Source organism: Armigeres subalbatus, chromosome 3 (genome assembly GCF_024139115.2).
Source record: "Armigeres subalbatus isolate Guangzhou_Male chromosome 3, GZ_Asu_2, whole genome shotgun sequence".
NCBI lineage: Eukaryota > Metazoa > Arthropoda > Insecta > Diptera > Culicidae > Armigeres > Armigeres subalbatus.
Window position 1 is genome coordinate 171,425,428 of NC_085141.1, and position 62,563 is coordinate 171,487,990.

The window sequence follows — 62,563 nt, forward strand, 5'->3', positions numbered from 1 at the left end:
TCGCATTATGCACGACGATTTCCGGCTGTAGTCGATCTTGGGTCGATGCACCAGAACCTGGAATCAGATCTACCCCGATTGATGCATATTTTGAATCAATACTACGACGTTCATCTGAAATATGGTGATTATTTTATTTTGAATACATTTTCGACCGGTGTGTAGTTTTAGGAAATCTGTTCCAGTGGATTTAAGAAAAGGCTACTAACGTTTTCAGACGTTGGGCTCACTGGAAAGCCCCTCTAGCCGTCCCAATCATCCAATCGATAATTCGCTCTTCCTATTGCTTAGTCAAACGGTTGGTCGTCCTGAATGTTTCAATTCGAGTGTCCCGGCTAGCGTTTTCTAAGAGTACTCCCGGATTCTGTACATCGCTGCGGCTCGAGAATCGTGTATTCTATCCTGACCAGATCCAAGCCAGCACAATTTGATTTCGATTTATGTTTATGATTTATGTTCTTGCGATCGCGATTCATTTTGAAGTCTGCGCATAATTAGGAACATAAACGAAAATCAGGTGCTTAATTGTGAGCATTATAAAATCGAATTTCCACACAAAATAATACATACCCGTGTTATTTTTGATGTGAGTACGACAGAAACAATGTATCTTACTGATTATGGTGAATATTGCAATTGTTAAAATTTGAAGAAAACATTCCGAACACCAAATTTACGTTATGGTTTACGGAGTCGACATTTTGACGTTTTCAGCGTTGTTGATCAAGTTTTTTTGTTTATTACTGCATTTAAAACCACATATTATTGATACTATAATGAACTTGATATGTTATTCAATAATTATAAGAAAAAATTACAATGTGCGATATTTATGATAAACATGAACAAAATGAAAACAAAATATTAAAGTGCGCACAATGGATTATTTTAGGTAACTCATTTTGCACTCACTGCATCAAAAAAGAAAAGATATTTTAGTTACTAAAATATCTTTAAACAAACCGCCACTGTGGTTCTGTTCTATGATAAGTCTGTCTCATTGAAATTAAACTGAAATTAAACTTAAAAGTGACATTTCAATAATTATCAATAACCCTGCTCGCAGAGCAAGATTACTTGACAGATATCGAATCATTTTGAACGATGTTATTGGAATTGCTGGGTAGCACCAGCATTCTATGATGTTATTTGTAATTTTGAACTGTCACTTTTAAGTTTAATTCTCCAAATGAGACAGAGCCTAATTAAACTGAAATTAAACTTAAAAGTGACATCTCAATAATTACCTAATAACTGCCGCAGAGCAAGATTACTTTGACAGATATCGAATCATTTTGCATCGATGTCCTATTGGAATTGCTGGAGCACCAGCCATTCTTATAACGGGTGATTTATTTTCGAACTGTCACTTTTAAGTTTAATTCTCCAAATGAGACAGACCCTGTAGGGTAAGACGGTATAATACGCCCCACCTGGCCAAAACGCCCCCTTTGATTTCTAGAAAACTATAACTAATTAGGGTCAAAATCAGTTTATCTATAAGATTTGTAAACCCACCATACTATGTGAATGTGGAAGTATTTTTGTATTACGAAATGAAAATAATAGCAAAGTACAACAAGTTCAGTTTTGATGTAATCTTTGTGTTTGCTCAACATTCTGGAGCGACTCTGGCATACTGTCCGCAAAACTTGCACTGGAACACCTCAGGTGGGCAAAAAAATAACTTTTCTCAGCGGTTAATAAGATATAAATTGCTTCCATCTTCAAAATGTAACGATTTTCGAAAACATGTTTCACTGGCCAAAACGCCCCAGTGTAGGCAGGAGAATGCCTCACAACTGGACACATGCGCAGCGAGGTGCAGCAGTTGGTTCCAAATTGTATGGAAAATATTGAAATGTAATTCACACTCGCTTAAATGGACTTATGTTGGTTTTTAATGTCAAGCGCATAAGGATTTGTAGCCTTTTTATTATGGGATTGATGAAATACTAATGAAGGACGGTGTCTGTGACCATTATTAACGAAAAAATGTCCATCCATTCTGAACTCGCCTTTCAAAAGATATAATATCCAGGCGTCTGCTATGAAAATTTCAAAATCTTTCATCTAGGGAATCGAAAGTTATATCAGTCACAAATTTAATGATTTTTGCGTTCGATATCTCACTAATATGCAACCGGAATTTCCTCCTGATTACATCCAAATAAATTATCATCAAATATGCAATTTGCAACCTCAATCAACTATAACCTAAAACATATTCTTTGAATAATAGAAAAAATAGCAAAGGAGTTAGAGACAACATTGTACAAATATCGATGGCAAAAATATAATACAACCAAAATACAGTATTCAAATTACAGAATTATTGCACTTCAATCTCCTAATCATACCAAAGTGTGAATATTGTCTACATATACAAGTAACTACACTATGTATGATGATTCTGCTTTATTAAATATGATAATAGTTGGTAACATAGAATATCGCACTGACAATGTTCTTTTATGGTATCTGGTGTTAGATTAGTAATCAATATTTAAACAAAGTGTATCATTTGTTGTCAGTTATATACATCATCCAGTTCGATTCAGAGTAGATGAAAACGAGTTCCATTCGGAAAAAATGGGAAAGGCTAGATCACCGAGGAAAACCGCCTTTTCCGAGAACGGTAGACGGAAAAGCATATATGCACCACTTTGGAACGTCTCAACAATTTAACTGATTTGCTGAAAACGATGCATTTACTTCATAAAATAATGCATTTACTAATAAATTAATTTACATAGTTATGAAAACTTATATGTGAATATGTACATTTTGTAGATAATGAATTGAAAATGTATTGAGGTAACCACTTTCCTTCGGTAGAACTCGAACCCAGACCCTACAGTACGCTAGACTAGTGCTTGAACACCAAGCTACGAAGGACCTCCATCGGCCTTCGCAACCTAGAAGCTACTGAATGAGCTCGAGATTCCTAAATTAAAATCACTCGCAATCCATTTGTCAAACCACGCTTCCATATGTGTATAGTATACGTCCACATTAGAGGAGCGTGAGTATTTAGTCTGTTGACTTGTAAGGTCGTCTTCAGTGTCTCACTTGAGTGAGTCATATCAGAGATATAAGACGACCATACAGTTGAGGTCGAACATATGTAATATGATTTGGTGGAATTAAATGGAATTGTACTAAAATCGTCTCATGACAGTGAAATATTTCTTAAATAGTTTCAGTTTTTGAAATTCTCATTTTCTTACCTGGCTTCATGGAAATGCGATTTTCCATCTTCTAGTCGGATACTAGTATTCCTATGTCAGTTAATTTATGTAGTAAATGATAATTTTAAAAATGTATCGTAGTTCAGTAAGTGCTTTCAGTAATTGTGAGATCTTCCAAGTGGTGCATATATGCTTTTTCACCGTCTTTCTGAAAAGGCGGTTTTCCTCGTGATTCAGCCTTTCCCATTTTTTTCAAATGAAACTGCTTTTCGTACCACTGTTGAATCGAACTGGATGATGGTTGTATAACCACAACAAATGATGCACATTGTTGTTTAAATGTTGGTTACTAATCTACTAACTACCCAGTACTAATGAAAGACAACTTTGTTTCTTGTCTTACCCTATATGTAGATTAACATGCAAGAGGTTTCGAAGGAACTGGTCTACGGTGGCGCTATCTAATCATTTCATAGCGGCAGATTTTGCTTTTTCATTAATCCATTAGGAGCTGCGCACAATTAGGTACGGTCACGGTAATTGGAAATGTTTATAGAACACTAATAGTTTATTCAGATTAGGTTATTTATTAAAATAATTATAGAGTCAAACATAAGTAAGAAATTTAAATGTATGGAGACTGGTATCAAGTTAATATTTATCATTATCTTCTTCTTCTTCTTCTTCCTTTTCTTCTTCCATTGCTCTACATTTCAACTGGAACTTAGCCTGCTTTTCAACTTAGTATTCTATTAGCATTGCCTCAGTTATTAATTGAAAGCTTTTCTATGCCCGCCATTGCATGACTATGAATAATACAATTCTTCACCACTAGCTTTTATTCAAGGTATCTGGAAATTATAGAATGGTTGCTTGAAATAAGCTGATTATTTTAATAAGTATATAAACTATCATAGTTCATAATATTCTGAATTTTATCATCATGTTAATTCATCGTACAAGAACCAACAAAGATGAATGAATAAATTAACTTGCATATCGTTAGCAATGCAATGTGCACGCCGCCCACACAAAATTTTCACTCTCAAACGATTGAAAGTTGGCGCGCATTTATTTACTCTCAGCGTCTCACTCCATTGTATGGTGCACAAGGCAAAGCGCACAATATGTTCACCCAATGATGTTATCGATCATTTAGTAATCTGTATTCGATCATTTAGTAGTTTGTCAATAACTCATTACAGAGGCTTACTTTCAAAATGTGTTGTTTGACGCAAAGGTTTATCTAGAACTTACACATTGTTGTTCGCAGTTCACTAATAACGGAGCTATAACGCTAGCAGCATTAACTTAACTAAATGATTGAAAATTTGTTATCATTTAGTCTACGTTAGTGCAACTGGCGTCTTACTCCTCAATAGTGAAATTCGGACATCAACCTGTTAGGTAGAGTTGTAGAAAAATCTTCACACTAAAGGTCCACCATACAACACATTTTGAAACTTTTTTGTTACATGGTGTTCGATCCTACTGGTATGATGGTTCACTTGACGCTCGCCGTGACAGATTTTCTCGACACCAAAAACTACGCGGTAGCCGGCTGTGCTAATTACGTCCGTACGACGAGAGTATCACTCGTTCACCCTCGAATATTTGTCCGATCAGCAGCCAAGTTCTTCTTTATTCGGCATTCCTCGTTTGTTAGTATCCGCCTAGCCATTGCGGATAACTTCAGGCTTGCTTTCGAATTGGTAGCTACCATCACACATGCCCTGCTGTTGGTGCTATCGTTCGTTCATTTAAATTGAACGTTACCGTGATTCGAATAAAAAAAACTTCTTCCTGAACCACAAATCTGGTACAATGTACCGTTATTTTCGGTAACAATATTAACAATATAACAAACGATTATACGGTACAAGAATCTACTTTCATGGTAATCCCCTACATCACGGTTAAAAATCTGGTTCGCTACAACCACGGACTTGGATCCATAATGTAGGAAATTACCTTTGTTCCAGCTACTTATATCAAACATGGGTTCAATGTAACTTGTTGCGAGGATAAGTGCCTGAAAAATGAGTGACATTTTTTTTGCGTATAGACACACACATACTAGAGGTGGGCAAAAAAGCTTATTGCAGTGAGCGGATCTGATCCGTTCAGCTCTTTGAAAAAAGTCTGCTTCTTAGATCAGCTCTTCAGTTCTTCAAAACCAATTCAGGCCCAAATTTTTCTAAGCGGTATTACGCAGTAAATTTGTTATGTTCCATTTGTTCTGGTGATTTACAATGGAGAATTGACAAAACAAGTTGAAACATATTTTTCCTGGATGTACTAGGATGTACTCCAAACTGTCCTTGAGTACGGAACTTGCGATCTACAGTTACCTCGCATTTTTTCGTCACTCTAAGATAGGATATGTGTTCAACCATGTCCATAACATATTCCTCAAGATCAAAAGATATCCTGGGTCATCCAAACTGTCTGAGTACAGAACTTATGATCTATAGCCACGAAACTACATTTTTCCCTGCCAGCTTGGATGTATACAACCATGTCCACAACATACTCCAGAAGACCATGAGACATGGTAAGATGGTTTTGGGATATCCCGGGTCATCCAAACCGTTCCGGAGTTCAGAACTTACGATCTACAGCCATCACTCTAACCTTTTTTGTCGCTTCCAGCTTGGATATGTATTCAACTATGTCCATAATATATTTATGAAGATCAAGAGACATGGTTAGATGGTTTTGGGATATCATTCCAAACTATCCTTGAAGTCAGAACATGCGATCTACAGCCACGAAACTAGGAGCAATACGTAACTGAACGAAGCATACTTTGGCACCGAAAGACATCTCAAATTATCGAAAGACATCTCAAATCATCGAAAGACAAAGCATCTACCGAAGATACTTTTGAACAAGTTTTTTCAAAACCGTCGGTACCTATCAGTTCCATCAACCGAATCGGTGAAGAAATATCGCACACGTGCACCTGCCGTGGACACTAGTGAAGCATTTCGAAAATACTTCCATGAGTTGCAGCAAGATAAAATTAATGTGGAGCAAGAAAAGTTGAAGAGAAAAGCCGACATTCACTTTCGTCGTTGATTAAATGAAATAAACAATATATTTTGATATTTTGCAACTGCGCATAATTAGGAACAAAATGCGCACAATTAGGCACCAAACATAGGTTAAAAAAATGCGATTTTTTTTATTTGATTTTGATGATTTTTTCAATTGGAACATGTTCTTTTATTATCTTTTTCTTCTTATTGGCATTACATTCCCACACTGGAACAGAGCCGCCTCGCAACTTAGTGTTCATTAAGCACTTCCACAGCTATTAACTGCGAGGTTTCTAAGCCAGGTTACCATTTTTGTATTCGTATATCATGAGGCTAGTACGATGATACTTTTATGCCCAGGGAAGTCGAGACAATTTCCAATCCGAAAATTGCCTAGACCGGCACCGGGAATCGAACCCAGCCACCCTCAGCATGGTCTTGCTTTGTAGCCGCGCGTCTTACCGCACGGCTAAGGAGGGCCCCAATCTTTTATTATAATAAACATGAATTAAACATTCTACTGAATAACATGTGTAAATCACAGTTTAATTCATCTGATATGACGATTTAATTTTGAAAATGGCTTAACTGCGCAAAATATGGTACACTCACGGTATTACTTGTTATTGTGCCCGTTGAGATATTCGTATCTTGTGTTGCAGCACATTGGATACATTATCTCCAGGGAGCCGAGATCGTTTCCCACCCGAATACATGCTAAGGCAGACCGAGAATCAAATTTGACGTCTTCGGATTGACAATCCTACTCCTCTGCTCTATCAGTGATAAACTATACCTATACTGCCGTGAATCGCATAGTTGTCCCATATGAATAGGAAACCCAGCAAAGATGGGACAAATATGGGTTTTCATTTATAGAAGATATTGCCGTGAATCGCATGCGTTGTCCCATATGAATAGGAAACCCAGCAAAGATGGGACAAATATGCGTTTCACGGCAGTATTATAGGTAAATAGGAAAATTACTTGAAGTTTTATAATATCCTCCTCTGATCGCAAGGTTAACTGGAGACAAATATTGAGAAGCAAATTCCTGGTAACAAGCATTTTCTGAGGAAACAAAGGTATACTGCCGTGAATCGCATATCTGTCCCATCTTTGCTGGGTTTCCTATTCATATGGGACAAATATGCGATTCACGGCAGTATATGTATTCGACAAAATAAGCATTCCTCTTCAATATAAAGATAATATTATTAGTTTTGAAGGAAAACATCAACATTCTCTACGGAATCAATAAAGAAATGTTTTTTTTTACAATGTACGCATAGCTCGAATCACCTATAATTTTGGTGTGCTTTAAAATATTATAATACACGTGTTATATCTTTTACTGACATATAACTACGTACTGGGAGAATGTTCCATTAATCATGTTCAAATCGAAACTTTCATATAGAATCATAGGATAACAAACTCACCTGAGTAGATTCTTCACCGAACACATTGTCAAAATAATACACCTTGGGAGGTTCACTAGAATTGGCATTCGGCTTGTAAACGGTCACGCAACGATTACACTTGTCCGGCTTGATGATATTCTGGCTACCGGATTCGGTTTCATTTTTGTCCATAGGACGAACTCGAACCACTACCCGTACATTTTCGATCTCACCTTCCGCCTTGGATTCCTCCTAAAATCAAAACAGAAGAGCTAGACATTTAGCACTGTATATAACTTTTTCATACGTACCGGCATTTTTCGCTGAACTTGACTAGAATTTGGATGGGTTATGCCGAAAAAATCACTTTTTTAAAACCAGACTAATCCTGAAGAACGTAGAAAATTGAAAATTCGATCCGTTTTCATTTTTTTTCCAAAGAAGCTTGTTTGTTTTGACAACCAGCTGAGTTGACAAAAAGTGAGCGGTCGATGTTAGCCTCGTACACGAACAGATAAATTAACTCAAATTTTGTGTTCAATATACGCACTGATGAGAAAACAGCACACTCCAAATAATCTAAACGTTGTTTCCACCTGAATTTTCAGGTACATTTTACGTGCACACGTAGCTGCAAATGCTTCAGAAAATTCAGGTGAAACTTACGTGTCCGGTGAATCTCTATCCAAAACTCAGAACTTACCTGATTTTCACGTAGAATGAGAATTCTATCAAAAAATCAGGTAAAAGTTACGTGAAATTCAGGTGGAAAAAATCTACGTACTTTTTCAGGTGGAAACAACGTGCAGATTTTTTTGGGTGCAGAGTAAATTTGGGTAGTTTTCCCACAGTAACAGTAACTTTAATAACAACAAGGGGTAAATCACTCGGCACAATGTGCCCGCGGCACAGTACGGCACACTTTCGGCACATTTGGGCACCCTTTCTAGTTTTGACAGTTAAGTTGTCAGTGTCAAGCAAGGATGTCATGCTTTTGAGATGAAACAAGAATGGCATAAATAAACAAACACAAAACCACTCTGCTGAGGGTGTCCATACGTGATTCCGTGAAGTTAACTAGTACCCACTTTAGTACCTATATAGGTCATCCTGGACATTCTGGAATACGACATTTTACCTTGCATTTTACTGTCTTCCAAGTCGAAAGAACAAAGCAGAAAGACGGCCATGTCATACATGTGCTTGCGGAACCTGACAAACTTTTTGGAGCTGTTCCTTCTGCTGCCAGGCACCGACGTGAACAAACCAAACATCGAACACAACACACCGCTTCACAAGCTGGCTCGCAGACGTTGTGAATATGTTGACCATGGTCCAATGCACCGAATGAACACAATGACGTTTGAGACGGGCGCTGTTTACTAAAAATGAACACTTGCATGAACTCGATGAATGAAAAAGTATTCATTCTTAGTAAACAGCGCACCGCTCAAACGTCAATGATGAACTCGGTGCATTGGACCATACAGTGCCGGAATTTGATAAATCTCGCGTGATTTTTGAAAACGTCGTATGTCCAAATGAGAGACTCTTTCATTACGCTCTCTTTCACTAATATCTAAGCTAGTTTTGCATTTATTGCAATATTTCCACCTCAACACGCAAAGCAATTTTCTTCAGATCTCTGTTAAAATATCCAATGTAAATGTTAGTATGGCTTCGTAATAATCGAAAGAGAAAGTAAACAAAGAGAGCCTCTCTTTTGGACTTACGACGTTTTCAAAAATCACGCGAGAAATGACCCAAAGAGCAATCCAACAATTTTACCTTAGCATGAAGACTGTTCTCCAAGGAAGAACTCGATGGGCCAAACTGCTGTTCGCTGGGGAATCTCCGGTCGATAGGGATGTCGGCAGGAGCTTTTGGACTGAGCACTAGCAGTGGGCTCGTTTATGCGGAAAACACACGTGTGCCAAAACAATAGGATAGTGCGCCCGTACACGGCTGCTGGATAAGTGAACACCCTGTGGGTAACTGGTCACCTGACATTGTACTTCCCGAAGAAAGCAACGCCCTGCGACCAGGAGCAGCAGCATCGCGGAGCAGACAGCTTACCAAAATTGGCTTCGTTCCTTATTTCCGTTCATTTTTCCTTAAAAGAACAGGTCAAGAAAGTGTACGAAAACTACATCAATAAATTGGTCCTAAAGTATGTCAAATCGATCACAAGCTACGTCAGCGGCCTGGTCTTCCAATAGAATTTTTCATGCGCTAATAATTATAAAGGCGGTACCAAATAACAATAATGCGCCAATCCAATACATAGTATGCAGCGGCTGATTACTATGGAAGCGAAACCAATATTGACGACCGACAGGATACGATGATGAGTGTATCAGAAGGCGATTCTCAACAGTTCCGATGGCATCATGAAACAAAGTAAATAATCTACTCTACATCGTGTATACCTATTAGATATCTAACCATGTAGTTGAATACGAAACAAAGAGGATCCGTTTTCCTAATAAACTACAATTACAATTACATATTCGAAGAATTAAAACTTAGCTTAGCTTAGCTTTGACTTAAATAATCGAAGAATTAAACCTTCATTTTAACTGAAAAACACCGCTAACATTTCATTCACAAATAACATAACGCCAAAATTGACCATTAGTAATCCTTACCTCCCCATGTTAAATTTTATTTGTATGCAAGGTTTCAAAACTGCAGCCGCAGACATACTGGCAAAACGCACGCAAACGTATCCATTGTGTTTGACCCATTAAAGCGTTATTTTCTTCTTATTCTATGGCTTTACATTCCCACTGGAACTTGGCCTGATTTTCAACTTAGTATTATTTTAGCATTTCCTCAGTTATTAATTGATAACTTTTCTATGCCCGCCACTACATGAGTATGTATCTTGTGTGGCAAATACAATGCCCAGGGAGTCGAGAATGTTTCCCACCAGAAAATATCCTAGACCGGACCAATAATCGAACTCGCCATCTCCGGATTTGCAATCCTACGCCTTTGCTTGCAAGGCTAACTGGAAATGTAATTTGTGAATTACCCTAAGGGTTGATGTCCACGTAGCGTTTTTTCAAGCTGCGTGCACGCTGCGATCACGCAAGGTATCCAGCACCAAATGTAGTAATGAACACGTGAAACGTGTGCACGAATACATTTGATGCTGGGTACCTTGCGTGGACGCGGCGTGCCCGCAGCTTGAAAAAACGTTACATGGGCATCGGCCCTAAGGAGAACAAATTTCCTAATGCTTATTAAAATGTTTGCCCGTCAGGAAGCATTCCATATTGGAGTTGCATTAGGTTTTTCATGGCTACGTTCTTACTCATTCGGTTTCTGATGGAGGCGACAATCAGGGCCGATGTCCACGTAGCGGTTTTTTAAGTTGCGTTAACGCTGCGTCCACGCAAGGTACCCAGCATCAAATGGAATAACAACAATCAATATGAAACTGGTGGTTTTTTTGTGGTTCCAGTTTCGCATGCTATGAACGATCTTCGGTACCCAGCATATAAAAGCGTCGCTTTAGTACGTAATCTATTGATGCCCCCTATAGATTTTTTTAGCACTGCTGCCATAGCAACATTTTCGTATAGGTTGTTTTTCTTCAAACAAAAACAAACTACGAAAATTTAAGTTGGTTGAAGCATACACGCGAGTGATAAATCGAGGCCGTTAGAAAACGATTCTTAGGTGACTATTAATATCATTCGTGCGTAAGGGAAATTGTTAACAATTTCAATTGTTACTCCTAATCAGGAAAAAACCATCAATCACCATAGATGCAAGAATTCCCCAAGACTCCCTGCCGTCGTAATCGTTGCCAAATGCCTTTGGAAAAAACATCTGCTCTGATATAAAATCTAAAATTGTTTGGAAACCAAAACCATCGAAAGTGGCAGTGACTATATAAATATTTTTCGAATTAAATATAATGGAAATAACATAAATTTTTTTTTTTCGGAAGAAGATTCGCGACCTGTAGGAACACTGGCGCATTATGAAATCATCTTCAGTCTCGATTGGCAACAATCATACACGCCCGTTACAAATCACTCATAGACTGAGTGAAATTGTATTGCCGCCTTTTTTTTCTCACGGAAATCTCACTCATTTTTCGTAAAAAGTGGAACTACTTAACTGCTGCTACTCGCATATCAGTCCCATTTCGGGTTTCGTCACTTTTGAGTTAATACCGTGAATAGCATTTAATTTTATCATACTTCCACATAACATGATAAAAAATGAGACTTTGTACGGGAGAAATGTGCAAAAATACCAAACCAACCTTGTCCCGCATACCAGTCCCTTTTAAGAATTTACATAAGTGGATTGGTCAAAATTCAATTATTTTTCCATTGATTTCAATCGTTTTGCATTAACTCATCTCATTAAATGAGGAAAGACTCTGATAAATTTCAACCAGATCGCAGAATGTTTGAATGTATTACATTATTTAAAGTTTTGCATGGGAAATACGTTTTGAGACTTCATCGGCTATTATCTCAGTACCGTGGACCCCGATAATTTGAACGGTACCTCATTCAAATTAACGGCGTTCATCTTTAATTTGAACTTCTGGTTACTCTATTTGCATCAGAAATACCTGACTGTACTGGTTTCCGGACGCTCTCTCTGCTGGTTTGTTTTGATCCTGCGTTCCGTTTCACGATGTTTCATTTTTCTTCTCTCGATTCCACGTGCTAAATGACGTTTGAACCATTTTTAATTTGAACGATGTTCAAACCAACGGGGTTCAAATTAAAAGTGTTCAGATTAAAAGCGGTCATATTACCGGGGGTCCACGGTATGCGAAAAACCAATATGGGACTGAAATGAAAGTACCGGCAGTTAAATAGTTCCACTTTTTACGAAAATTGAGTAACATTTCCGTGGGAAAAAAAGAGACGGCAATACAATTTCACTCAGTCTCTGAGTGATTTGAAACGGGTGTGTAGGTAGAAGGATGTCTTTCACCAGCCCGAGATTTCCGGAATTGAAAAATATGAATAGGAGATGTAGATACCAGACTATTTATTATATATGTAAATTTATTTTTAGATCACATTGATCAAAAGTCTTCAGAGGCATTAGATTTCGTTTTAAATTGTTCGTATTTGTGTTTGTAATGTACCAGATTGAATAATGTAGTCTTCCCAATAAATGTGTTTAAAAAAATAGTGTAAAAAGCAATACGTAAATAAATAAAAAAGGTTGTAAACTATTTCACCGAAAAACATATCGCGGCTTTATTTTTTCGCGGTGCGGTATGGACATGGGCGGTTCCGTACATTCCTGAGCAAAATAAGCTAAAAAAGCGCTTGAACCGGACTCTCGTAGAGAAGGAAAGGGCTATACAGTGATCGTTCGCTAATTGGGGCACGACCTCACCCCAACTATCGAATGCCGTTCGTTAATTGGGGCGTTTTGACAAGTGTCAATGTTGTTTACTTTTTGCATTGAACAAAGGAAATTTTTACGCGCCAGAAAATATCGATCCCGCCACACACGGACACAAGACGTCAACGCGTTTTTGACATCACATTCTGACGTTCAGCTGCTTTTTAATTGGGTTTCGCCCCAATTATCGAACCCCCAACTAAAAAGCGCCCCAACTAGAAAAAACCCAATTAGCGAACGTTCACTGTACTGGAAGATTTTACCGTCGACAAGATAATATGAGGTCAAGCTCTGCTGATGGCAATCTATTTAACGAAAAGGAGTCCGTCTGCCTTGCTCTAATCGTAGAAAGCGTCATGCAAACGACGGTGGGAATTAAGAAATCGAGATGTAACGAACATTCGTATTATCCGTTGCGATGTAGTTGTCCATCTACTGAAGAGCTGAGACGGAAACCCGATGTTAAAGCTTGGGAGAAGATCTTCGTCGTATACATTCATAATGGGTTTCGTGCCTGGGTTTCGGCGAACAAGACGACCGACACAGCACGAGATATCGACTTCGTGGAGACTGAGCGTCCGGTTCGGAAGCAAAACACTTCAATGAGCACTCGCTTTGTATATCAGAATTGTAAACGTGGATCTGAAAACAAATAAATATATTATAGTTGAGGAAAACCAAAATTATTCTATGCCTTGACTCTAAATCCTTGACCATCCGCAAACATTAGGAAAATAATAAACAGTCAGAATGATAACCTTGACAACAGTAAAGAAAATTAGAACAGTTCAAAATTGTATTGAAGCGTTGCTTTGTTTCACTGGGTACCGATATCTTAGTACACCCGATTCTTTTTTTACACGGGGGATGCGTGCCGTGTGAAAAAAATCCGTGTAAAAATAATCCGTGTTATTTTGAGAAACCGTGTAAAAATAATCCGTGTCATTTCGAGAATCCGTGCAAAAAAAATCCGTGCTATTTCGAGAAACCGTGTAAAAAGCCGTGCAAAAAATATCCGTGAATAAAAAGTGACCGAGTCTTTGTTAATATGGGGGATGCGTTCCGTGTAAAAATAAATCCGTGTAAAAAAATCCGTGTTATTTCGAGAATCCGTGTAAAACAAATCCGTGCTATTTCGAGAAACCGTGCAAAAAAAATCCGTGTTATTTCAAGAATCCGTGTAAAAAAGCCGTGTAAAAAAAATCCGTGTGAAAATAATCCGTGTAAAAAAAGAATCGGGTGTACATGGAACCATAAAATGAGTACTAATTTGCTCTGACCCCAACATCTTGATTATTATATCTATGGGAGTAATGCACACGAATACGTGTACACGACTACATTTGATGCTGGGTACCTTGCGTGGACGCGGCGATAACGCAGCTTGAAAAACCGCTACGTGGACATCGGCCCTAATGGTAATAGTTATAGTGGTATGCAAAGGCGTAGCCACGGGGGTGGTTTTGGGTATAACCCCCCCCCCAGAGACAAAATTTTTGGAAGACATTTTTTTTTCGAAAAAAAAATGTTCAGAAACCCCCCCCCCCCCCCTCAGACCAATTTTCTGGCTACGCCTCTGGTGGTATGTATTCAATGGTCTTATCAAGTCATTCAATCGTTCATCCCACAATATAATACATTGAATAGCTTTACTCACTAAATAAAAAAGCATGTTTTTGTCAGGGATCACATATCTCATTTTCAATTATTTAACATGAAGGTAGTAAAAAGGTCGGAATTTGAACAGGATGTATAAGACATGGAGGATTTGCATTTGTCTTTCACCTTCCGCGGTCACCTAGTGCTAGTACCCTAGTCTGTGACTGACCTTCATTTTCTCTAAAGGCAGTTTTATGTGGTTTTATTCTCACATTCTTATTTTTATGCTGTTACTGTTAAAAACAACGACTACGTCAATTGTTCCTCACCGGATCCTCTTTGTCGTCGGATCCTACGCTTATCTGCCACATTGATATTTCCTTCTGAAGGTGTTCAAATGGTTGCTTTTGGTCAGAAACGATAATCAAAAGTGTTAGTTTCGGTTGTTGATGCTTATTGGCGCATTTAGACAAACGGTTCCGCATAAGTCGACAAGGTTTACTCGGCGATGGATCGTTCCAGAACACCTCCCAAAAGAGTAGGCATGGAATTCCGGTTGGACGTGGGGAATAATAGACGCTGGCACAGGATAATGCGCCACCACAGGATGGATGTGCATCGTGGTAGATATAATGTCCCGTAGGTATAATGCATTCATACGGAGTGGCAGCAACATATTGCCTGCTTATTCTGGATTCTTCTGATGAATGGGGACTGGTTATTAAACTGTACGGCGGATTCAATGGAACTTACTTGTGGGAATAGTACTATGCCGGTAGTTGCTGTGATGAAACCGAGGATAAAACCACCCGGTTTCGATGGCCGCGATGATCCACTTGCAAATTTCCGTTGTGTGTGGTGCGTGTGATTCCTAGGGTAGCGAAAAATTGAATATATTTCATTTGTGTTATTTCACTGACCTCTACGGAGCTGAATGCGGTTTTATACGGAATAAATATGTTATTTAACAGGTAAGATTAATAATTCCTTTCAAAGGTTCGAAGCTTTTCGAAGGAGTTCCTCTGTTTTTGTTATTTATTTACATTATTTCTCCCCGTGATGCCAACATTATGAAAACCAGTGCCGCCAAACTTTTTTTTTCTCGGCACACTTTCGGCATAATTGGGCACAATTAGCCATTTTGAAAGTGTGCCGAGTGGTTTACCCCTTGTTATTAATAGTATTGCCCGTTGCAACAATTTTTAGACTCTGGCGCAATTTCGTTTTGCTTTGAATTTTCAGCGTGCACACTTATACATTCAAACTATCTTTGTAATTGTTTTTTGTTGTTGTTATTTATCGGACACATGTGTTTTTGCTTACTCAAACAATCAGCAAATAGTGGTAATTCACTTGTTCGTGTGACACGGGGAAAATATTCACGCAAATAATTTTCGCGCAGGGGTCTAATAAGGCGCAATCTGCGCAATAGTGTTACAATAAATTGTTCTGTTATTCTACTGTATTTTGACGTAAACTACGTCTAAGGGGAAGACTCAGATACAGGGTGTAAAACCGAAATTTCCAAATTCGAGACCGTCACGAAATTAGGATAGATTTCAAACGCTAATAGCGTCTTTATCTTTCGATGGATTTTCGACATTTGCTTATCAATCGATTCAGAAACTCTCCAGCAATTTTCCAATTCTATTGATACTACAGTGATCGTTCGCTAATTGGGGCACGACCTCACCCCAACTAGCGAATGCCGTTCGCTAATTGGGGCGGTTTGACAAGCGTCAATATTGTTTACTTTTTGCATTGAACAAAAGAAAATTTTACGCGCCAGAAAATATCGATCCCGCCAAACACGGAAACAAAACGTCAACGCGTTTTTGACATCGAATTCTGACGTTTAGCTGCTTTTTAATTGGGTTTCGCCCCAATTAGCGAACCCCCAACTAAAAATTGCCCCAACTAGAAAAACCCCAATTAGCGAACGTTCACTGTATTGATTATCAACGTTAAACGATTGAAAATGTTATTTCTTTCCAAACCGGGTGAAAAATTCAATTCCGTTCATAAATCCCCAACACGGACATCAGATTGCAGTAATGTACGGGCCTTTTGATCCACTGCTTCGTTTTCCCTGTGTATAAAAAGCCCCGTGTTTCGCGTGCGCGCGTCATTTTCATACTGGATGTCACGGAGAGTGGACCAGGGCGTCCAGAAGCGGTCCAGTGACAACGGCTGTCTCAGCGGTGGTGGTGCGGATGAAATTTTTTTCGGTCGGTGGTGGTGGTGGCGGTCGTGGAAGTGTAGGGATTGAGACGGGTATTGATAATATAAATATAAACAGAATAAGACACGACAGGAAGCAGCAGCACATCATTTTCATCCGTGTCCCATCTTCGGCGGATCTGGCAATCGACGGCGTTCGTTGAGCCGAATCATCGGATGGCGGTCGCGCAGCCCAGTGGCTGCTGTTAATAAGGCACATAAGTGGCAATTGATCGGTTCTTTTCAGGACCATCATTATATTTGGGAGGAAGGTTGAGTTGAAATAATTTTCCTAAAGTGCAACCGTTAGGAACTGGAAAATTCTTCGGTGAAATTCTCTACACTGTAAACTCGACAATACCCATTAAAGAGTTGAAAAGACCCATTTTTTCATGATATATGGAGCTGTCAAAATAATGGGTACTTTGAAATTTTTGATAATGTGTACTTTTACCTCATTTGGGAGTTAAAAGATTTTACCCATTAATGGGTGAAAATCTACTTAATTTTTTTGTGTCAACCAAATCGAGAGGAAAAGCAGAGAAGCTGAACGTGCTGTACGAGGTTTCGTGTGGATTGAATGTAAGTTTTATTTTCGCTCAATTTAGTTTTTTTGCGTTATTAAAGGGAATTAAATTATTTGGTATTGCAGCTAACGGCGTTTCAATTTGTTTTGTTAAATTATGGTCGTCGGGGAACAAAAACAAATCATCACCAGACAGGATGGGATTCCGCCTCTATACTTCTGTACCGCCGTATACAAATGTTGGGGCCACACAGGATTTGTTTCGCGATGAATGATGAAGCCCGTATCCACCGCATACCTGTAAACCGCTGGATCTGGTGATGAAAAAGGAGCCTCTTTGGCGGATTTTTTGGAATCGTCTTCTAGTCAGATCATATTTATACTGTTGGGAAAGTGAAAGTGAGATCCCAATCCATCAGTGCAAAAACGATACACACATGTTATAGTTCATGTATATCATTATGCCGTTCATAAATACTTTTAATAAAAAAATACGGTTATATTCCCCATAAATAATTTCTTTTCCTATTCGATTGCTGGACTATTTAATTCTTGTAGCTGTTTCTGAAAACAATAAGGGGTGAATTTTACCCATTGTCCAGGAACGCTGTTGCTCATTAGTGGGTAAAAATCACTCGTTAGTTTGACGTACAAACGGTTTACTCATTAATGAGTAAACGACGTTTACTCTTTTAATGAGTTGAACTATTTAACTTCATAATGAGTATTTTTTTACCCATTAAAGAGTACTTTGGTGGCACAGTGTAGCGTAATTCGGAGTTATATGATTTTAGTGATTGAGAATGTTGATATTAGACGAACTTTCTTCATAGAACAAAGCATAATTGTTTGGCATCGGTAGCGGAATCATAGCATTAGTGCCGGTCCGAGCATAGGCTGTCATCGGAAGATTGCTACAGCAATTAATTCACTAATGTGGCGTTTGCAACGATTTGGATGTTGTCGGCACAACATGAAATTTTCCCGCGAGACTTTAATTTTGTATTTTTTCTGTTGATGATTGAAAAAGAAATCGGTTCCGAGATGAACTTTATTCAAAGCGCAACGCTAACGTCGGTAGTTGAATCCCAAGCAAGTATCGGAAGGAGACCATGCAAACAATTGATTCGCATTATGACTGAAGAAAATTGTATGGCGTCAGTATTGATGTTTGCTACAGATTTTTTGACGTAAACTACGTCTAAGGGGAAGACTCAGATACAGGGTTTAAAACGGAAATTTCCAAATTCGAGACTGTCACAAAAATTAGGATAGATTTCAATCGCTAATAGCGTCTTTATCTTCCATGGATTTTCGACATTTGCTTATCAATCGATTCGGAAACCCTTAAGCAATTTGCCAATTCTATTGATACTATTGATTATCATTGAATGCTTAATTTTTTTTCTACAACAAATATGATTTTGAAAAAGTATCACCGGCGCGTGCTTACTCGCAATCTACATGCTGATACATTTAAAGTTACATCAAACAACTGAAAACCGAAATACGCCACTCCAAAATATGACGAGGTGACAATGTTAGAAAGAGACAAAAGATAGGAAAAATAACACGGTGTGTAGTGCCTCCCCGAGTCACCTTAAGTGAAGATCCTTTAATTACGTAACGCAAAAATTGGGCTTTTTCAAACTCCCCCTCCCCCCTATGTCACACTTTTTGTATGAAGCGTCACACTTCGCCCAACCCCTCCCTCCCCCCTCTAAGCGTTAGGTAATTTTTGGACGCTCCCAAGCGCCATTTTCATTGATGGTAGCCAATCGTTAGTACTTCATATCAAATATCATATCGTATCATAGCATACCAAAGAATATTGTGGCCGAATTTCATAAAATTTGTTCAATAAAAACCCCCCTGACGGTTACACAATATTTGCATTCATACCGGACAACAAAGAGGCGGGACTAATGAGCCATCTTTATTGATTATAAGAAAACTGCTCTCCCACGCGCGCGAGGCATTTCATTTGAAATGTCGTGGGGAGCGGTTCCAGCATCGGCAGAGTTGCCGAGCGAATTCCAGCTCGTGTCGTGGATCATGTGGTCGTCGTCGACATATTTGAAATTAATCGGTTCTTCTCAAGGCCACCATTCTACACAAAGGAAGATTGAGGCGAGGCGAATTTTATTTCAAGTGAAAATAAACCGCTTGGCGACGACATAAAGTTGCCTGCCGTCCGTAGCAGAATCAAAACTCATGGACGATTCAAATCAAGCCCAACTCAGCACCTAAAAACTCATGGATGAGTTGAATCATCGTATGTTTTCTGTATGTATGTAGAATCACGAGCGCGCGTCAAACGGAGAAGCTGCAAAAATGTATTCGCATGGATGACTATCTACTAAAATTATAAGTCTTTCTCTGAATCGTGCTCTCGTGATTCTACTACCGACGGAAAACAATCTGCCATCACCAAGCAATTAAGTTTTACTTTGATCAAAATTCATCTCGCCTCAAGTTGTGACTTAAGAGCTACTTTCATTGATGGTAGCCAATCGTTAGTAGGGGAAATTACGGCTTTGGCAGGTTTTGTTCTATTATTGTCAGAGGGTTTTCTGTAACTAATTATGCTCAAATTTGGCCTAAACATTCTTTGCATATCAAAGAATATTGTGGCCAAATTTTATGAAAAAACCCCTGACAATAATAGAACAAAACCTGCCAAAGCCGTTATTCCCCCTACTTCATACAAGAAAATTTAGTCTGAGCGCTGCTAATGATAATGACGACGATCGCGCGACCCACACCATCGCCGGGAATAAAATTTCCGGTAGATGCAGGAGCTCCGCCGATGCCGAAGGTGGTACCACGGCCTGCTCTCCGCGACATCTCGAACGAAATGGCTCGCGCGCGCGAATGAGCTGCTTCTTTGTAATCAATAAAGCAATTCATGTACTGTGAGTTTTGGTGCTCCATGTGGCGCCCACCGAAGGATGTCTTTTCTTGCCTGGACATTCAGCAGTTCAACTATTTTCCTGCCGTTGGTGTATGTTTACTGGTCAGTAGAACACCGTCAGAGCAGTGTTCAACATCACTTTCAACGGACCAACGGACTTTGAAGGACCACTATTATCAGAGATATCATCTAGGTGATTACATTCACCGACACGCGATGAACATCACTTCAAATGGCTTCATGCCAACAGAAACAAACGGCCCTTTTTCAGGGCCACCAAATATTTTGGAAGTAGAAAGATTGTGTTGTGATATGTACTTGATCTTCTGATATCCAATTTTATGTTGTTTGAGTGAAGTTCACAAGATCTGTGTAAAACCATGAATTCAAAATGTTGCGCGCATGATTTCGCACAGAATTTATGAACCGCACTCGTCAATTCATCTCAGAATCTTGAGAAAAATTTCACTTTTCACCGACACCAGCCAAACCAATGAAGACCCCACCATAGTGTAGAAATTTTCAGCCATGGTCTGCGAATAAATTTATTGCAACGTCTCTCTCCGACAAACTGTGCAGAATTGAATATGATTGCGTCGAAAAGGAAAGTTCGCAATATTCTGACTTTGGATTTGTTTTTATTACTGATTGGAAAGGCGTATTATTGAAAACAAATTGGACTATTGAAAATAATTGGTTATTATCATTGCACTAAAAGGTTTTTCGTAGTTTACGTCGGGTGGTCGTGTCTTGCACACAACCCTTCTGATTTTTTATTCGGGTACCCACAACTAAACCCCCGATTTGAGTGAAAAGTACATTATACCAGGAACTTTTTTCATCTGTTTTTCGTGTATATTTTAGGTTAGCCCTTTTCTTTCGGAGAGAAAATCAAGGCAAAATTTTCAAAACGATTGTTCTGCTTTTGTAAATAAAGATTCAAACGACGATTTGAAGAATCTGATAGCTCTTCCACGCAAACCAAAACCATCGACAGGTAACGGAAACCTTTATCTACCTATTGATGTTGTTGGTTTGCGTGGGAGAGCTATCAGATTCGTCAAATCGTCGTTTGAATCTTTGCTTACAAAAGCAGATAAGTCGTTTTGAGAATTTTGTCTTGATTTTCTCTCCGAAAGAAAAGAGCTAACATCGCCCGACAGAAAATAGAATTGGACTCGACATTGGTGGGCTCTACTGTTGTTTGTTGTTTGTGTGTTTGTCAAAATCGTGATTTGTGAAGCCTGCTTCTATAAACATTTATGGAGGCGGTGAAATTCTTCAGTGAAATTATTTTCTTAATGATTTTCAATGATAAATATACAATCGACTTGAAGTTTTAAGTAATAAGATTTAGCGGCTCTACGGAATCTAAGTTGCCGACGGTATACCACAGAAATGTTAAACGCGTTGGGAGTGATTGTTTCTGGACGTTTGGTAAGAATATGCAGTTTTCTCCCAGAGCATTGATGTCTAAAATTTATTTGAATTTTCTCATTTGTAGGTCCAAACTGACTTCCAGCAGATATCGGACGCACAATACCTGATCAACATCCCAGAGGCAGACAACGTAAATCATGTAGTGGTTTTCCTCACGGGCACTACTCCGTTCGCCGAAGGAATGGCTGGAGCTGGTAAGCTACATTTGAATGAAAAAATATATTGTTCTAATCATTTAAAATAAAATTCCAATTAATGATCAAGAACATTTTTAAGACCCACAAACGATGTTACTGTGTACGTTTTCTTTTGTAGCACTAGGGTTTCTACATACTGCCTCTGCTCCTTCTCTTATGTTCCCACAGTCGGACTAAAACCCGTAGTCCACTCTTTGTTATAATGACAAATATTTGTAAAGTTTATACAGCCTTCTATCAAACTGTATATCAAGTATATCGACTTGGATATCAAGCAGTGCTACAAAAGAAAACGTACACAGTAACATCGTTTGTGGGTCTTAAAAATGATTGCTTTAGATTGCGTGCGGCACAAGACTGGTATGGTAATGCATGAAACGATATATCAAAATCTACTTTTTCGATTACCCATCTAAGTTTTTACATTCCGACGTTAAATATGTCATCACATTATCACCCATCGTATGAATTCTCTTTTTTGACATTCTCTAAAAGCTAATATAACAAATTACCAATTATGTACTGATAAAAACTAAATTCTCCAACCGGTTAGTCTATTTCAGCTGGCCCGATCCGAACGCACCCCCAACATGGCAACTTCTTGGTTACATCTCCAATTCAAAGCCATCCGCCATATTCAAGATATCGCAATTGAAGAAATTGGATGAAGTGTCCAACAATTCGACAATCAATGTATTCGGTGCGAATTTGCCCATTTCGCACATTGCGCAGATAGGTGTATCGATAGAGCCGGAATCCAATCTTATGCAACAAACGCCAGCAACGGTGAGCGCTTCTTCACACAACATTCGTGTAATTTCACATAATTCAATCCTCTCCCCTTGCAGACCACCACTGATACCTACTATCAGTTTGGTCAGAAGATGGTTGAAAATTTCTTCAACTTTGTCAGCAGCTTTTCCGTTACCCAACCGCAAATGGTTCCGAATCCGAACGAAACGTTCGTTCCGCTGTCCACGGTGCAGACGTGGTTCGCCAACTTTCAACGCAGGTTGCAGCAAAATCCCAACTTCTGGAAAAGTTAAACCAGCCAGTGCAAAACAAGACACTAGTTGAAGAAATGAAAGCAAGCGGAGGATAAGTTGGCCTAAATTAAAACCATCAGTTACGGCGTTGATTACAACAATGTAAAGAGCAATAACGAGATCAGTGTGCGTGATTTTCATTCGTGTAATTTATCATGTATCATTATATTTTTCGTTTTAAGAGCATTTCTCTCTGTCTTCGGATAGGATGGTTATTTTTAACTATAATAAAATGATTTTGAATAAAAAATAGATTTCATTGTTTAGTAGTGTTATGAAGAAACATCGGATACGCATTTCTTGAAGTTGATCCGATTTACTCGAATTTGCCGTTGATGAAGCAATTTCGATGTTTCAACTCTGATAGTGGTTATGGACTTTATTCAATTTTGTATTCTGGTTGACTTATCCGACTCTCAAATACAATCATCCAGAACCCAACAAACATTGGAGAGGTGGAAGCGCATAGCAAAAAATTGCTTTCTTCGGCTAAAAAACTAGCTTACTCGGCTTGAATTGTTTGTTGGAGAATCTTCAAGTTATCTGAGCTTCTGGAGCTAAATCCGTAGTTGTTACTCCATTATGACCAGATTAGTTGTTCTTGCACAGAGAACCAAAAGATGTCTGCTTGGGACTAACATTCATCTTCAATGAAAAAAAAACTGATGATCTCCTTTGTTAGGTCACACTGGCGTCTGTCACATCAGAATGCAAATCAATGTATGTTTGCTACATTTGTTTTTCAGTTCATATTGCATATTACAGAATATTGTATTCCTGGGAATCTTTTTCAAATAAAATATGTATGTACTTGTATAGACATTTCATTTTATAGGTTTTATCGCCGTAGCTGAGAACACGAGAAATTGTTTTTTTGCTATACTGCCGTGATTCGCATATCTGTCCCATCTTTGCTGGGTTTCCTATTCATATGGGACAAATATGCGATTCACGGCAGTATAGTTCCGTTGATAGAAAACATTCTAAGCTGTTTTTCCAAATGATCATATGCCGACCATGCCGACCGATTCTGTGATTTCGATCATATTTTTTTATGCTCGATGTTTATTATTCACTATAAATTGTCTTAGCAAATAGCGAAGAGATTCTGAAAAACACCTTATTGGGATTGTGAGCAAAACTCGAACGTTATAACCCGAATCCGCCTGGAATTATGAACAGAATCCGTATGGGATTCTAAACATATTCCGTTTGAGATTCTTGAAAGAATCCGCTAGGCATTCTGAATAGAATTCCGGTCGAGATTCAAATCAGAATCCTTTTGGCATTTGTTTAACATTTTGAGTAAAGTCCAGAAGTATAGATGAGTATAGACAGAATCGTAACTGTTTGAAGGTTCTGAACAGAATCTGTTTGCGATTCTAAAAAGAATTCAAATGTTTTTTTTATATCTTTATTAGGGAGACTTCCAGCCTTAGACTGGCTCGCCTCGGAATTCAAATGGTAGTATAAACAGAACGCATAGTCATCTTTTTTATTTTGGAGATAGTAATTCAGCAAAACTTCAATTCAATTTCGCCAAAACCTAACTTATATTAAAAAATAAAAGCATTCTTATTACGCTGCAGTGTATGACAACATTATTTTCAGCTATGGTTCAACCTTCAGTTCCTTTAAATTTGCTTCATTATTTGTATAATTCCTTCCAAATTAGCCACTCTTCATAATATAGCTCGATAACATCGAAGTACATTCACGGTCGGCCTTCATAATATACCTGTATGTACATATAAAGTTATGAATTTCATGAATCATAATGATAAAACTATTCACGATACATCAATAGTGCTTAAACATAATAATGATGTGAACTTGGCAGGCTCCCGAGTACACCGAGATGATGGAAATAATAAAAAGTTGTTTCTCCTGTCGCTCATATAGTGTATTCTCAGAAATCCTTCGCGGGCCACAGGAAAAGGTTAAGAGGGCCGCACTTTGGGAATCCCTGTTATAAATCATGCATAAATTGGTTCATTGGATGGATAAGTCAAATGATCTGAGCTTAAAGACGCTTTGAAGAACCAAAAAGGGTCTGTAATATAGTCAACCCTCCATGAGTCGCTAATGAAAAGACTATTGACTCAAGCATATATCGAGATGTGGAACAAAAGTTTCATGAAAAATTGTTGGAAAGGTAAGAAACCATAAATTAATAAATTATACATTTTAATGAAAATATTACGAAATATTACATTCATTTTTTCATTTATTTAGTCTACATCTAAACAGATAACACTGAATCAACAATTTGACGCCACAATACACGGTTCGAGGCCGCATCTCTCCATCCTCGAGTACGCCCCACGCTCGCCAAGTCGTTTTGCACCTGGTCTGCCCATCTCGCTCGCTGCGCTCCACGTCGTCTCGTCCCTGCCGGATCGGAAGCGAACACCATCTTTGCAGGGTTGCTGTCCGGCATTCTTGCAACATGCTCTGCTCATCGTACCCTTCCGGCTTTAGCTACCTTCTGGATACTGGGTTCGCCGTAGAGCTGGGAAAGCTCATGGTTCATCCTTCGCCGCCGCACACCGCCAAAGATGGTCCTAAGCACCCGTCTCCGGGTGCTTGCAAGTCCTCCTCGAGCATTGTCCATGTTTCATGTCCGTAGAGGACTACCGGTCTTATTAACGTCTTGTACATGACACATTTGGTGCGGTGGCGAATCTTTTTCGACCGCAGTTTCTTCTGGAGCCCTTAGTAAGCCCGACTTCCACAGATGATGCGCCTTCGTATTTCACGACTGACATTGTTATCAGCCGTTAGCAAGGATCCGAGGTAGACGAATCTTTCGACCACCTCGAAGGTATACCCGTCTATCGTAACACTGCTTCCCAGGCGAGCCCTGTCGCGCTCGGTTCTGCCCACAAGCATCCCAAGTAACAATTTTCATGCTTGTTAGATTTATTTAATTCTTATAGCGGATTTATGACGGCAGTCACCATGGCTAGTTGTTCAGATTTATTGGCGATCTTATTGCTGTCAATAAACCTCTAATAAATCTGCTCGAAAAGCTTCAAACGTCAAATGCCGACTGGTCTTTTTAGCAGCTCTACAGTTGTAACGAAGAGCATGATAAGTCCAATTTTCAAAGCTTGATCAAAGCCATAATTTTGGGTCATTACGATCGTTCACCTTCAAAAATAGAATAATCAATGCCAAACATTCTAGTATCAGGTCGTTATTTATGTACTTTTAATTGATTTCTTTATTTTAATGATGTATTATAAAGCGTAATAAACAGTACTCAAAGTCTTAGATGTGAGCCAGCCTAGGGCTGAAAACCTCTTAAATAAAGACAATAACAAGTGCTCAAAGTACATTCCAGCTTCAGCTCATTCAGATTCAGATTGTTAGTCTCAATCAAATGCTGTATAGCTTTGTAGTTATAGTATTTCCACAATTATTACCTTAAGACTTTTTAAGCCTACCGTTTACACGACTTTGTATCTTGTATTGCAAGCACAACGATAAATAATTCTTAACAGATGATAAGATTCAAGATCTAAACCAAGAATCGATCTCGTTTTCTCCAAGTAGTTAGTAACCCTGACATTTGATATAAATTCCAAATAAAATTTTGTTTGACAAAAATAGTTAAACAATGTGTTCAAAAACTTTATGCAACTGTTCCTAATAAACACACATTTTAAACGTAATCGAAAATGCCTTCGCTAGTTTGCATCTTTGGGATATTTGTTATGCTTAAGTAAGCCATTTCATCCATGCTTTTCAGCAAAATCTGGAAAACTCTTATTGATATTTTTAGCAAATGTAACGCACTATCTAAAGATGCTGAATAAATAAATTTATGTCATTAGTGTTTTGGGATCGCATTTTTCTGATATTTTTTTGTTGGTGTCAAATTGGAAATTAAACAAAACAGAATTCTGCTTTTGGATTAAAGCTATGCGAGTTAAGCGGCAATTGTTATTATCAAATCATGTTTACTCATCTCATCAGAAATTCCTCCTATCCAATCGGAATTCAATTTTGAACCAATTCGGGACTTCCGCCTTCCCGATCGGAATCTCATCACATGGTACTCTGCCTTCTCAATCAGAGCCCATTTGCAGACATGCAAGACCTCTAACCAGTTCAATTTAAATCATCCGCCTTCCCAATCGGTGTTTGATATCTGCACTTTCTGTATCAAATCTGATTAGGATCCCCACCTTACCTATCGAAGTCCTCTCACATAGCTTTCGATCAGAGCGTATTCAAAATCATAAGTTTCGTCTGTTGTAGATTCTTTTCAGAGTGTTTATTCTTAGATTTTACATCCAGCCCCACATATTTGTATTCTCAAACTGTTTTCTACCAGCCTGCTAAATACTTTGGATACTAACCTACACTGCGCCAATGTTGTGACCGGAGGTATCCAAATCTCGCATTCATATTCTGCTTGGGCTTAATGAATCATCCTTCAAAACAGGACTTCACTCATCCAAATTCTTTAAAAGACTGATGATTGAAGGATGGGTCATTTTCATCTATTATTTATTTTTTTCAAAGGTATCTATGTTTTTTTTTAAATCCATTTTCCATCACATTGTAAATATATTTTAGTACCATATTTCTCAATCCAATTATCCAACCATCTATACATCACTACACCAATGTTGTGACCGGAGGTATCCAAATCTCCCATTCATATTCTGCTTGGGCTTAATGAATCATCCTTCAAAATAGGACTTCACTCATCCAAATTCGTTGAAAGACTGATGATTGAAGGATGGATAATTTTCATCTATTATTTATTTTTTCAAAGGTATCTATGTTTTTTTTTTAAATCCATTTTTCAATCACATTGTAAATATATTTTAGTACCATATTTCTTAATCCAATTATCCAACCATCTATACATCACTACAGTAATGTGGTCAAATGAATAACCCCAATAAGAATATTTACATTGCAAAGGGTTTATAACGGTGTTTAATAAGAGCAACATTTTTCTGATCGAAATCTATGATGGCCATATTGGAAATGAAGAACCATCTTTAAGTCAGTGAAATTTATCACTGGAATTTATGATTAGACAGTGTTTTCGCCGCAAAAGACACGTTTTTGGTAAAAGATATAAAAAAAAACATATTTGGGTGTAATATCAATTAATTTAGTGAAGATTTACGTTATTGATGTAATAATAAATTTAAATTCATTGCCCAAAACTATATTATTTTGCGGGCACGTAGTACTTAATCTCATTTTTGCACTAACTTTCACCATGAAATCTAGCGCGCACCTCATTTCCATAAAAGTACATTGAAAAAAAAACTTGAAAAATTATTATTTTGTAGTCATCCTCATCATGATTTTCATCAACACTTTAGTTTGCTATTATTTGTTTGCAAGATTTTGTTTATCTTTTTTCAAAGCAACATTTTTGACAGCTGCCGCAGCCAAATTCCCTTTTTTGCGGGCGGCTTGAAACGGATTTTTATATACTCTTATAAGAGGTTTATAGTGGTAATCTAGAGAGGGCCATTTGGACATATCTTACTCTTATAGTGGTCATCAGAAGGTAATCCTGTAGTAATGGGTTTTATTGTCAGTTCTTGTAATTCGATCTTAAAAACCATTCCTAGAGCGGAATAAAACTTAAAATGTTACTTGGGATGTACTTTGTCTTTGACCCATTCATCACCAGTCCAACTTTTGCTGCTTCACGTTTCAGACGGGTGTACAGTTCTGCCACCTTTGCAAATGTTCGGCCGACAATGTCAATGTCATCCGCGAAACAAATAAATTGACTGGATCTGTTGAAAATCATACCCCTGCTGTTACACCCGGCTCTCCGCCTGACACCTTCTAGCGCAATGTTGAACAATAGGCACGAAAGTCCATCACCTTGTCTTAGTCCCCGGCGCGATTCGAACGAACTGGAGTGTTCGCCCGAAATCTTCACACAGTTTTACACACCATCCACCGTTCCTTTGATCAGTCTGGTAAGCTTCTCAGGGAAGCTGTTCTCGTCCATAATTTTCCATAGCTCTACGCGGTCTATACTGTCGTATGCCGCCTTGAATTCAACGAGCAGATGATGCGTTGGGACCTGGTATTCACGGCATTTTTGAAGGATTTGCCGTACAGTAAAGATCTGGTCCGTTGTCGAGCGGCCGTCAACGAAGCCGGCTTGATAATGGTGACAGACGACGGAAGATGATCTGGGATATCACTTTGTAGGCGGCATTAAGGATGGTGATCGCTCGAAAGTTCTCACACTCCAGCTTGTCGCCTTTCTTGTAGATGGGGCATATAACTCCTTCCTTCCACTCCTCCTGTTCAGTTGTTCAGCTGTTCAGTTTCCCAGATTCTGGCTATTAATTTGTGCAGGCAAGTGGCTAGCTTTTCCGGGCCCATCTTGATGAGCTCAGCTCCGATACCATCCTTACCAGCTGATTTATTGGTCTTTAGCTGTTGGATGGCATCCTTAACTTCCCTGGGGAAGGTGGGGGCTGGTTTGCTTCCATCGTCCGCTGGGCTGACGTAGTCATCTCCTCCGCTGCCTTGACTTTCACTGCCTGTACTCTCAGCGCCATTCAAATGTTCCTCGTAGTGCTGCTTCCACCTTTCGATCACCACACGTTCGTCCGTCAAGATGCTCCCATCCTTATCCCGGCTCATTTCGACTCGCGGCACGAAGCCTTTGCGGGATGCGTTGAGCTTCTGGTAGAACTTGCGTGTTTCTTAAGAACGGCGGGGGTTTGCGCAGGTCCAATAAGTCGCCTATAAAAACAACCATTACGATCTAGGCAGCCCTACCGTCCTTCTTAGTCACACTTGGTCGACAACTAAGCTGCCGTAATCTGGAAAAGTGACGTAACAGCCATTTTACAACATGCATGTTTTCCATTTTTCTGTTAAAGAGCTCGATGAGTAGTACTCGTTAACACCATTTTTGGAAAATGGCATATACGTCACTTTTTCAGATTACGGCAGTAAGGAGCTTTGCCCAAATCCAAACATTTCTATTGGTCTCTTTAGGCTATATGTGTGCATGTGAGCGTGTATGTGTGTACAAAAAATACTGTGCCGTACGGCCGAACACTTTTACAGTCTCTTTACAGGCTTTACAGGCTGCCGCCCACATGGGTCTCAATTATGCACTGTTGGTTACTATCAACTCCCTAAAGCCAACATTTTGCGCTCCCGCAGGTGCGGATTCGCACTGCTACCGCCCACATGGGTCTCAATTATGCACTGTTGGTTACTATCAACTCCCCCCAAAGCCAACATTTTGCGCTCTCGCAGGTGCGGATTCGCTATACCAGCACCCAGACTGGTCCCAGTTTCGTATTGGATTCTTGATTTGTTCCCCTAAAATCCCATTTTCACACCGCATGAAAAAATATTTTATTTTGGGATTTTTAGGCCATTCTAGGCGACGAATAAATGATCACGATTGGAAGCTAGGTTCATGGAACTGCATGTTGCTAGGCTTCGTAGGCTGCGACAAGATAATCTATGATGAATTACATCCCCGCAACTTCGACGTCGTAGTGCTGTAGGAAATCTGCTGGACAGGACAGAAAGTGTGGAAATGCGGGCATCGAGCAGGTACCTTCTACCAAAGCTGTGTGGCACCAAACAAAGAGCCGGGAACCTGCTTCAAAGTGCTAGGCAAAATGCGCCAACGCGTGATTGGGTGGCAGCCAATCAACGCAAGCATGTGCAAGCTGAGGATAAAAGGCCGTTTCCTTACATATAGCATCATCAACGTGCACTGCCCACACGAAGGGAGATCCGACGACGAGAAAGAAGCGTTCTATGCACAGCTGGAGCAGACATACGATGGATGCCCCTGCGGGACGTCGAAATCGTCATAGGTGACATGAACGCTCAGGTAGAAAGGGAGGAAATGTATAGACCGGTCATCAGACGGATAGTTCACACACCGTATCCAATGATAACGGCCAACGATGCATAAACTTGGCAGCCTCCCGCGGAATGGTAGTCCGAAGCACCTTCGTCCCCCGCAAAAATATCCACAAGGCTACATGGAGATCACCTAACCAAGAAACGGAAAACCAAATCGACCACGTTCTAATCGACGGTAAATACTTCTCCGACATCACGAACGTACGCTCTTACCGCAGTGCGAATATTGAATCCGACCACTACCTCGTTGCAGTATGTCTGCGCTAGTTTACTTTCTTAGTACGGAGTTCTTCAAAATTAAAGACACATATCGTTCTGCTTACCAACTAAGACTAATTTATTCATACGTTACTAACTATAATGAAACCTATCGCCAGTAAACAATCTACTCGTCCATTCAGCAAAATCAATCTCCATTGTAAACAATCCAATCTGGGTCACAGCAAAAGTGCTGATCGTGTTGACGCACCATCGCAGTTTCTACGTCTCTCAGTCGTTAACTCGCTCAAAACTCTCTACGGTGTATAATACGCGTTGGAGTCGTCCGCCTCGGTTAAACATTGGGCGGCTGCAAGACGGTAGACTAGCCCAAGACTACGCGCAGCAGCTGGAAGTGACACTCCCAACGGAAGAGCAGCTAGGCGCAGTGTCTCTTGAGAGATGGCTGGAGAAATATTCAATCCACCATTGGAAGCACCGCAACCGCTGCACTACGTACGGTGCCCCCGGATCAGAGAAACGACTGATATGATGGCGAATGTCAGCAGTTAGTTGAAGGGAAGAATGCAGCATGGGCGAGATTGCTGCAACACCGCACGAGGGCGAACGAGGTGTAGTATATATATATGGACCAGGTTGAATGAAAATTCCATTTGTTCAAAAATGATAACAAAGAACTCGAAAATAAATAAAAATAATTAAATAAAGAAAATATAGATAATAATCAATAAAACTGCTCATCTGCATACGAACCTTTTTTCGACGGACGCGGAACAAGGAGCTACCGCTCCGCTCTATTTAGTAGAGCGTTGGAGCCGACGTAAGGAACAGCTCCGCTTCGATCCGGGTAAGCGGGTGGCACCGCCCCCGGCAATCGAAGCGTGGGAGCCGACGTGTGGACCAGCTCCGCTTCGATCCGGGTAAGCGGGTGGCACCGCCCCACAGAAGGACCAATCTTCAAAAAGACGGTCAAAAACCATTTTTTCAAAATGATCCAAATTGATAACTTGAGTCATGGGGTGTTAGTAGAATACTTGACGATGATGTTAACATAGTTTTGAGTCATTTTATTCGGGTGGATCTTACCTTTACAGTCAATACAAGTTGAGCATGTTGTCGATTTTTAATTCTGTTAAATCTTGTAACATTTATCTTACTGCTTCATTATGTTGGCCACGACGTATACATCACCCAAACCTATTATATTTGGCACCATCACAAAGTGTAGTCCAAAAACTAATAAAGCCACGCATATACGTTCGTAAATTATTTTTGATCGCGCAAAAAATACTCGGTCTTTATTATATATAAAATTATTATTGTATTATCTCCTTGCTATATTCATTGTGAAATTCAAAAAGGTACCCATCGGTACCCATCAATGAAATTCACACTGTAGTTTCATTTTTTTGTAAGGAATCCAATCCTGCAGAAATTAGGTTCCGCCACCCTCCGCCCGCTCAGTTATTTCGGTTTTACTGACAGTGGTCATTTCGGTCTTGCCAATCAATTTTGATAAAAAGCAACGCACAATATGTTTTCTCTTCTCCTTCTACTTCTCATATGTCGCAATACAATGGTGCGACATCAGCTGAAAATTGTCTAGGGGTCGTACACTTATTACGTAGACGTTATTTCTGGTTTTTTCAACCCTTCATGTAAGATTTCTTACATACAAATGATTTTTTTTATTTATATGTAGGTAAAACGACAGATCCCCCTCCCCCATCAGGGCATACGTAATATGTGTACGGCCCCCTAGTATCATTTGTTCTTGGCTCACGCATACTTTAATTAAGGAAATTCCACGTGATCATGAGTTTTTACAGGCACTTGCGCTCTGAGATTTTGAAAATATTGTTAAAGGAAGTAGGACAACTATCAAGTCATGTCATGTTTAGTCGCAATGCAGGGAGAGTATTTAATTTGACCTCAACGTCTAATTTTCCATACTTACTCTGTAAAAAGATCATGAGTTTTTCACATGAACCGTAATATCAAGAAATGATTTGCGCCTCTACAGCTTTACTTTGTGTAGGAACGAAATAAAATCCATTCTATATGTTTACAATTTCTGATGATGGAATACATTTTTCCGTTAGCACTGCAGTGAGGCGACGACAGAAATTGGTAATTAAAGGAATACCTGTGAAAGTGCTCATAGAAATAGAACTCTACACTGGCGGCGCTAGCCATTGATAATTGATGAGGCACCACTTGGTGCAAGCACGTTGTCTTTGAGAACGTTAGCGTGCTTGCGACGACTGGTGCCTCACCTCTCGTTCCGGTAGTGGATCTCTAGCTTACGGGTCGGTGATGTCGAGAGGATGAACCATCCATTCAATGAAATATAATAATATGTGGCCTGCTAGACCATTTTATTCACTTCTAACATTTTTGACCGTCTTTTTTGGAATTGGTCCCACTGTGCGCCCTCGGCAATCGAAGCGTGGGAGCCAACGCAAGGATCAGCTCCGCTTCGATCCGGGTAAGCGGGTGGCACCGCCCCCGGCAATCGAAGCGTGGGAGCCAACTCGAGGATCAGCTCCGCTTCGAGTAAAATTGAAGTGTAGGAGCCGCGCCGACGTTTCGACGCGAGAAGGCGATAGCAGGCCTAAGTGTATAATGGGCAGATTACGACACGAGGCACCATACAAACAGGCGCGGAACACACAAAACTTGATTTTCCAGAGGAAAAAGCGCCAGCAGGCGGTGAAGCGACGGAGCAACTGTACCGCGCTAATTACGCACGAAAGTTCTATGAGAAGTTAAACCGTTCACGTAACTGCCACATGCCACAGCCCGATATGTGTAAGGACATAAACGGGAACCTTCTTACAAACGAGCATGGGGTGATCCGAAGGTGGCGTACCTGACTGTCAAATCGTATGTATTTTTCCTTCATTGATATTTAGCTCCCATATCCTCACCAGCAAAAGATGTTCCGGACAGCGACGACAGCGACAATCTTTATCTAGTAACTAAAATGTCTTTTCCTGATGGTAATAAACCTAGGAGCACGCGCGCAGGACATGCGACTTTCAGCTCCGAATCTCCAGGAAATCCAGGAGGAGATCGGCCGGCTGAAAACAACAAAGCCCCTGGAGTTGACCAACTACCAGGAGAGCTGTTTAAACACGGTGGTGAGGCACTGGCTAGAGCGCTGCACTGGGTAGTTACCAAGGTTTGGGAGGATGAGATTCTGCCGCAGGAGTGGAATGTTGGCGGCTCAACCTTCAAATAAACGCTTACGGTATAACGAAAGCTTACGGTATAAGTTCTACGGCAACTCTGGGAAATGATGTTTAGGGGTAGCCCCGACCCATTTTATGAAAAAGTGCAATTTTTATAGAGAACATCGAATCGAAACATCGAAAAAAAATGGTATATCGGAAATTTTTTTGATGGAACCAATCCATTTCATATTTTTTACATTTAACTTGGGAGTTTAATTTTATGGTAAAACATTGTACGGCATGTTTTAGTTCTATATATTTTTCACTGATGCTTTAAATGCCCTTGATTTTTCAATATATGTTTTTATTAATGCATCCTAAATGGGTATCCATAATAATGCATTCGAAACTAAATACACTTGATAGATAGAGAATTTTATAACGAACATTTAGCTAAAAATAGGAACCTTCTATATCTATCCGTTTGAAAGTTATCCACGATTTACTGCAGATTGGGATAAGACGTTTTGCAGTTCCAAATCATGATACATGGTTTTATAGTTCATGCGCAGACATGTGTTCATGTCTGTGGTTCATGTTTAAGTGAAGAAACGCCTACTTTTCCATACCAACAAAATGAGTGCTTTAATAGCCTTTTTGCAATTCCTGAACATAATACAGCCATAAAACGGCCTACTTTTCCATATGAACGAAATGTGTGCTTTAATGAACATTATGCAACTCAAATGGGTTGCATAATATTCATTATAACACTCATTTGGGTGCTATAATGAAAAACCAACATCAGAACAGTAGTTACATGACTATATTTTGCTAAATTAGCTTGGGTAAGCGCTCAAATAGTGTATCCTATGTGCTTCGTAATAAATTAAATAGTTTGGTGGGCATGACATCGAAAATTTCCTAAGGCAAGTACATCTATCGCTTCACGGCTTATCGAACATTATGCAATGTGGCACGGTAACATGAAATTTGATTGTTCTCCGCAGCAACATAATTTATTGGCAAGAATGATCATGTGGAGTAAATTTTGGTGTGCAATTGTGTACAATTTTGGTACAGATTTATCAAATTAAAGCCCATTTTCCGGGCAGGCAGCCTGTCTTGGTACAGTGATCACCACGTCACTATCCAAGCCGTTCCTGGGTGGACGTTAGGCATAGAATAACAGCGATTTCAACAATGCTTGTTCTCTCATATGGCCCTCTGCTAATCTTCAGTTTCTATTCATTTCACACTTGCCGCTCGCTTGCGGTGTCAATCGAATCTGTATCTTCATTACTTTCATCTACTCCCTTTCGCTTTGAGTAGTATAATTATCACCGAAAAAAGCCAATAAATTAATTTCGATAATACTTATTTGAGTGTTATAATGGAAACCCAACAATGGAACAGCAGTAACATGACTATGACTACAAATTTCTTAATAAGTCTAGGTCAGTGTTCAAATAGTTCGATGGATAAGACTTCAAAACTATCTGTGTAATGTTTCGCGATAGCATGGAAATTAATAGTTTTTTGTACCAACTTGATTTTTTGGCAAGAACGATCATGTGGATCCAACTAGATTATTTTGATGTCGATGTATCACATTAAAGCTCATTTTACGTCATTGCAAATAATAATGTGTGAGCAACTAGTTCCAAAACTCGAATTTTAAGCATTCGTAGTATTTATCCCATTTGGCAAGCCTCGTTGGATTAACGTATATCCGTGTTGAGAAAATCACCTTTTGGCAATTATTATCATTATTTTTTAGCATGTTGAAATCTTTAGCATCTAACATTTTTGTATTTCTGGAACTAAGAACAATCTATACAGTATACTACACTCGTCTTAGACAGTTGAAGACATTCGACTAAAAGAGCTTGAATTTTTTTTCTGAATCTACACTAATAACAAGCTATTTTGCCTACGAATACTGAAACCGGAGTGTTCCAAAGAGTTATGTTGATACTTTCTGCTACGACCTTTAACAATCTTGGTCTGCCTTTGAACCAAACTAAATATGTGCACTTGCTATACTGCAAGGCTCGCTCGCTGGATCGTTTGTAACACACAAACAAAGACATTTTGCGGCAATAAAATAATTTTTGTTGTTCCTGATGGTTGTGTCTTCATGCAGGAAACTCCAATCAAGTCCCAGAAACTTCAATAAGTTTTCTGCCACATTGTCTTCCAAGACTTTTTCAACCGCATTTTTTACTCTTAACATGTGCTGTTAATTTCTTGGTGTCTTCGAATTCCGTTTAATTTTTTTGACTCTGCACAATGACGTAGAATGAGCTTTAATATGATAAATCGAAATCAAAATGATCGAGTTGGATTTACTTCACACGATCGTTCTTGCCCAAAAATTCAAGTTGGTACAGAAAACAATTTATTTCTACATATGTTATCGGATAACTTTGCACAGCTCGACAAACCATGACACAATATTCTGATCTGAAGTTCTGAAGTCATATCCATCAAATTATTTGAACACTTACCTAGACTAATTAAGCAATTTGTAGTCAGTCATGTTACTGTTGTTCCATTGTTGGGTTTCCATTATAACATTCAAATAAGTGTTATAATCAATTTTGCAATTCCTGATCATAATACCTGGTTTACAGTTGTCATTTGAGTGATAAAACGGCCTACTTTTCCATACCAACAGAATGGGTGCTTTAATGATTATTATGCAACTCAAATGGGTTGCATAATATTCATTATAGCACTCATTTGGGTGCTATAATGAAAAACCTACATTGGGACAGTAGTTACTTGACTACATTTAGCTGAATTAGTTTGGGTGAGTGTTTAAATGGTGTACTCTAAGCGTCTCGTAATAAATGAAATGGTTTGTTGGACATAACATCACAATTTTCCAAAGGCAATCGCATCCATCGCAATTTGGCACGATAAGATGGAATCTTATTGTTCTCTGCGCAACATAATTTATTTGCATGAATGATCATGTGGAGTAAATTCGATTGTACAATTTTGGTATAGATTTATCATATTAAAGCCCATTTTTCGTCATTGCAAAAAATAGCGTGTGCAACTCGTTGCAAAACTCGATTTTTCAGCACTCGAAGTATTTATCCAACTCGGCTAGCCTCGTTGGATAAACGTACAACTCGTGCTGAAAAAATATCTTTTTGCAACTAGTAGCACAAACTACTATTTTGTGACTCATTTGAATGGCTATAATAGTTATTAAAGGACTCATTTTGTTGGTATGGAGAAGTAGGCGGTTCTTCACTTAAACATGAACTGCAAAACCAGGTATCATGATCTGGAATTGCAATACGTTTTTTCCTAATCTGCAGTAGATGGAAATTATGGAAACCTATTTTGGATGCATTAATCGAAAAACATATTGAAAAAAACATCATTTCAGGGCATTTAAAGCATCAGTGAAAAATATATAGTCCTAAAACATGCCCTATCAATGTTTTACCATAAAGTTAAACTCCCAAGTTAAATGTAAAAAATATGGAATGGATTGGTTCCATCGAAACATTTTCCGATATACTATTTTTTTTTCGATGTTCCCTATAAAAAAGTACTTTTCTATAAAATACGTCAGGGCTACCCCAAAACATCATTTGCCAGAGTTGTCGTAGAACAATTTTTGTTTTGGTATATCCTAAGCATTCATTTGAAGGTTGATCCCCCAACACTTCAGACTTTGTCCAATTTTGGGACACCCTAATGGAAGGTGTCGTGTGTCCCATCTACAAAAAGGGCGATAAGCTGGATTGTAGCACCTACCGCGCAATCACATTGCTGAACGCCGTCTACAAGGTACTCTCCCAAATTTTATGCTGCCAATAAACACCAATTGAAAGAGAGTTCGTGGGGCAGTACCAGGCGGGATTTATGGTATTGCAGAAATGCCACGAATACAACGTACCCACACATCATCTATTTATCGACTTAAAAGCCGTATATGATACAATTGACCGGGACCAGCTATGGCAGCTAATGCACGAAAACGGGTTTCCGGATAAACTAATACGGTTGATCAAGGCGACGATGTGAGCTGCTTAGTTCGAGTTTCAGGGGCATTCTCGAGTCCCTTCAAAACGCGCAGAGGGTTACGGCAAGGTGATGATCTTCCGTGTCTGCTATTCAACATCGTTTTGGAGGGAGTAATATGAAGGGCAGGGATTGACACGAGTGGTACGATTTTCACAAAGTCCGTCCAGTTATTTGGTTTCGCCGACGACATTGATATTATGGCACGTAACTTTGAAAGGATGGAGGAAGCCTACATCAGACTGAAAAGTGAAGCTGAACGGATTGGACTAGTCATCAACACGTCGAAGACGAAGTACATGATAGGAAGAGGCTCAAGAGAGGACACCCACCCACCACGAGTTTCTATCGGTGGTGACGAAATCGAGGTGGTTGAAGAATTCGTGTACTTGCGCTCACTGGTGACCTCCGATAATGATACCAGCAGAGAAATTCGGAGACGCATAATGGCAAGAAATCGTACGTACTCTGGACTCCGCAAAATGCTCCGATCGATAGAGTTCGCCGCCGTACCAAACTGACTATCTACAAAACGCTAATTAGACCGGAAGTTTTTTTACGGACACGAGACCTGGACGATGCTCGTGGAGGAGCAATGCGTAATGGGAGTTTTCGAAAGGAAAGTGCTGGTAGGGTGCAAATGGCAGACGGTGCACTGGCGTCGCCGGAAGCAGCTGCTTCACTCGCCGACAGCGATCGCCTCGGATCCGTAGGTAGGAATAGCACCACACAATACAAATCGCACTACCGAACACAATCCGCGATGAGACACAGCACACACGTCTGGCTCGTTTGAACTATCGGCACGGAATGTTGACAAATATTTGTCATTACGACAAACAGTGTCTTGATAGAAGGAAGTAAGTAATGATTTCTAAATATTTCATTTTCAGGTCACGTTTTCTAAAGTTTTTAGAAAATGTGGTTTTGAATGTACACACTAATTTTTATCTACTCAGTGACTGATTAAAATTGTATTGCTGTCTCTTTTTTTCCCACGGAAGTTTTACTCAATTTTCATCTAAAGCTTTTGAAGGAAATTGAGTAAAATTTCCGTGTGAAGAAAAGAAAGGGCAATACAATTTTACTCAGCCACAAAGTAGGTGAAAGTTGGCGTGTATGCATAATCACCAAATTCAACTGAAGGTTCTGCTTTTATCTTACAAAAAAAGTTGTATCATAGACGTGTACGTGTACTTTTTTGTAAGATAAAAGCAGAAATCATTATCTAGGAAATAAGTCTCATCTTCAGTTGAATTTGGTATGCATACACGCTAACTTTCACCTACTTTGTGACTGAGTAAAATTGTATTGCCCTCTCTTTTCTTCACAAGGAAATTTTACTCAATTTCCTTCAAAAGCTTCTGATGAAATTAGAGTAAAACTTCCGTGGGAAGAAAAGAAACAGCAATAAAATTTTAATCAGTCACTGAGTAGGGGAAGGGGGGCAATATGCCTTAGCTAAGCAAACACTGCTTTATTGTCTTATTTGTAACGCTATTCATGGGTATTTTTACATTATGTAACAGTTAAACAAGATAGCTAGTTGATGCCATTCAAAAGTTGTCAAAAATCTCAATCATATTGATAATATTCACATTTCAAAAAAGTGGTGATATTCTGTTGCCGGAAAACTCATGAGGCAAAACGCCTTTTAGTTGGCAGCTCTTAGGGAACAAAGCACCACGCGTCGGCGAATCAGCATTCTGGTATGGGGCGTTTTGGGGCCTCTTCCCCTAGTTGAAAACGGCTATCATTTCACTCCAAAACATAACTTTTTCATAGGTGGTTTGGAGACCTACAGTGTTATATACCAATTCACTCAACTTGACACAGCAAATGACTATCCGCTAGGTGAATTAATTTGGTTCTTTTCTTTCTAATGTAGAGTAAAGTTCAAAATAGTCTGTTTAAATTTATTTTATTCTTCCAAGTGATTATATCTTCAAAGTGTTTCACCTACTTGTTCTATTTCATCTATCACATCACTCATAGTGGCAAAAGATGGCCTTGGATGGCAGGTCACAACCATTCTGAAAAAGTTGCCCAAATTCTTTCGAGGCAATGGCACATATCCTATCAGCATAGATCCACGTTTCGCCATACATTCTTTAATTTTAGCCGTAATCTGCAATAAAAAAGTAAACAATTTTTCATATATCATCCTAGACATATCAATCATGATTCAAACCTTATGAATTTCAGCCCACCATGAAGCATCCTGTTTCTTCGAATCCACTTGTAACCGCTTGGGAATATACCAGAAACATATGTTGGTGTACTGATACTCCTCCAAAACTAGCCGGAACCCAGGCCGTTTTCTGATTTCATCGTTGAAATATTGAGCACATTCGAAAGCGTTGTCAACAAGTGATCGCAAGCCGTTTGCTCCACGTGCTTTAAACATAAGCCATATTTTGAAAGCGTCCACCTTTCTTCCACACTGAACACTTTTGTCTCCGGTATCATATGAGACGTCATAAAATTTATCTTGTTGAAACAGATAATCCGCATTGGCAGAATTGCACTCGTGCAACAATCCTTTATGTTTGAGGATAAATACGGAACTCTGGAGAGGCGCACCCAACGTTTTGTGTGGGTTCCAAGCGAATGAATCCGCTCGGGTCGAACCTGCTAGAAGATGAGCATTGTGACTTGATAGAACTGCCGTACCTCCTAAGCACCCGTCGACATGCATCCAGAGATTATATTTTTGACAAATATCAGCAATCTGATCAAACGGATCAAACGCTCCAAGGACCGTGGTACCCGCGGTTGAATTAACAAAAAATGGCCTTCGTCCAGTTTCAAGGGCCAATTCGATTGATTTCTCCAGCTCGGCTGGAATCATACGTCCTTGAGGATCCGTTTTCACCACAATCAAGTTGTCGAGTCCTATGCCAAGCCAATGAACTGCCTTTTTGAGACTGTAATGTGCCTGTTAAAATAAATTTAAATTAGAATTGAGAAACTATTTGTTAAAAATATGTACATGAAACGTACGTCCTCTGAAGTAAAAGCTACAAGCGTGGGTTGGTTGGCCAAACCAGTCCGTTTAACATCGGGGAAAGCCCTGTATCTTGCAGCAACCATGGCATACATATTTGACACTGAGCCTCCTGGCGAAAGAATGCCATCTCCGTCTTCGAAGCCGAACAGTGCCAAACATTTCTTTATCAACGCATCTTCGATCAATGTGAAAACTGGTCCCACTTCGTAGGTATATCTACAAGAAAGAAAACTGGAATGTATTAAACAGGACGATTTGAATCCGGTAGAAGAGACGAACTGGCTGGTGTTGAGGGCATCCGTGATCCAGCTTCCGGCCAGCCCGTAAGGATCTACACCCGCAAAAAGTTGATTGTGGAAGTTGTTGTGACCAGTTTTGACTGAATAACGAATAACATCCTTGATTATTGACTCAATTGTAGACAGGTCGTGTTTTTCATCATTATCAATAGTAAAATCAATTGAATTCTGAAAATATAAACAAAATGAATGAAAATGTTGCAATAAATTTATGAAATCGTAGAAATACTCAGATGAGAGTCAAATGCATAAATAATTATTTGAAATCTTTGAAATCGTATCATTTCATTCATTCATTTATTTAGTTTAAAACGCTGCTAATAACACTATATCATCTCATACATGGTATGGCAGAAAATAATGCAAAAATATTCAAACTTGGGAGTATTGGGTTAATTAGAGTAGCTAGTGACTAATTTATAATGAAAGTATATTTGTTTTTGTTAACTTTTAAATGCACTGCACTGAGAGATTGTAATTGTTTTATTGCAAATTTCTGAAAATGTTCACATAAGAAGTGGCTACTAGTTTGTTACTCGCCCAGAAGACTACGAATGAGATTACTATTGTGGTAGGATATCTTTTGATCACAGTTTATCGCCTTAAAATGTTTCTGCAGGACGGATCTTAGCAGCGGAGGACGGGAAGTGGATGCCCATGTTTTGCACGTAAGCCAAACGTGATCAAATCGGCTCGTGGAAAGATTGCTTGCAACCTGGTGCATTCCATCAAAAAAATTTCCAAGGAGGTCAAAATTTCTGAGAAATCCATGCGAGATCCATCAAAGAAGACTTGCAGGTACCTTCCAGAGCTTGAGTGAAACGCCACTTGATTACGGACCGGGTATAGGAACTACTGGATGTTCTGGAGAAAATGAAGTTTAAATTCCAAACCAATCCGGTTGATGTCATGATGTTTGACTTGAGGGCCACAACGGTATGAAACTGCCGCCTGTTTTCATTTTGGTTGTGCTTAAAATCAATACCGAGTTATTTATCGGTATTTTAAAAGACCAAGTGCTTCCCTGGGTGTATGCCAAATTCTCCGATGATCAAAACGTTGTCCTACGGCATGATGGAGCGTCACCCCGGGTAGAAACCCTGATATTGATAACAAAACCTGATATTAACTTGTTTGAAATAAGAGTAAAAATAACTAGCGAAAATAACAAAAAATTGCACCGAAATATTATCAAAATATCGGGTTTTGCTATTAACAAGAACAAACTAATAGCTCAAGATATTGATAAGTTCTTGTTAATGGCAAAACTTGATATTTTTATGATATTTCGATGCAATTTTTTGTTATTTTTACTCTTATTTCAAACAAGTTAATATCATGTTTTGTTATCGTTTTACTGTTGATGAGCCATTTTCGTCTACCCTGGCAGTCGATGTCGGAGGACTAGCTTAGAAATTATAGACACTATAGGTTCCATAGACGAGCACGATTGGGTTATTTCGATTAAGCGTGTTTTTTTACTTTTTCACAATGTACCACGCGAATTTGACGTCACACGCTGCGTTGCTTGGGTTGCAATAGTGATGTCATGCTCGTTTGGCTACACTAACTGACAGTTCGTTTGGCTACACTCGCCTTTGCCTCAGCTCGTCTATGGAACCTATAGTGTCTATAGTTCGAAATGGGTGTTTTAGCTCCGGTGTCGTCTTGGAGATACACCCGGTTCTTTTTTTACACGGGTGGGTTTTAGCTGATTACGACCTTCAGCGTTGATGAAACTATGAGTTAACCCCATGAAAAAATTCACAAAAAATCAAAGAAAATTCAGGTGGTATTTCAAAAGCTGTAAAAAATCAGGTTAATCGGGAAATTAAAGAATACCAACCGTGTAAAAAAAATATTGGGTGAGGTAATCTTCGATATAACGTACCCCCGATATAACGTACACTCGATATAACGTCACTCGATATAGCGTACATTTTTCCCCGTTATAACGTACACTTTGAAAAATAATTTTAATTTGAGTAGTTATTACAAAATAATATACTAAATTATTATAATGGATTCTAATTTTATCAGCTAGAGGCATTAATAACTGTTTTCGCGACTTTGCACTATCCTCAGAATTCTCCTCAGGATTGAATGATATTGAGCTAATGAGGTTTTAGGCATATTCTATGGACAAATGTCTAGTTATTATTAGTCAAAGTCAGAATTGATTTCTACAGAAATTCCTTCGGAAATTCCTTCAGGAACTCCTTCCAGAATTCCTTCTGGAATAGTTCCATCTGGAATTTCTCCTGGATTTCCTTCAAAAAGAGCCCCAGGTAGTTGTTCTTTCGAAAAATGTACCAGTAATTTATTCTCAAATGGCTCCAAAAATTCCTTTGAAAATTACCCCAGGAATGTCTTGAATCCAGCAATTCCTTCGAAAATTCTTCCAGGAATTCCTTCGGAATTTCCCTTAGACATTAGGTCAATACTTTCACATCGAATTCTTTCTTTAATTTCTTTCAAGAAAATCCTAAGACCTCCGGAAAATCCTGCAAGAATTCCTTCGGAAACTCCTTGAGCAACACTTTTAGAAATTATCCCAGGAATTTCTCAAAAAATTCTAGAATAAAAGAAACTCCTGAGGAATTTATAAACGAATTTGTAAGTTTTGGTTATGTTATATGATGAGTGTTTCCGAGAAATTCTTTAAAATGTAGTCTAATGCGTTAATTTGTGAATGGCAGGTAAAACTCATCTCGTAGGTTTTTCCAGTACTTTAACAACTGCAGTAGAGCAGGGCATGATTAGCCTCCACCACCCTATAAGACCGCATCCAACCACTCACCATAGTCTTCCAACCCATCAACAAAGAGCCAGAAGTACCTTCGTTAAGTAGCCATTAAAAGGTGGCGTAATTGGGTCGATACTATAAGACGAGGGCAATGACCTGAAAAGGAGGTCAACCCTACTGTCTTTGCGTTGAAAGCCCCAGCAAGAACCGCCGTAATTCCCTGGCTCCGTAGTCGGCCTAATCCGGCATTGTTTCCGCTGATAGTTGATCGCCCTTCTTAGAGTTGCAACAAAGCAAGAAGCGAGGAAGATCTCCAAGCCACCCCGGCGATACCACCGGTAAGCCCGCTCAGCCACAGAAGGAAGGAAGGAAGAAGAGGAAGCAAAGGATGGAAAATATTTTGGTAATTCTTTCGGGTATTCCTTCAAAAATTCCTGTGGGGATTCGTTCTGGAATTACTTTACAAATTCCTTCGGAAAATTATTAAGGTTTTGAAAATTCGCTTAGGAATTTCTTCGGAAGTTGCATTATATATATTTTTTAAGGAATTCGTTTAAGAATTCCTTCAGGAATCCACCGGAAATCCCTATGGAGATTCTTTCGCAAATACCTTAAGAAATTTCTTCAGAAATTCCTGTTAGCGTCAAACTTAATTTCTAAATTAAAAAGAGACGTTAATAAAAATAAAATAATAAATCGAGATTTTCTAAAAAGTCCTCCAGAAATTCATTTAGAACTTACTCCAGCAAATCTTTCAGATCTTTCTGCAGGAAATTAATTTGAATATTCCTTAGATTCCTCAGCAACTCTTTCAGAAATATCTTCGGTAATTCCTCTGGAGTTTTCTTCAGAATTTCCAAAATTTCTTTAAACTTTTTTGAGGAAATTCCTTTAGAATGTTTTTCGGTAATACCAGCGGAAAATCGTTCGGAGAATTCTTTTGATTTTTTAGGCATTCCTTTGGGAAATAGTTTGGAAATGCCGTTTGGAATTTCTTGGCAAATCCCTTTAGGAAATCTTTGACTTTTTCGTTGAAAATTCCTTAAAAAATCCTTCAAACATTCTGTTAAAAATACCTTCAAGGAAGTATTTTTCCAACAAAATATCGGATAGAATTCAGGTATTTTGTATGGTTTAATTGAAAAAAGAATTCCTAAAGGAATCTCTGAAAAAATTATCAAAGGAATTCCCGATGAAAAGATCATAAAATTCTCCAGACTTTTATTCAGGAACTTCTCTAGAAATTCCATCGGAAATTTCGAATAAAATTACCGTGATATCAGATTTTTTTCAGAATATTGTTGGCGTATATAATTAAATATCTATGACAATATTTAATATTTAATTTAAAGTGCCACACCGTGTCCTAGTTTAAATCCACTAAAGATCGCGGATACTCAATAAATGAAACAAACGGTGCAACGAAAAGCAAGCGTTGTGTTTCCAGTGCCTCTTAGCCTTTTATTTCATGTACTTTATATAGAAATAAAATGACGAATACAATTCTTCGGTCATTTTTTATAGCATAACAAACAAGTTTGTAGGAATTGTTCACAAGAAAAGCTGTTTCACACTGCTAGCTGAGCCTCATATAAAAAAAAAATATTCGCCCATAAAGTACATGATAGTACGACATTTGAGTATTGTAAAATAAGGATTATTACTCATGCTTCGATATAACGTACAATTCGATATAACGTACAAACTTGAAATCGATATGTACGTTATATCGAAGTTTACCTGTATGATTAATAAAAATAGAGCACACATTCAGTAAATTTGTGTGAAAGGACCTTATAATGATAACTGAACTCGAAAATGTTGATATTATTGCTTGGAGCAGTTCACATGGGATTTGAAAGAAAAAGAAACAATTTTCGCATTATTTTCTGCCGCACCCTGTAGAATGGTTGATCGAAGCATATTTTTCAGTTAATTCACAATTTTGCGACGAGACGCGCTATTACACAACAAGATGATGTTAGGAATAATGGAAGTAATGGGCACTAAGCATGTCGTGTTTGTTTCCGCATATAGATATCAATAAGGTTACATTCGCATTTGTACTATCTATATTTAATTACTACTGCCACAAAACAAGTAGAGATCATCGGAGAACCAAAGCCATAACTGAGAAGAAATGGCCGAGAGTAATGTTCGTTTGGATTTCCAGTTAAGATGATTATGAATAGTAGTTGATCAAATGAATAATTATTATTTTCTTAAGAAACTGCATATATCCATTCTACACTATTCTGTGAAAACAACATAAACTGTTTTTCATCAAATTGATATCGAATGTTTCAATTATTTCGATATAGATATAGATATAGATATAGATATATATCAATAGTTATAGGCAAAATCCTAGATACTACAAGCAGTGCTCCACTATTGCCCTATAGAAAGGGAGTTTACATACATATGCATGTGGTAAGAAACAAAATAAATCAAAGCATTTGCGAATAAAAATTTGTTGCTATGTTTTTGTCAGAATAGGGGAAAGTGGGGAGAATTGAACAAATTAAAGTTGTTTTTTTAAATATTTTTTATAGATCCTCTCAAGAAATAATCGTTATGTTATGAGTTTTATTTTGGATTGGCAACCGTATTGATTCTGCAGGACCACATAGGAGTACGCAGTGTAAAAGCGTGGCCAAAACTATGCTTATCATTTTGTCAGCTGTAAATGCATTCAATTAACAGCAAAAGCGTGTTTTTTTTGTTTTTGTGCTTTTTGTATTAAACTAGTAGTGAAGTATGACCATCGGCGGCGTCAGTTGTTATTATTAGGTAGAGCACCACTTGGCGTAAAAACGCTGCCTTTGGGAACTAAAGCGTGCTTGCGACGAGTGGTGTCCTCCTCTGACTCTGTCATTGAGTATAATTTTTATGTTAATTTTCATTCTTTAATTAATACTTACTAAGATTTCCGAAGATGTGCTTTGTTTGTTCACTTCGACCATATAAATTTGTCATCGGATAATGTTGAAGTCCCTAGATAATGTATTGATATTACAATCAATGGAGCAGATCAGATAAATTCGTTTTACTTCAGCCGCTTTATGTCTTAACAACCTTTTACATTCGAAAAATACGTATGCTTTTCATGAAAGCCCAAGTCTTCTTTGAAAGCGAACCATTTCTAAATCAAATCATAAATATTAAAATCATAAATATTTATTTTTTCGCCTAGCTTTTCTTAGAAAACTTCACTATATTCAAATAAAAACAACTCACGATTGCGTGAGGATGCGTGAAATGTATTTCATGGAGCTTATTGAGGAAACTTCAATCTTTCCAACGCTGACAATTTTGTTGCTTGATCGGGTTCGGAACCTAATTAAAAGTTTAATTTTGTAAAACATATTATTGTAAAAAAGGTAAAAAAAAGCTAGCAATTAATATCATCATTTTGGATCATCCAAAAACAATTTCAGATCGAATCATGCTTGGAAAGGATTTTACATACCCTCATTATTGGTACCTATATTGATTTCCATCTTAAAAATCAATAAAAACCCAGAAAAAACGATAAAACATGAACATTTTTTCATGGACAGTTGCGATAAAACTAGTATGTAAATTATGGTGAAGTTTTGGCAGCCAGCATTGCTCACAAGTAATCAATATTGATCCAAAAATCTCAGGGCAAGTTAGTATTACTATTTGAGAGTACAAAAACGAAAAATAATATGGAGATATTTAAAAATATTGTTTTAGACTTTTGGCTAAGATTTTTTTCATGGGCATGCAAAATTTGAACGCTTTCTCCTTACAATGACCGAACGCTATATTTTTCACAGCACAGAGCCATAAATATTATCAATTCAGTAAAAAACCGGAATGGGCGACTAGCGAAGTTGGATTTTTCTCACAATTCGCACGCTAAACCTAACTTCGGAAGTGGTGCGCTGTTTTTTGGTGATACGTTATACAGCGCACCACTTCCGAAATTAGATTTAACGTATGGATTGTGAGAAAAATTCAACCTCGCTAGTCGCCCATTTCGGTATTCTACTGAATTGATAATATGCTAAGCTAAATGATCTGTACTGGTCAAAATGTCAACATTCCATCATAATTTTAGGATATTTGGATTTCAAGTTGTTACGTCAATATGGGGACATTTGATTCCCCATTTTCCTCCCATACAAAAATTTGTAGCAGTTTATTGAACAAACTGTTCAAATGATCCTACGTTATCTCACATTGTAGCTATTTTATTATGATCAGATTAACTGTTTTTGAACAGATAAGTAACGAATGCGTGCTTGGGAATAACACTTAAATTATTTGTATAAGATTTCAATTGTCAGGCTGAACTGGCGAGTATCAGGAAAAAATGCAGTCAATATGTGAATGGAGAAGGAAAAGATCATTGCGTTGCCCGCCAATTGCATGGTGAATACACCCTTGATTATGCGGAATGCTTTTAAAGTTAGGAAATCTCAGTTAGCGAAGCTAGTGATATCCTAATTGAATATACTGTTGAAGAGTATCAGCGAGCTTTCCGATCTTTTATAATTCTAGCAAACAGTGATATGCAACGTCAATATGATCTTTGTTCCCCGTGTGGACATTCGTATTGTATTTTTCATCATTTCATATTGTGTCCAATAGGCATAATGTCGTGAAGTTGATTGAATCAAATCATAGTGACCCGACGAGAGTGTGGGTTTGTTCTTGCCTACGCATAAAAAATGCACTCATCGACAGGGGAGGACTTTTGTAAGGCAGTAATTGGCCAAGTCATTTCGATTGAGATGTGCAAAGTAACTTCTGGGCAGAATATGCGACGCATTTTTTGCACACAAGGGAAAGTGGGGCAAGATCCCCACCCTACACACTTAACTCATTTCACCGTATTCGGTAAATTTTACCGAAATCTCAACAGCTGAACTGTTCGGTAATTTATTTTACAGATTTTTTGTAATTTTTTCCATTGCTCAACTGTCAAAATCACCGAAAATCAGTTATATTATTTACCGAACAGTTCTGCTGTTGAGATTTCGGTAAAATTTTACCGAATTCGGCGATTTATTTTAAGTGTGTAAGCTCTGGCTCTTGTGGAACATTAAAAATCCTCCGCATACTGCAAATTTGTCTCTTAGCCATCTATATTATTTTTTGCCTATGTTATTAACATAACAAATATTGATTAATACAGTTTAACTCAATAACAAAACATGATATTCTCTAATGATATGGAAATGCTAATATCATCTTCCAAACTGAGACGTACATGTTCATGATAGAATTAGAGGCGAAAGTATAGAATTGATAGTTCCGTTAGGATACGGCAGGCATGAAGAATGTTTTTATAGAAGTCGATTTGAAAGCGAGCGGAGGGCAATATTTGTGATGGCACATATCGCACGACCTTCCTTCTGCCAAACTCCCGTATGAAGGGGAAGGGAAGAATATCAGTGTGGAAGCTGAAGCCAGTGGATATATATCAGCTTCCACACTGATATTCTTCCCTCCCCCTTCATACGGGAGTTTGGCAGGAGGAGGGGGGGTTTTTGTCGACCAAATTTTATGAAATTCCACAATATTCTTTGATATGCAAAGAATGTTTAGGCCAAATTTGAGCCTAGTCAGTCATAAAAAACCCCCTGCCAACAATAGAACAAAACCTGCCAAAGCCGTCATTCCCCCTACATGTTCATGAATGTCTCAGTTTGAAAGATGATATTAGCATTTCCATATCATTGTAAATCGTTTAACTTCACGTAGAAGTAATACACTCAAATCATTAATTAATGATATTCTCTGTTTTTTTTTTATTTGATGTGAAGAGCTCAATGAGCAGGCAACAAGTAAGTTGAACCGAAATATCACTAAACAGATAAACGACTTTTATTGACCCGATTTTGTTACTCCCCAAATTTATCATGCCAAAAAATTTAAAAATTTTAGTTTTTTTTTTAATTTTTGTAAATAATAGCGCAAACAACAATGATTTTCATTAAATAACTTTATAATGGTTTATTATAAATCAAGACAAAATTTTCAAAACGACTTATCTGCTTTTGTACACAAAGATTCAAACGACGATTTGACGAATCTGATAGCTCTCCCACGCAAACCAACACCATCAACAGGTAGCGGAATCCTTCACCTGCCTATTGATAGTGTTGGTTTGCGTGGGAGAGCTATCAGATTCGACAAATCGTCTTTTGAATCTTTGTTTACAAAAGCAGATAAGTCGTTTTGAAAATTTTGTCTTGAAATAACTTTTGAGTGTCACGCAAGGATTTTTTACACTTACTAAAAATCCACACATTTTTATTGGCAAAAATCTATAGATTTAACTTAAAATATATAAGCGCACCCATAACTATTCCCCCAGTGCCGGACACATAAGCCATTTAACGAAAAACTCTCTAATTATCCGGATTATGTTTACTTGCATATCATATACACAAAATATGATCATATATGATTCATACAAACTATGTATATTTGATCATTTGAACACGTTTTTGGACGATGTGTTGTGATGATGAATTTTAGTGAAAATTTCCAGGGTTCAGAAAAGTGTCCCCGAGTACCGGACACTATTGCATCATGTTCAAATATGACCAAGTTCCTATTAAATGAGTAAAGACATCATTTAGACTAGCAATATTTTTCACTTGGTTCAAGTTGAAGATATTAACACGTGTTAGTAGAGCTTACTTGACTCTCCACCTCAATTTCTTAAATCCTACTTACATTTCCCTCCATATATATATGTGACATCTTTAATTTTTGTTTCTGCTTATTTCTTTGACTTTCTGATACCTTAGCAAGTGAAAACATTTGAATTGAAGTAAGTTTAGCAAAACAGGTGCAAAGAATAAACATTTGATCACATGAAAAAACTCACTGTCCGGACCCGGGGGACAGCTACCGGATACAGAAATTGATTTTGCACCATAGATACATTATATATCTAACAAATCATGACCGCTATTTGAAATATGACTAATATTGACCATATCGACATAATCAGAACGCATTCGATTGATTTTAGTATTGTTGATTCAAACCTTCTAAAATAAGGCGAAACATGGAAATTTTTGACATTTTAGCACAGAGAACAGACGTTCATCTTAATTCGCGTGCTTGTGTAAAAGTTTGTACCGGTCATTTTGCAGTATGTCGTTATGCTCCCGTTGCGCGGTGCTAGTGTGCTGATAAATATGGTTAAAATTTGCCGTGTTTTACTTTTTAGCGTTAGTGTTCATTCCGAATTGCTCTTAGGCTCACTCCTAGGTGGTAGCACTACATTGTTTATGTAGTGTTATGACGGCGCTGAAGTGCGATTTAAATTTTTACACACGTTTTTACCGAAATTTTGTTCGAGCATCCATGTCTGTTCTCTGTGATTTTAGTGCAATTTCAAATTTTGTACAAAGTTTACAACATGAGAATCTGATATTCCCTGCATATAAAAGAATTTTCAATAGCTTTCTTTTGTATTACATAAGATGATGGAGGGATCTCTGAAAGTGCCATTTTTAGAAATGTCCGATATTGGGGGGTGTCCGGCGCTGGGGGATCTCCCCCTATCTGAATATATTTTATATGTGTTTTCAAATAAGCAACAATTTCATTTACGTGTGCCAATTACTATAGGGTGGTGTTGTGCAAAAATTTATAAATGCGACACATACAATATGTACAGATATTTTTGCAGTGTAAACCATTTCACGCATTTTGCCTTTCCAAGGCATAAGCTGATTCATATTTGAACCGGTGCCAGCAAAAGTGGTACATAAACCATTTGTGTCGATTTTGTGTTTTTTACAGCTGCTTCTGCGAGCAAAGGTCTAGTAAGGGAATAACGAAAAAGTGATTTTTGACAACTAAACCGGGAGATATGCACTTTATAATTTCTGGTACATATCACAATGGCAATTTCGTTGCCCGGAAAAGTGGACATGTGCAGTTCTACCCACTAAAATCAGCTTATTGAAAATAAAACTTGACATCATGGATGTTTCCGCAACAGATTTTAACCCTATTTTGAATTTCATAGTGGTTTACTGCCGTTTAAAATATTTTTTTAACTGTACATGTACCACTTTTACTGGCAACGATTTTCGGTTTCTGTTGCATTTTGTTCCCATTAATAGTGGTACATGTGCATTTTGATCCAACAAACTTGAAATTTGTCAAGAAACTTCGCAAATTTCTTATTTCTACCTACCATCAGTCATAACACGTTGGTACAGTTGAGATGCAGAAAATTGCGAATTTGAATTTTATTTTCGAAGTTTTTGGAAAAATGCGTCTCCTGTAAAATTTACTCAATGTAACATGTACCACTTTCGCTGGCACCGGTTCATTTGTGAAATGAATTAAAAAACTGAAAATAAAATTAAAATATTTTATCACCCGAAATTGCACCAGGGGTGATAAAATCGGGCTACATTTTATCTAGGATCATATTACTGTATTGCATTGCAAAATGTTGATGCTGTCGTTCTTTCTGTTACCCCACATTCAATTCAAGATCAATTAAAATAAAATTTGTTGCTATCTGAAAAAAATAAATTAAGCTCAATTTTCTTCTGATCTTTTTATTAACCCCTAGAACTAAACGGCGAAGGAGAGAAGCCCATTTAAATGTAATTGTTTTATTAAAATAACTACCGAATGAATAACTGTCCCCGTGTCGATAAAATACGGTTTGATTCTTTGCAGAAAAGTCGATTGGTTGTTTTACTTGAGCTAAAGTAATGCACTTCAATAAAATTATAGGCAAAATAAAATACAAATTATTAAAGCCAAGTGGCCGGTGAACAAAAATGATAACGTACCAAAAGCTAAGAATCACAAATTTAGGAACCTGGTACATACGGCACGAAATCGAAGATACCATTAATCGACCAACGTCAACGCTAGGGCAAGAACGAAAGCAGAACGAGAAACGAATTTAAAGTGACGATCTTATTGAATTTATTTCTTTTTTCCTCTCTTTTTTAGTATTCCAGCTAATAAATAACAACCATCAAACTACCTACAATTATTTTTGTCTGCTCACAGATTCTTCACAGTGACATTTTTTATTATTTACACACCGAACAACATACCCGATAGGACTCGACAAACTTACCTTCAAATCTTCGGGATATTTAAATTCAACAACTGGTACTTCACCGGGAGTATTCAGGCAGTGATACTCCTCCAGAATTTGCGGAATTGGGTACAGAATGTCCCACTCAAAATTCATTTTTATAAAACTAGTATGTATCTCCGTCTGCGAAGAATATCCCCACAGAGCGCACCCGAGATGATAGGCTTGAAGCAGATAACTCTCTAGACGACGACCGCTTCCGCTTGTGACAAATTGCCGACTGAATGAGTAGTTCGCACAGAGTTTGTCATTTGAATGAATAAAGCAATACAGAAATAGAGATGTGCCAGGTACCCAGTTGGTCACGGGATGGAAAAATTAAGAGAATCAGTTGTTTGCGGGTACATCTACCTCTGCCTGTGCATGCGCAAGGCAAGCATTGATAGAACTCAGGGTTCCATTTTAGAATATGCGTGACATGATTAAGAATGGAAAATAAAACAGTTGCCGAGAAACAGATGGTTAACTTTCTACTATCTGAATTTATTCAGTGATTAAAATGAAATAACGTTTAACTACCAATTTTAAATTAACACAATTACTATACACAACCAGCGGAATTACTTGCAATTATGATAAAAATTTACCATAATCTGTATCTGTGAAATTGCTTGAATCTTATACACATATAGTAGAAGACCTTACAATTTTACAAGCTTTTCTCACAATCTTAGGCTTGACTCTCCCTTGAAAAAATTAGCCCCCTAGGATTTGAAAAGTTAATTGATAATAATATCAGTTTTCAACACATAAGATTTTGAATCACTGAAAAAGTTTAAAGGAAAAAGAGTTATCTCCTTGGTTATGTCCCATATTCATCATATCATAACGAAATGAATGAAAGACTAGTGGGCTCTAGAAGTGTACGCTAGGGCGACGGTGTTTGTCGCCATTTTTATCAGCTACGGCAGCGTTTTCCAAAATTTTCTCAGGAATTTTCTTCAAAATATTCAAGAAAATTTCTTGTGAAATTCTATCGGGCAATTCTTCAAAACTCCACAGGCTATTCTTGAGATTTTCTTAGCAAATTCTTTGAAATTTTCTCACTATTTTTCAAAATTTCCTCGGAAAATTCTCTAAAAATTCTCCCGTATTTCTTTAAAAAAAAATCTCTGGATTTTTTTTTCCAGAGTTTCTAAGGGAAGTTCTTCTAAATTTTCTTATGGAAATCTTCAAAATATCAACCAAAAAAATCTGTAGATTTTCCTCTGGAAATTCCGTAGATTTTAGTCAATAAATCTCGCTTAACTTTTCAAAAGGTCCTAAGTAACATTTTTTTCATGAATTAATTTGAGTACGGCAATCAAAAGCTTTCATGTTGTTCTGTTGATTGCGCTATTCAAATTAATTCATGAAAAAATGTTACTTAGGACCTTTTGAAAAGTTAAGCGAGAAATCTCTTCGAAACATTCTTCGCATTTTACTCGAAAGGTTCTTCGGAACTCCCACGGCATTTTTTTTCAAGTTTCATCGAAAAGTGGTACAAATTTTCTTCCGAAAGTTGTTTGGAACTCCTCTGGAAATTCTACGAAGTTTGTAGTATTATAATTAAGTTTTTATCAGTAACGAGAAATGAGTAAAGATCCCCGTGCATATAGACAAGGATAAGGAAGCATTGACGGTCGAGTGGACGATCTTTCTTCTTTCACATTTCATAAGGCTGTTGGTGAAATTATGAGGAAGTCTGTAAGGAACATTACTTCCTCAGCATTCCAAATAGGGTACAAGTGCTCAAGTGAGGCTCAACAGACTATATTGTCTTTCGTCCCATTCTGGAATTGTATATGCGAAAATTGTATACAGTTTCTTTAAGGTTCTTGCATAACTGTATTAAAATCTGTTATCCGCTGCTGGTTCAAGTTATGTTCAAGCATGTGCCTGGTGAAACGCAACATAGTTTATCTACTTGACTTGAATTTCAAATTTCAAATTGATTCAATTTTTGGAAAGAAGCTCAAAATAGATATAGTATATGGATGGGCTATAGCCCTAGGCATCGAGACTAGTTACGCCAATGAATATTTGGAATGGAATCGATGCATAAACTATGCCAAATGTAATTAGAAATTTGATTTTTCGAAAATATGGCCTATGTTCCGGATCCCGGACGTTCCGCCGGGGGGAAATAAGCAAACCGCATCTTGCGACATTATCAAACATAATGATTTCAAAAGTTATTATATTCTATGGTATTTTTTGTGCTTCCTGGGCAATATTTGAACCGATTGGAACTGGTAAGCGGTTCAAACTCCATGATTTTAAAAGTTCTGACATTATATGGAAGATTTGTAGTTTGTGCCCCATATTTCATACTCCATACTCCCGATTTCAATCGGTTCAAACATGGTTCAGGACAATTAATTGCATATTATTCGGCAACTCGGCCGTACGAAAACCAGTTTTTTGTTAAATATCTTGGCTGTGCATATGCACAGCACATGTTTCGAAATGGACAAATTGATATGAAATTTGCGAAAAAGAATCCACGTGTCTTGGAGGGACTCGAACCCTCAACCTCCTACTCTTTAGATAGGCGTGATAACCCCTTGTCTTGTCGTACCACTTAAATGTCACGTTTGCGGAAAAGCCATCAGAATCCGAGTACCAACCTCCACCGCGGTAGCTCTTTTTTGCAAATTGAATATCTTTCGGATGCTTGATTTGTCCAATCTCCACATGTGCTTTACTGTTGTATATCCACAGGCAAGCGAGTGCACTTTGTTTATTAAACGAGAGGATCGCACTCCATGCCCCCAACAACGGGCTGGGCGGATTTGTATAGAGCGCGAATCAATCGCACTCTGCTGTGCCAAAGGCTTGCTTGGCTAAAGCATTTGATGAGTTTGATTGCCTGCCTTACGTATGCGGTCGAATCCAAGACACGTGGATTCTCTTTCACAAATTTCATATCAATTTGTCCATTTCGAAACATGTGCTGTTTACTGGGTTCGCCGTAGAGCTGGGCGAGCTCATGGTTCATTCTTCATCGCCACACACCGTCTTCTTGCACACCGCCAAAGATGGTCTCGAATACTCCGAGTGCTTGCAAGTCCTCCTCGAGCATTGTCCATGTATCATGTCCGTAGAGGACAACCGGTTTTATTAGCGTCTTGTACATGATACATTTGGTGCGGTGGCGAATCATTTTCGACCGCAGTTTCTTCTGGAGCCCGTAGTAGGCCCGACTTCCACAGGTGATGAGCCTTCGTATTTCACGACTAACGTTGTTGTCAGCAGTTAGCAAGGATCCGAGGTAGACGAATTCTTCGACCACCTCGAAGGTATCCCCATCTGTCGTAGCACTGCTTCCTAGGCGGGCCCTGTCGCGCTCGGTTCCGCCCACAAGCATGTACTTTGTCTTTGACGCATTCATCACCAGTCCAACTTTTATTGCTTCACGTTTCAGGCGAGTATACAGTTCTGCCACCTTTGCAAATGTTCGGCCGACAATGTCCATGTCATCCGCGAAACAAATAAATTAACTAGATCCGTTGAAAATCGTACCCCGGCTGTACACCTTCTAGCGCAATGTTGAACAACAGGCACGAAAGCCCATCACCTTGTCTTAGTCCCCGGCGCGATTCGAACGAACTGGAGTGTTCGCCCGTTGCTTTGATCAGTCTGGTAAGCTTCCCAGGGAAGCTGTTCTCGTCCGTAATTTTCCATAGCTCTATGCGGTCTATACTGTCGTATGCCATCTTGAAATCAACGTACAGATGATGCGTTGGGACCTGATATTCACGGCATTTTTGAAGGATTTGCCGTACAGTAAATATCTGGTCCGTTGTCGAGCGGCCGTCAACGAAGCCGGCTTGATAACTTCCCACGAACTCATTCACTAATGGTGATAGACGACGGAAGATGATCTGGGATATCACTTTGTACGCGGGAATAAGGATGGTGATCGCTCGAAAGTTCTCACACTTCAGCTTGACGCCTTTCTTGTAGATGGGGCATATAACCCCTTCCTTCCACTCCTCCTGTTCAGTTGTTCAGCTGTTCAGTTTCCCAGATTCTGACTATCAATTTGTGCATGCAAGTGGCTAGCTTTTCCGGGCCCATCTTGATGAGCTCAGCTCCGATACCATCCTTACCAGCTGCTTTATTGGTCTTTAGCTGTTGGATGGCAGCCTTATCTTCCCTCAAGGTGGGGCTGGTTGGCTTCCATCGTCCGCTGAACTGACGTAATCATCTCCTCCGCTGCCTTGACTTTCACTGCCTGTACTCTCAGCGCCATTAAAATGTTCCTCGTAGTCAAGATGCTCCCATCCTTATCCTTGCACATTTTGGCACGCGGCACGAAGCCTTTGCGGGATGCGTTGAGCTTCTGCTAGAACTTGCGTGTTTCTTGAGAACGGCACAGCTGTTCCATCTCCTCGCACTCCGTTTATTCCAGGCGGTGTTACTTCTCCTGAAAAAGGCCGGTCTGCTGTCTCCGCTTCCGTCTATAACGTTCCACGTTCTGCCGGGTACCTTGCTGCAGCGCGACCGCCCGCGCTGCGTCCTTCTCCTCCAGAATCTGTCTGCACTCTTCGTCGAACCAATCGTTCTGTCGTCCCACATACCCGACGTTGCTCTCCGCTGCGTCGTTAATGGCTGCTTTAACTGTATTCCAGCAGTCCTCAAGAGGGGCCCCATCGAGCTCACCTCTTCCGGCAACGCTGCCTCGAGATGCTGCGCGGTGGTCGTCGGTACCGAACATTGTTGATGACGGATAGTTTTGGGCACAGTTTAACCATCACCAGATAGTGGTCAGAGTCGATGTTAGCGCCACGATATGTCCTAACGTCGATAATGTCGGAGAAGTGCCGTCCATCAATCAGAACGTGGTCGATTTGTGATTCTGTTTGCAGTGGTGATCTCCAGGTGTACTGATACGGAAGGCTGTGTTGGAAGTAGGTTCTACGAATGGCCATATTCTTGGAGGCAGCGAAATCAATTAGTCGTAGGCCGCTTTCGTTCGTCAGCCGGTGAGCGTTGAACTTTCCAATAGTCGGTCATTAACTCCTCCTGTTGGCCAACCTGAGCGTTCAAATCTCCTATGATGATTTTGAAGTCATGGCTTGGGCAGCTGTCGTACTCACGTTCCAGCTGCACGTAGAATGCGTCCTTATCACCATCAGTGCTTCCGGAGTGTGGGCTGTGAACGTTGATAATGCTGAAGTTGAAGAACCGGCCTTTGAACCTAAACCTGCACATTCTCTCGTTGATCGGCCACCACCCGATCACACGCCTTTGCATATCGCCCATCACTATGAAAGCTGTTCCCAGCTCGTGTGTGTTGCCGAAGCTCTGGTAGATGGTAGCTACAAATCTAGATCAACATTTGAAAAGGGCGTAACAGACAAAATTTATTCCTTCTGATTCTTTGTCCACATATAGCTTTATATGTACACGAAGAATCAGAAGGAATAAATTTTGGCTGTTACGCCCTTTTCAAATGTTGGTCTAGAAATATTATATATTAACAATATAGTCCACTCTTGCTAAAAACAGGCGAACACGACTCCAGCGCTACAACGGATGGCGGTCGAACTATGTTATCGCAGCAATGCGTGACGTCGCCTCGTTGCCTTGATATCGCCACGTTGAGGCGCGCTGTCGCTTCCATATCAACGCGTAGAAGCTCATCGTTGCTGCCAAAGCAATCTAAACAAACTCTAAACGTCATATCGTTTCGATTGGAACAGCAAAATTTTACCTTTCCGGAATGTTTTTGTTGCCTTCTACAATTAAAAATCAAATATTTGATGGAATTGCTAGTTTTAACGCAGAGCCCATATATTGATTCAAACATGTGTTCTTGTTTTAATTTTTAACATTTTTCTTTTCAAAAACCTCGAGCCATCGCGTGTACTCCGGCCCCTTTCTCCAAAAACAAAATAAGCAATTGAAGATTTGGTCAGCGCATGGAGCAACTACTCAAAGGTCAGCTCAAACTTTGATATGGAGAACACGCCAAGGACCAACCAACTCAAAAAGTAATGGGACTCTCACAAGGCAATTATACTAATTAGGAAGGCATGTAACTTTTCAAGATCTGAGAGGCAGAGAGAGAAATGCTGCAAAAATCAAACACTTGCGAACAAAATTTTAATTGAATATTTTCATGTGTAAATACTTCATCTGTTCAGGAAAGAGCCTACTGTCTTTCCACCCACCGTTACATTTACCTTCCAAATTAAAACAAAATCGTAAAGAATAGTTTCATTATTTTAATTGATTATTTAATCGTTATGTACGCTCCCAAGACGAAGTGGTGCTTGTTCAGTCGATCAACGATATCCAATCCTTTCCAACTGTGCACAGCAGGATGAGAGTCTTATTCGAAACCCATGACTTTGAAGACTGCGCATCGAAAATTGGCATAGTTGGGACCTCAAGACCACAACTTCGGACTTCGGACTTTTAAGAAGTGTCTACGGCATCAGATTCATTAGACCCTCGAATATCCAGTTGTCTGTAAAATGAAACATAAATTTAGTGCATAGAAAACCAAAATTAGCATTTGCGGACTGACTTACAATTCCGGTTCTCCGTCGCGGATGTTGCCAATCCCTTTACTGTTAGGAATTTTTCACCTGCACTCATTATTAATCGGGAACTGCAAAATGAGAAGCAAATTCGATTGGACGGCCTATCATCTGAATCGGTGGTTGGTGCAGAGGTCCACTCTGTAGGCTGATCATTCCTTCACCAACTCCCCTTTTAATTTGCGCCGTTGTAAATGGATTCCCGGACCAAACCGGTTTGCGTAAAGCTGAAAAAGTCATGCATATGAAATATTCATTAATAATCTACCTAATACATTATTTGAGTAAAATACATCTTGAATTTGAACCATTATTTGATAAATATTTAGGAGTACTTACTAGAAATGTTCGATGATATTGGCGGCGGCATCTTCACTCAATTTAGCTAATTTGAATACTGTCAATATATTTCTTGTTGACTCTGTTGGACAGTGAAAAGTCAAAGTTACTTTGATCGTTTTTACTAAAACAGTTAGACTTCCAATCACCAGTTGGCGTTGCTCTACACAAAAGTAGTTCGCCAGCGGCTTGTATGGAATAATCAAGAGTGGACTATCTTGTACTTTAAAATCTTTGGTAGCTACCTCTAAACGTTTGATCCCTTCCATCAAACCTCCTGCAGTGCTACGATGCCGAATACACGGTCCTTGAGCACAACGATGAGTATGCGTGTGCTCCCGATAAAGTTGAGAGATTTGCAGTTCCACGAACCGAGTTTCCAATCGCTAGCCCCTTATTGTCGCAGTTGTTTTCGCCGATTGTTCCAGTTCGTACTCTCTTGTTGATTTTTCGTTGCGTGAGTTTTTTTTGAAGTCTGGCTTGCAGGGCCTTACACCAAACCCCCCAAAATTTCCAGTGGACCATGGTGCACAGTTTCACTTAGAGTCCCTCGCTGGCACTCGGACGATGATCAGCCGCCCCTTACATGGAGAACAGACGCTGTTGTGAGCCGATCCTGACATGGAGAACAGACGCTCAATAAGATTTGCATCTCCGGATAGGAGCAAACCACCCCCTCCCTTCCCTGTCAGCATGCGACCATAGTTCCCACTGGGGTTGGTTACCCGATGTTACCTAAGGTTGCTCGTATCCCGGCCAGCACCACGGGGATGTAGGGATAGGAGTTGCTGGGTAAGACGCTAAGGACCGCAAGATGGGGTCCATTTTATTCCTTCAGGTACGCGAAGTACCAATGGTACACTTTATCCAGCATTTGCCGTGTCAGTGATTATATTATTTAAATTTCATAAACTAATAATTTTTGTAAAACTGAACACATTTTTGAAGATTTTTAAAACGAATCACAAGCAGTGGCTGGTTTCGTACCCGCATTAATTTATTTATTACCAGACTAAGGTCGGAGTGGTCTGTACAGTACACAAATGTCTTCTCCATTCAGCTCGGTCCATGGCAGCACGTCGCCAACCACACAGTCTGCGGAGGGTCCGCAAATCGTCCTCCACTTGATCGATGCACCTTGCCTGCTGTGCAGCTTGCCTTCTTGTTCCCGCGGATCGTTGTCGAGAACCATTTTCACCGGATTGTCCGACATTTTGGCTACGTACCTGACGCACCGCAGTCTTTCGATTTTCGCGGTGTGAACGATGGATGGTTCTCCCAACAGCTGATGCAACTTGTGGTGTATTCGCCTTCTCTACGTACCGTCCACCATTTGCACCCCACCATAGATGGCACGCAGCACTTTCCTTCGAAAACTCCCGTTGCGCGTTGGTTCTTCACGAGCATCGTCCAGGTCTCGTGTCTGTAGAGAACTACCGGTCTAATAAGCGTTTTGTAGCGTTTTGCGGAGTCCAAAGTACGTAAGATTTCCTGCATTGATGCGTCTCCGAATTTCTTTGCTGGTATCGTTATCGAAGGTCACAAGTGAGCCCAAGTACACGAATCCTTCAACCACCTCGATTTCGTCACCACCAATACAAACTCGTGGTAGGTGACTTTCCGTGATGACTAGTCCAATCCGTTTAGCTTCGCTTTTTAGTCTGATGTAGGCTTCCTCCATCCTCTCAGAGCTACGTGCCATAATATCAATGTCGTCGGCGAAACCAAATAACTGGACGGACTTCGTGAAAATCGTACCATTCGTGTCACTGCCCTTCGTACTACTCCCTCCAAAGCGATGTTGAATATAGCAGACACGAAAGACCATCACCTTGCAGTAACCCTCTGCGCGTTTCAAAGGGACTCGAGAATGCCCCTGAAAATCGAACTACGCACATCACCCGATCCATCGTCGCCTTGATCAACCGTATTAGTTTATCCTGAAATCTGTTTTCGTGCATTAGCTGCCATAGCTGATCCCGATCGATTGTATCATATGTGGTCGATAAACAGATGATATGTGGGCACAATTCGCGGCATTTCTGCAATACCTGACGTACGGCAAACACCTGATCTGCGGTAGAGCGTTCACCCATAAATCCCGCCTGGTACTGCCCCACGAACTCTTTTGTGCACAGCCTTATGTGCCGACACCTTCCTAAAACAAATGGTGTTAGTCGGGAATTTGGGA

The 62,563-nt window shown here is 39.1% G+C and overlaps 3 protein-coding genes and 1 long non-coding RNA gene across 4 annotated transcripts in view; 1 reads left to right on the plus strand and 3 right to left on the minus strand.

The window, feature by feature from the left end:
- LOC134227035 (kinesin-like protein KIF3A) overlaps positions 1-8,106 on the minus strand; it is a 112,991-nt gene extending 104,885 nt beyond the window's left edge. Inside the window, exons 1-2 of the mRNA XM_062708227.1 lie at positions 7,947-8,106; positions 7,675-7,887 (exon numbers count right to left, since the gene is read on the minus strand). Of these exons, the coding sequence (XP_062564211.1) occupies positions 7,675-7,887; positions 7,947-7,952 (219 nt within the window). The 5' untranslated portion in view covers positions 7,953-8,106. The remainder of the gene's footprint in view (positions 1-7,674; positions 7,888-7,946) is intronic.
- A 13,392-nt stretch (positions 8,107-21,498) lies between these two features.
- LOC134227686 (protein OPI10 homolog) lies at positions 21,499-23,221 on the plus strand. Its single transcript, XM_062709343.1, has 4 exons — positions 21,499-21,725; positions 21,793-21,922; positions 22,479-22,711; positions 22,774-23,221. Exons 1-4 carry the CDS (start codon positions 21,687-21,689, stop codon positions 22,969-22,971), a joined length of 600 nt encoding a protein of 199 aa, XP_062565327.1. The 5' UTR covers positions 21,499-21,686; the 3' UTR covers positions 22,972-23,221.
- A 16,996-nt stretch (positions 23,222-40,217) lies between these two features.
- LOC134226829 (acidic amino acid decarboxylase GADL1) lies at positions 40,218-53,737 on the minus strand. The gene is made up of 5 exons (XM_062707852.1): positions 53,480-53,737; positions 41,605-41,792; positions 41,319-41,541; positions 40,507-41,253; positions 40,218-40,443 (listed from the first exon to the last, which is right to left on the minus strand). The coding sequence occupies exons 1-5, from the start codon at positions 53,594-53,596 to the stop codon at positions 40,261-40,263; spliced, it is 1,458 nt and encodes a 485-aa protein (XP_062563836.1). The 5' UTR covers positions 53,597-53,737; the 3' UTR covers positions 40,218-40,260.
- A 6,047-nt stretch (positions 53,738-59,784) lies between these two features.
- LOC134220226 (uncharacterized) lies at positions 59,785-60,448 on the minus strand. Its single transcript, XR_009981810.1, has 3 exons — positions 60,373-60,448; positions 60,021-60,260; positions 59,785-59,960 (listed from the first exon to the last, which is right to left on the minus strand). It is a non-coding gene; the product is annotated as an uncharacterized LOC134220226 (long non-coding RNA).
- Between the last annotated feature and the right edge of the window lie 2,115 nt (positions 60,449-62,563).

Coding starts and splice junctions, on each gene's coding strand:
- LOC134227686 (XM_062709343.1), top strand. CDS start 21,687: ATGTTAAACGCGTTGGGAGTGATTGTTTCTGGACGTTTG. Junction 21,726..21,792: donor TGATTGTTTCTGGACGTTTG/GTAAGAATATGC, acceptor TCTCATTTGTAG/GTCCAAACTGACTTCCAGCA. Junction 22,712..22,773: donor TGCAACAAACGCCAGCAACG/GTGAGCGCTTCT, acceptor CTCCCCTTGCAG/ACCACCACTGATACCTACTA.
- LOC134226829 (XM_062707852.1), bottom strand. CDS start 53,596: ATGAATTTTGAGTGGGACATTCTGTACCCAATTCCGCAAATTCTGGAG. Junction 41,254..41,318: donor TAGCTTTTACTTCAGAGGAC/GTACGTTTCATG, acceptor TTATTTTAACAG/GCACATTACAGTCTCAAAAA. Junction 40,444..40,506: donor GGTGGGCTGAAATTCATAAG/GTTTGAATCATG, acceptor TTTTTATTGCAG/ATTACGGCTAAAATTAAAGA.